The following is a 72,089-nucleotide window of genomic DNA, read 5'->3' on the forward strand; positions in this document are numbered from 1 at the left end:
GGCTAAAACACACTTGCGAAAAGATGGTGATGATGAAACTAGCTGCAGAAACTGGCAAGGCCATGATAGAAATCTGGAGGTAAATTATTAATTAACATGAATGGATATTTCAGGTTACGATAAGCAAAAAGGGCACAGAAGGTACTGTGGAGTCAGGTGAGTGCAACCTTCTAATTGTTTTACAGAGCTGGAAAAATTAGTAGGAAACAGAACAAAAATAAAAGAACTCCACCCCAAAACCTGTGAATGAAATAATATAAAAAGCATTTTATTTTGGCAAAAAGATATTATATAGAAGGAGTTTTGTTTTGTCATAAATGTTTCTCTCGAGTGTCTAAGTGTTCTGATTCAGCTGAATAGCTTAGATGATGCAAGGGACATGGAAGAACAGCACCTTCCAGACATATCTAAGGCAAAACAGGGTCAGATTTAAGCACCTGCAATATAAAAGCACATTGTAACATGAATACACATGTAGAAAACGCTTAACAGAGAACCACCTTCCTTTGCATGTTTCAGCTAAGGAGGCTTATCGACTATTTCCAATTTGACTTCCAAAATGTGTCCCTCTAGGCCTAACTTTAAGCACAAGTTAGACTTTTAGGTGCTAGTCTGTACTTAAAATGATACTTGTATTTTAAAAAGTTCTCTCTTTACATAAATATTGTTGGCTATATTCTTGCTCCAATAGGACTTAAAACTGCTAGTTCAGCCTTCCATCAGTAAATACTTCTCACTCAGCAGGCATTACCACACAACTAAACCCATTCTTGTTCTAAAAATTCAAAGCAAGGAGAAGGTTGAGGGCAGCCCATGGCACAGATCAAAACCCACATTAAGTAACTGACTGAGGAAAAAAGGAGGCATTTGGCAAAATTTTTCTTTCACAATAAACCACACAGAAACTTGATTTCATTTTTGAAGCAAGCATTCAGAGGTTTCAAAATCTAGGTTTTTCAAAACGATAAAGAGGTCTTGAAACAGGTTTGTTCAATCATTTGGGGACAATACTTAAAATGCTAAAAGGCAAAACTGGAAGACCTCCAAATTCCAGGTAAGAGCTAAAAGAGCAAAACTGTTTTTGTTTAGTTTTCCATTGCAATTGCCATTCACTGTATATAATTTTTTTAATCTAAAAAAACCTTCACAGTATTTTTTAAATTTATAAAGAAATTTCTACAAATTTCCATTCCTAAAAATTGCTCTTTTCACTCTAGTCTTACCTCCCTTTGCAAAAAATGTAACAGTCATGAAATAACCCATATACAGTGAAGCAACGAAGTCAAACCTGAGAAATAGGAACAGCAGATGAGGGGATTGTGACTGACTATATATTCAAAATATGCGATTGTTGTGGAGAAGAGGCACAAATGCTTATAGCGTACAACATATGGGTGTTGAAAAGTAAACAAAGGTAATTCACATTGCTGCTTTGCTTGATTTCCTCTTTTTTTCCACTTATACCCCATCCAAACACAAGCACATTCTATCCCGAAGAACTTGAAAGTGTTTTAAGTGTTACGATTGGCACTGTGTGGTTGAACTGTACACTCAACTCATTAGCTTTTATTTACCAGAAACACAGCCATCTATATCCATTTTACTGAATTCTTTCAAATATCAGGTTCTGCAGACCCAGCTGTGTAAGTACAGCTACAGAAAATTATTTCCATATTACAGTTTGGTTTACCCAAAATGTCATCTGTAACTCTGGACAAGACTTGTTATAACACTGTGCAATTTGGCAACAAAATAATGAATTACTAAAACTTGAATTTGTGGGCTAAATCAACAGAAATAAGTAAGCCCAGCAAGACAGCCTGCAAGAGAATTCAGAGTTGGATAGGAGTCTAGCCAAAAGAAAGGGATTAGCACTTCTTTGAATAATTGCCCCATCCAGCAGTCCATCCGGTCTTTTTGTACTACGTGCCTGTGAAGCTTGTCATAATGAGGTTTAAGCCCAGGACAGAATTTCATAGGTATTGCAAAGAATAAATATTTATTTTCACTGAATCATTTTGCAACAACCTACAACAGAAAGTAACTGAATTGCTCTCTTGACATCTTCAAATTATATCTGTGTCTCTTTAAGAACATATGCTTTACCATAACACCATCTCGTTGCTGGAGTTAGAGAATGAAATAGTATGTCTTATGCAGGAAGTCAAAAAAAGGTGACTTAGTGGCACTGTCTGGTTTAAAGAATTTGCCAAATGCAAGTCAGAAGTGAAAGAATACCTAAGGGTTGCATTTTATCAGAAGACAGGAATTGCTGTGCTGGCTGCCACAATGTGATGACATGAAAACCAGCTTTGTTTTTTGCTCTCATGTCTTGTGAGATAGGCCAGTGATAATACGCAAAACCTAAATACCCACTGCTTCTACAAATGTATACAGTTCTCTGTCATCCTAACAAAATTAATGACAGGTTTATGACTGATTTGGAATGGTATACACTCTGTCCTCAACACTGCTATTTAGATGTGATTATCCATTCACTTGGAGTCAGTAAGAACTGGTCAAAAACAGCCAAGAAGAAAGTGAGGGCTTCAGAAATGTGCATTAATATCAAATACCAGGAGATCCTGGAAGTCTACAACAATATCCTCTTGAGAATGTTGGTAATCTTGACTCCATCCCTCCTTTAGTAAAAACAGACGGCTGCTGTGCCAAAGCATACATTGAGTGGCAAAGGGAAGGTAAGGGAAAGCATGACCATCTGCTTGCTTCCAGCTCTAGTGAGCTGTGGTGGCAATGAGCACTTGCATTCCAGTACAGCTGGTCTGGTGTAGCCTCCAAGTAGAGTGGCTGTACAAAGCACAGTCACAAAGCATCAGTTTTGTACTCTGCTGCTTTCCAGGAGGGTTATTAAACTCCTGAATGAAAATTAAATCAAAATAAGGAGAAGTTTTCATGCTTTAGGGAGAATCACAATAATGAACGATATAGCATGCATTGCTGAGACCACACAAGCAGGGAGAACAGCTGGTGAAATAAAGGATATGGGGCTGAGAGGATACGAATCTTCTGCCTAAGGAAAGAAATGTTCACGTTTGTTTTGGGAAACAAGATTTCACAGAATCAGGTATCAAACTCAAAATATCCTATTTCTGACCTTGCATTTGCTGATTTATTGCCACTTATAACCAGAAACAGAGTCCTCATCTGCATCTTCAGGGTTTTCCCCTAAGAATTCTTGGCCAGAAAGCAATGAGACTTTTCAACAAAATGTAAGCCCAAGTTTCTAAGTGCCCCACTGCAGTAGAGCACTCCAGAGAACTCAGATAAATAACCTGATTTAAGGATTCTTTCAGGATAAATCACACAGCGCAAAAATAACCATAAGCTTAGATGAGAACAGTGATAACAGCATCCCAGTGTCATTTGGCACTGCTCTTGTCATATCCCCATTGCAGCTTCAGTGATTTATAGGATGTGTGTGTCTCTATGATCACATAGTAAACTATGAAACATTTTCTTACATGTCACAGAATCACACCAGGATCAAGGCCAGAAGAGGCCTTCAAATCTAGTCCAGCCATCAACCCAGAACCACCATAATCACCCCTAAACCATATCCCCAAAAGCCACATCCAGGCACTTCTTGAATACTTACAGAGACAATGACTCCACCACCTCCCTGAACAACTTACTCCAATGCCTAAACACCCTTTCAGTGATTTTTTTTTTTTCCCCAAATATCTAATCGGAACCTCTCCTGAAAAATGTGGGGGTTTTTTATTTTTGAAGGTTCAAATAGGTTTACTTGAGCTGTGTTTTTTCTGCCTTGTTTTTTTTTCTGCCAAAACTAATGTCAGTTCACTTCAGATGGCAATGAAGGATGGTTAAAAATTTGTAACAGTGGAAATAATGCCAGAAGAATGTGCTTGTGAAGAAGGAGTTGCTGGCTACCCAGCAGTACAGGCAATTCATACAAAGCTGTCAGGTGATGTTCCAGTGAGACAGAAACTCTCATTATTGATACTTCCTTTCCAGCTCAGAGAAGTCTGACTTAGCTGGATTACATAAAAAACCCAAGAGGAAAGTGAAGCAGGCTAGGTGGCTTGGCAAACACTGAGAAGAACTTGTGCATGCACATACTCCTTGGGCACGTGTGTGCAAGTCCATGGGTGGATGTCTTTTTTCCACTGCATTGTTAAAGTGGAGTGAAAGGGCACTGCCCACGCTCCCCTCCCAGGACTTGACCCGGTGGCAAGGGCCTTGCATTCCTCAGCTGAGAAGTGTGTCTCTTCGCTTGAGCTGAACCAGATGAAAGCAGCACTACCAGGCTCTAGCTTTGCCTCAGGCCCCTGCTTTTGAAAGAGCCAACCCTGCTGTTTCTCTTTGGGGCTTATATCTGGTTTGAGAAGAATTGGCTAAAAGGAAAACCTTCCATTTTTCATTTGCCTTTGTAACTTAGTAAGGAGAGAATATATATTTTTCATTTGCAAGTTCATTTATTTTAAATATGGCAAGAGTTTGAATTTTATGCTGGAAAACCACAATCACATTCCACAAGAAAAATTAATGCTTTCATAAACTGGAACATGTTTAGAGTAAGACAGCTTCTTACAGTTTCATTAATAAGCAAGAACAGGTTTTAGACCACTGCTGGTCCGGTATTTCAGTAGCAGTGGAGAGTGACATTAGGCAGTTGTATTCCTGGTGGTATCCCTGACCAGCTACTTGGGCAAGTCCTTTCACTTCATTGTGCATCCAGCTTCCAAGAATGATGCCTTTCTGTTGGAAGCTATATTGTGGATCGAGCAGGGTGGGCACTTTCTCATACATACACATTTTGTACTATGTTCAGCATGGTTAGTTAAAACATATCAATGTTTTTGCACTAAATGTTAATGCAATTTCTCTCAAGAGGCTATCACTGAAATATTGAACATACTAATACCTTTCTTGAGATGATCACCCTCTCCTGAAGAAGCCTCTCACCTGAAAGCCAGATGTCATGAATGGAGCATGAGACTTTCACACTGTCTCCCAAGATTACCCTCCCAACCAGACCTATACGTTCCCGTTATGCTGTGCAGTCCTGAAGCATCTCTGGAGTGTTCTGACTCCCATCTGCTAGACACTGCAGATGTTAGTAACCTGTTAACTAGACGCATTTCGTATTTTAGGTCATGACAGGAGGAAGCCAAGGAACAGTAATGCAGCAAGGAGATGCGCAACCCTTCCCCTATTAGTCATTTTGTTGCTTTCGTTACATGAGCTAATGATGCTCTGATGCAATTTGTAAGTTTTGCAATGCAGAGCTGCCAACACAAAACATATGAAGAGACAATTGTGAGAGAGAATAGCAGAGCTCTCCACATACAGAAAAGTGCACCACCATGTTGGGTTTTTCTCTACATATTTTTTCTTATAAGACCTGATTATAAACACTTTTTAAAACACCCAAACTCCTCAACTTTGATTCCAATCATAGGATCATAGAACAGTTTGTGTCAGAAGAGACCTTAAAGATCATTTGGTTGTAACTCCCCAGCCACTGACTGGGATAGCTTTCACTAGACCAGGCTGCTCAAAGCCCCGTTCAACCTGGCCTTGAACACTTCCAGGGATGGGGCATCCACAGCTCCTCTGGGCAACCTGTGCCAGTGCCTCAAAACCCTCAATATAAAGAATTTCTGTCTAATATCTGACCTATACCTACTCTCTTTCAGTTTGGAGACGTTCCCCTTTGTCCTGCCACTGCATGACAGAGTAAAAAGTCCCTCTCCAGCTCTCTTGTAAGCTCCCTTTAGGTATTGGAAGGTCGCAATTAGGTGTCCATATTTTTCATCTGTACGAACACAAGCAAGGTTTTTATTTAACCTGTATTTTATCCATCACAATCTCAGTTCATTCTAAAGTTAATCCTCTGTTTCTGAGACCAGATGGATTTTTTTTTTTTAAAAGAAAGAAGAAACCAAGGCTGAGTCAAATGGTTTCAGTGGCTTTTTGTTCTTTTCTAGTGTTGTCTGGAAGCAATTTTCTCAAGCTTTGTAATTTATTTGTCATCTTCCTCAAAATCCCCACACAAGAAAGAATGAGAGCCTTTCTTTGGAATTAAAAACAAACAGAAGGAACCTTGACATTAGATTTTTATATGTATCTTTCATATCCTGAGTGTAATAATGAGTTGTTTTTAGTACTGATGGCGGGAACCTTGAGGAAAATAAGTTATGACTGAAATCTTGTATTCTGGAGAACAGAAGTGATAGTTCGGGTCTCCAGGGATTCAGTCACACATTACCTACTAAAATGCAAGCAGCCACTTATTTTTCTGTTGTAAAATCTGACATATAAAAGCAGAGTATGTATCCCAATTTTTAACCAGGTATTTAAATGTTGCTTCTATACTCTCATACCAACAAAACAACTCTACAACAAAAATAAAATCCAACAACATTTTCATTTTTTACAAATGCCATTTTCTTATGTTTTTATTTTTTCACAGTCTGGGTAAAGAGGTTAATAGTCTCATGAACACACAAGAAAATTAAATTTTTATACTATAGGACCACAAAAGAAAACAACTAAATTCAAAGCTGAAAGTTCCTGAAAGAAAAAAACAACTTATCTTTACTTGTTCTGTCTCTTTCTTTTTTCACTTACTCTTTTTTTCTATTTTCTTGATCCAGCTCAAATGCTTCCACTGGGCAGACCTGTGGCAGGATGATAGAGGGCATAAAACTGAAGTATGTAGGTTCCAATTCATTCTTGAAAAATGATTCATATCTTCAACTGCATCTGGAAACTCACAGGGACATTTGTGAGAATTCAGTTTGGCCTGTATGCTGCCAAAATGCAGTGGTTAAGTGTCAGGTGTCACATTCTGTACCAGCTATGGGTTCTGGATTGATTTAAATTCCAAGGCTCATAATACATGCAAACAATCTATCTCAAAATGGAAAAAGCCCTGTCTGTGTTCAAAGTACAACAAAGCCAAAGATGGGAACAGCTTTCCCCAGCAATACCAGAACTGATAATTTTACAGCAGCCTGGCCTCAACACTAGAGTATTTGTTAAACATAAATTATGAAAAACAGAAACAATGAATAAGAAGAGGTAGAGCCACTACATATATGCTATTACTTCCTACAGCTCGCCAAGATTAGCTCAGGCTGACTGGACTGAACGCCCGTCAATTAGCTAATATCCATGCACAAGGATGGTATATATAATCACTCTCAAACACTGCATACAAATTGCATTGAACTAATGTCTTGTTATTTTATATTCAATTCCAGACAAATTCTAAATAAAGCAATTCCAAGTTATATGAATGGAGCCAATAATGTGTTGTTTGAAAACATTCTCCACACATTATAGTAATCATAGTCTTCAGACAGTTCATTGCATCATAATGTCTTTCTCATGGAAAGCATAAAAAAGCAACAAGCTGCATCTGGTAATAAAAAAGAAGAAACCCCAATCCAGGTTAGCTAATTGGAAACTATTTGTTTGTATTATTTGTGACTGTGAAGAAAGGATAAGAAAGCTGGACACACTTGAGAAGTGGGCCCATGAGAACTTCTAAGTGCTCTCCAAGTACAAGGTGATGCACCTGAGTTGGGGCAAACCCAGACATAAGCACGGACTGGGAGAAGAATTCATTTAGAGCAGTTCTGCAGAGAAATATTTGGGGCTTCTGAAGGATGAAAAGCTGGACTTGAACCAGTAATGTGATCTTGCAATCCAGAAGGACAACCACATCCTGGGATGCGTCCAAAGCAGTGTGGCCAGCAGGGTGAGGAAAGGGATTCTGCCACTCTGCTCCACTCTGATAAGACCACACGGGGCTGTGTCTAGCTCTGGGCCCCTCAGCGCAAGAAGGATGAGGGCCTGTTGGAACAGGTCCAGAGGAGACCACAGAGATAATCAGAGGGCTGGAGCGCCTCTTCTATGGAGACACACTGAGAGAGTTCAGGTTGTTCAGTTTGAAGAAAGGAAGGGCCTGGGGAAACCTTTCAGTACCTAAAGGGGGCCTACAATAGACCTGAAGAGGTAGTTTTTACAAGGGGTAGGACCAAGGGGTAAATTAAAATTAAATTAAAAGAGGAGAGATTTAGATTAAGTACTGTGAAGAAATTATTTACTGTAATGGTCGTGATGCACTGGAACAGACTGCTCAGACACCTTGTGAATGTCCCATTCTTTGAAGTGTTCAAGGCCAGGATGGATGAGGCTTTAATCAACCTAGTCTAGTAGAAGGTGACCCTGCCCATGGTAGGGAGGTTGAAATTAGATGATCTTTACGGTCCCTTTAAACCCAAACCATTAGTTTCTATGAAACTAATGAAATTATATTGGATACACAATCCCAAGATGTATCCAGAGACATATTTTCTAGAAAATATCAAGTAGTCCATGAAAGCATTCACCTAGAAAGTTGTATGCAGTTCTCACTTTCTTCCCCCCTTAAAACCATGTGCATTTCCAAATTTTCCTCCAGTACTCAAAGTATATTCTTGTCTCTCTCTAAAAAGTAATTTTTATAACTCAAATTTAGGTGGAATTATAATGTTAATTTTACATATTTGACAGCATAAAAGTGTATCAATCTCTTGCTGTTGCATGTCATGTAGTCCTTTTCATAAAGGAATCAAAAAGTGGTTACAGTGCCTACCTACGCTACTCCTACTGGGATCCTCTTTTAGAGTCTTGTACCTCTGGTGGTTAGAAATTCTATTCCAATCTCCCACCTAAGTGTTTTATGGCAAGTTTAATAGGTATTCTCTTTCTGGTAAAATGCACCACCCCAGTGCATTTATGGAGAACAACTATTATTTCTTCTCAGTCTTCTATTTGCTAGGGTATAAAAGCCAAGCCTTTTTTTCCTCATTTTGCCTAACAGTCTCTCCATCTCCTTGATTGCCACTGCAGGCCTTCTTTACATCTCTATTTTATTTGAACAAATGAACCTAAAAAATGAGCAGAACTGCATGCAATTTTCCAGATGAAGGTTTCCACAGGCTATCTGTTCCAGAAGATGCCTCTCTGTATATATCTTGGGATGATGTTTGTCTTTCTTCATTGCCCCAACAAGTACAGGACTTGCAGGTCCAATTAAATAATCTATGCCAATTTTTTTTCTCTATTTTCTTATAAACAGACACTGCATACCCATATGACAGCGGTTATCTTCATTATTAACAAGATTAGTACTTTCTACTATTAAATTTCATTTGATTTTAAATTAATATAATTCTTTCTCAACGGTTCCTCAAAAATAAGTAATTAATAAGAATGTAATAAGACAAGTTTATAGATAAATAGAAGTAGGGATGCTCAGTGACTTGACATCAAAGATTGTGTTAAAACAGGATTCAGGATTTGAAACTTGCTAGATATTGCAGAAAAGCTTTTGGTCACAGCAATGAACATGAAATACCTAGCAAACCACATTGGTTTGCATCAATATTTTGCACTCGTGACTGGTATTATTTTCTGTAAGTGAATGTATTCTAATTCAGAAATTAAAATAATGTCTGCTTACAACTCCTTACTCATCGGTGCTTGTATATGATTACAAAATAATCATGCTAAATGCAGCTTGATATCAAATCTCACACCATTTTTCTGGAAGTTCTATGTAACTTTGTCAGGTTTTTTTCTATTGTTTAGATGAAGGGAGAGCAGAACCTGGTGGTCACATGTGGAAGCCTCTACTCGCCACAAAACATTTAATTTCATGGTACCCTATACAATATCTCTCAGTGTTTACTATGCCACGTGTGAAAGCCTGTTTTATTATTTTTGCAGAAGCCACTGTGCATATTTGAATTTCAGATGAATGTGGATAATGTTGAACACGTAGGATGTTTCTTGTCTCTAACTTATAACTTTAGTAAGCATAAACAAATCTCTCTAATTTGTAAGAGGGCCACTTTTTTCTGTTCCACTGACAGAAGATGTCTCTCAATTACTCATTCTGTGTGACCAGCAAATCAATCTTCTGCAGTATTGCTATTTGAGACCTTTAGAAAGTATTTCCTGTCCCTATCATGGATTCTTAATTCTTAGTTACAATTCTTAATTCTTTTTTGTTTTGATTGTTTTTGATATTTTGGGTTTTTCTGTAGAGAATGGGGAATTACATGAAAGCATTTAATGAAATTCCGGGAAATACTAAGAACTCCTCCTAAAATTGGTTGCATTTTCCTTTGAAAACCCTTGGGCCCAGAAAAAAAATTTCAGTACTAGTAAGATGAAAATATTATATCCATAAAATGTTTTTTATTTGTACATAAATTTGCATTTTGTTTCTTTGTTACTTTTAAGGCACATTCCTGATTCTTGAAGATAAATTGTAAAATACTTATCTATCTGTATAAAAATTTCTCTTTTTCTACGTGGAGGAAATTTTTTACAATTTTTTTTTCTAATTTTATGAAACTTAATTTTTGTTCATATAAAGTTCAGCACTTCCACCACTTTCTCCTACACAATCGAAATTTTCGAGGGGCATGAATGTGAGTCAATAAAATCTTCATGTAAATAAGATATTTTAACCTGATAAAATCTATATTTTGTCCTTGATCTACTGAGTCTACTGTAGTTTGCTATTTACCTGTATATTTAGTTCAAATAATTCCTTAATGGAGAACTTCTGTATCTGTGGGCCCTACATTTTAACCTCCTTTAACTTCTAGAACCTGTTTAATTCCCTTGATAAACCATTGTTTCATATGCGATGTTGGCTCATATCCCAGCTCCAAGTTTAAAATTAATGATTCCGGGTTATTTAGGCTGATAACATATTCATCTTCTGCTTCAATGTCGCTCATTGAACACTTCAAAATATGTGAATCCAACAAGGAGAGAAAGCAAGCAGCAATGAATCAGGAAGCAATAAAGCTTGTGATAATAGCATGACTGTTTTGAAAAAGAAACACACCCATTTTGCATTCAGAGCAGAAATCACTTACAAGCAATCATAAGTAATTTTGTTGTGTAATTTGTTTATTCAGAAAATGTCTTCTTGTACACAAGCTGCCAGGAGCTACACAGAGGCTTCAGCCAAAGGGCTACCACTCTTTAAACAAGAAGCAATTGTGCTTGGTTTCCTTCTTTGACTCTCTTCCTAATCTGCTCCAGATCTGACCTGCTCCAGACCCTGAGTTTTAAACTTGACAAACACTTTAGCCTCAGGCTCTTCATGGGGAGAAGAGAATTTTCTTTTTTAAGAAAATTCTCTTTTGTTAAATTTCTCTGTCATATGAAATTATTTCCTGGATTTAATCATGAGAGAAAGGAAAAATCTTCTATCAAGACAGAGTTCTTTCTGTTATGAGCATTCATGTATTTATTCAAGTATGTATCCTTGCAAAGATGAATACTCTGTAAGGTCTAAACATTATAGTGCAAATATTATGTGCAAATATAGTAGACAAAAATCAAGAGGCAATGGCTTAAGTATGTAACTGTCTTTTCATATGTAAAACATTGCTTTTATTTGAAAATATTTAAATTTGAGTCATTTTTCTGTGTTACAAAGTTCTTGTAAGGAGAAAATTCAATATACCGCCTCTATCACATTCCACAACAAAAAATAATGGAGTGTTAAACTAACACAGCTGTCTGAAATCAAATCATGGTAGGAGGTCTTAAACTTATAGCAGCTTTCTAGCCTGTAAGACACTGTGCCATAAATTCTAGATCTGGTTCTGCTGTGATCTGAAATTTAATTTTGTGACTGTGGCAAAGGCACTTCTCACTCATTCAGTCACCCATTCAGCCACCCTTCTCACTCTAAGCTTCTTCTGCAGTAAACAAGGGAACAGTCATGTAACAGTGGTATCAAAATGTTCTTGTTTTGGTAGTGGTCTTTCCCATAATGATTTAAGGACTACACTAATTATGAGCCATTTCCAGTATATTGCCTTGGGGATTTTATTTTAAGTTTCAGAAATCTTTTATGATTGAATCTTGCTAAAATCCACACCAAGGTGTAAATCAAAGTCTTTTCTCTAGATTATTTCCAAGAATGATTATCTATCAGAACACTACAGATTGTACTGTAGGGTACTGACAATGAAGTTGTCTTCATGCAAAGTACAATGAACTGTGTCAACAAAGAATGAAAGTAAAGAAATGATCCACAAGGAGAGAAAAAATAAAATTAGTTTGAATAGTCAGTTTCCACAGAACTCACACAGCCTCCCTCTGGAAAACGATTCAGATTTTTAAAGGATGTTTAAAAACCAAATCTCCCCAACACACTGGAATTATACTGTTTTATTAGAATTGAACGTGTCTCTCTCCAGAATTTTTTATCCCTCTATTTCAAATGTCAAGACAACTGCTGATAGTTTGATTTTGCCATATTAAAGGTGGGAGAACAGAGACACAGAACAATTAAACCTCCCCATGTTCACAAAAGTCAGTGCTGAAGGTGGAGAAACAATCTGTTCTGGTGGTGATAGAGGTGCTGAACATGGAGATAAAAGTTCTGTGCTCCAGGACTGTGCCTGGTGACCAAAAGCTGGATAGTCACAAGGTGTTTTCAACACTAGAAGATCTAGATAGACAAAGTTAGTACTGTAACTCTTAGTAGCTCTAAAATGAATGAGGGAAAAATTGCTTGTCTTACACACGCACACCTTTTGACCATCTTCAAGGAACAAAAACCATGAATACCAACACTGACCAGGAATTTTTCTTTCAGATGTTTTTATTAAAATGTTGAAATGACAAATAGCCTACAAGGAGTAAAAATATAAACAAGTGGGGACAAAACCTGAAATCTTGGTAAGGACAGGAAAAGTCCTTAAAAAAAAGACACGCCTATAGTGTTGGCATAGCAAAATCTCTTACTGCACAGTTCCTCAGATCCTGTGCTCCTTTTGACTCAGTATCTTTCACAGGCTCGATAAAAGTGTTAGTCATTTGCTTTTTTATTGACTCATTAGTTTGGATTGGTGCAGTGAATTATATATTAATTTTATGAAGACTTTTACCCTGTTCAGTATGGTTTGCTCGCATTATATTACATTTTCTTTATTCTACTGAACATTACAAATTTGGTAAATTTATTCAGTGTATTATGTCAACTCCATTATATGTTTAATCTCTTTCTTTGTGAGCTATATTTTTCTTGGAACATGTCATATAAAAGCTCAGTATTTTCCCACTTACTGCTTGTATAACTTGCAATGTGTTATGCATCCCTAGCAAGTTAATCTGTAGCTTGCCTCTTTCTTTTTCTGCTGTGAATGTATTTTATCATCTTTCCATCTAAAAAGGATCTAAATAGGTTATTGATGAACAAGTCATTGTGCATTTTTTAAACAGCTGTGGTCTGAATTAAAAGTTTCTAATTTCTTTTTTAAAGAAGCAATTTATTACTGTCACTCTATTGCCAAGATTGCTTTCTTTTGATGTTATAATAACCAAACAAAAATAGACGACTGAGACAGTGAGACAAAAGTACTTGTAAATGTGAAAAAATCAGGGGCCCAAAGAGTTACTGTCACTCTGAGGTCAGGAACTGTTCCATCAAATGTTCAAGAGCTGCGAGTCTGAAACACCTCTTAAGTTTGTCTATCATACTGAATAAATTCCTTGCAATCATCTCAAAGATGCTAGTTTAGTACTTACTGTCTTTGTCTGGAAATACCCGTGCTTCCTGAATTTGTCTAGAAGATGCCTTCAAGGCTGAAGGTTAGCAGATTAACCAGTAATCTTGATTTTCCTCAGGCTGCTCAGATTACAGGACTGCTGCCTAAAGAGGAAAGGTGTTCTTTCCAGACAGCAGCATCTGACAGCAATTAGGCAAGTCAAGATCTTGTATGTGAAATTACACAGAGATTACTACTTCTGATAAATAGATCCCCAGTAATTACCTGGAAAGGGCTACCTTGTTGCCTTAAGCACAGCATCCATATTAAATGCACTGGGCGTTTTCTATTTCTTCATATATGGACTGACCCTAACAAAAAACCAAATAATTGTCAAAATGGAGCAGATCAAGTTGCTTATAAATTTAGCCAGAATTAATGACCTTAATGATCTTATTCAATTCTTTTCCTCATTGCTTCATACTTGACCTTTTTTCTCATTTGAAAAAAAAAAAAAAAGAAAAAAGTTTAGCTGTTTCTTTCAGCATGGTTGAAGAAATTTAAACTTTCTTCTCTTACTGAACACTTGCGAATATTTCACTGATGAATTCTGGTTCCTCCAAACTTCAGAGCACAAACATAAAACTTGGCAGAAGCTAAATAAAGTAACCTGCTAGGGCACCTTATGTCATCACTGCTATACTGCCTTGGGTATTGACGCTAGCTCAGAGCCACTGCTGATGCGCACTCCCCCCTGTGATGTGTGCCCATGGCATACAATCTGCATTTCATAAGGGGACCCCATAATGCATAAAAAAAGTCAGAAAGGGCTCTATATGTACCTTTTTTAATCAGAGAGACTGCAGCACTTGCTGGTTAAATGGTTGTGCAGTCTGAAAGCATGTGCAGCCCCGGCTCATGCTGCTCACGAGGTTTTGATATTGTTGGCTTGTGTAGAAGAGTGCCCTTGAGGAAGTACAGCATGTCCCACACAGCTGTAGTCCAATCTGATGGGATAAACTAGGGAATGCATACTGCCAAAGCACTTTATGAAAGTCAGTGCCTCTTTTATCTGGGTTTCTAAGAAAAGGAAAGTGCAAATGTATTTTCAGTTTTATTAAGGTTAGCAATTAATGATGACACCCACAAACTGACGGTGATGGCCAGAGTCCAGCGCAGCAAGACCTCCCACTGGCAGAGCACCTAGGGGTAGGAATTCAGGGTCACAACCTTTGGGCTTGCAGAGTTTGTCAGGAGTTGAGCAGGGCTTACAAGGGCAAAGCTTCCCTTGCTGTACAGCTCACAACAAATGGAAATTGCATCCTCCAAAAAAGCCCTTGGACCCTCATTAAAAACCCCAAATCTCAGTTCATTATTTTGCTGAATTCACAGTGGAAGGAAACACCACTATATCCATATACACTAATATTCATAACAGCCCCTGTAATCAACATTGGTGAGGCCACATCTTAAATCCTATGTCCAGTTCTGGGCCCTTCAGGATGGACACTGAGGTGCTGGAGCAAGTCCAAGAGAAGGGCAACAGAGCTGGTGAAGGGGGCTGTTTAGCCTGGAGAAGAGGAGGGTCAAGGTTTACCTTATCACTCTCTACAACTGCCTGAAAGCAGGGTGTAGGCGGGTGGGGGTCAGCCTCTTCTCACAGGTAACAAGGGACAGGACAAGAGGAAATGGCATCAAGGTGTGGCACAGGAGGTTGAGGTTGGACATTAGGAAAGGTTTCTTCACTGAAAGGGTGATCATACAGTGGAACAGGCTGCCCAGGGGAATGGTGGAATCACAAGCTCTGGAAGTGTTCAAAAAAGTGTGTGGATGTTGGACCTTGGGGCATGGTTTAGTGGTGAACATGGCAACACTGAATTAAAGGTGGGACTTGATGGTCTAAGAGGTCTTTTCCAACCTTAATGATTTTGTGGTTCTATGAAAGCTGCCTGCCTAAACCAAAGGCTCTTCTTGTAATGTCCCTGGAGAGCCTATTTGGGAATAACTTCCTCTAGAGAAAATCTACCACTTGTCCTGGCTCCTGTAGAGACTAAAGAGCTGCGTCTGCTAGCATGAACAAGAAGAACTTCATCAGCACCTTTTTGAAAGGCTTTGTGATTTCCTAAAATGACCTCACACATTATGAGAGGGATTTATACATTTTGTCCGATGAATAATCAACATCTACTACCATCTCTAGCTTCCAAATATTTAGATTTATAGAAATTTAGAAATTTTAATTAGGGGCCAGGGTTGCTGTGAGGCAATGCTGAATCTAAGGCCATTTTACCTTTTCAGGGAGCAGGAATAAATCAGCATGGTTCATTCAATAGCTGCATTTATACTTCTCTTCTGAAGGCCACTTTCTGAAATCACCCAGAGCCCTAACATCCCTGTTCTCTCAACCAGCTGTCCCACAACTTCTCCCTTTTCTGGTTTACTTTTTTGAACCTCTGCACATCTCAGCTCAGCCACTTCAAGGCCAGCTGTAAAACACAGGGGGATCATTTAAGCTCCACAGTCGATGCTCCCGCCTAAAACCAGATTTGGAATTAGATGGAAATAATAGGTTTTCTTCAAAGGTCACTATCATTGCCTAAGCATTCACAGACTTTTTTGAAATATTAGGAGACTGTAGCCCCGATTTGCATTTCTGAGTTGACAGCGGTGTGACCTAGAGTCCCAAGGCCCCTGTCTGCGCCAAGCATGGGAGCTCAGAAAGCAATCATACACCTATACCAGGAAAAGAAGAGAGCCTACTGGAGCTCTTACATAAATCTGTTCCTGCAGTGGATTTATAAAATGAATTTTAAAAATACAGTAATAAAATAAGTGTGCTTTTTCAGGCCTGGGTTTCTGAAAATCACTTTGCAAAAGGGATTTTTGATGGGTGCTGAACACAGACAGTAACTTGAAGTAGAGATGTCATTATTTCACCTTATTCCACCTCAGTTTATGGAGTGTACAGTTTAGGTACTACTGTTCCACAATGAACTGCAATGTTCTCATCAAGTGTATTATGGCAAAGCTGACCCATCCAATCTCGTGAGAAGCCTGAAAGCTTCACTTCATATCTACCATGTGTGTGCAGGTTGCTCAACTCTGCACTATTTAAATCTTAATGGCCAGTCCTCTCCCGCAGTTGATCCCATCTCAGGGAAATCCATAAGAATCAAAACATACACACAATTTTTCTCCCAGTGGAGTGCATGGGCCAGGGCAGATCTTGCCCCACAAGTGTGACACAGTGCAGAGCTTCATGCTGCAGTTTGTCGTGAATGGGGTTTGCAATCACTGCTCCAATGCAGCCTTTGGTAAATGGCAAAGTAAATGATGGCAGATTCTGACAGTTTGTGTACACAATACCCTCATTAAGCACTGGAAAAATAAAATTCCTCACCTGATCCACAGCTAGGGGGAAATTTACAGACTTGCAAATTCATGAGATCTGAGAAAGAACACTCTGAAGGACTCAAAAGAAATACCTTGTGGAATAACAGACCGGGTAAATGTTCTCACTTCAGGTTAGGACCTGCCTTTCTAATTTGTCACCATTGTAGAAGCATCTGGAAGAAGTGCAGCTAGGGCTGGAAGAGTACAAAATCCAAGTTCCAACTATCAAGGATATTTTCACACAGAACACAGAGTATAGTGGCTTTTTTTTTTTTTTTAATGATGGACAAAATATTGAATCAAACAATCCAGCAGGGAAGATTGAATGCTACAGAAGAGACGTAATAATTCACCGTCTGTAATAATTCACTGACACTAGTTCTACGATAATTCCCATTACAAGCTAAATTTATATTTGTGTCCCTTGTTTTTGATGCTATCCATGAATATCAAAGTGAGGATGAAGTGCTTTAAACTTTCATCAAAAAAAAAATATTGCATTAAATGTGCTAGTGCTGACAGCTGTTGGGTTTACAACCACAGAGCACGAAACTCTTTGCAATAAATCATTTTTATACTTAACCGGTTTGAAAGTGATAAGGAATCCATGTGATACCTGACATTAACAATGAAATAGCATACTAAAATAAATGTCAAATGCTCGCATAAAATTTAGAGTTCAATTGTATCACACAATGTCTGAATACTTCCAAAAGGCAATTGAGGAAGGTGGGATATGTTTTGGTTATCCTGTGAGGAGAAAGAGAAGTAACATTCAAATCACTCAAAATATATTATTCACTTCGGTTTAATTTCAAGGCTAAGAGCCTGGCCAGTTTATTTGACCTGAAACCTCCAAGGAAATACTTTTAGCATACTTTATAGCTCTACTCAAACTAATGGCATTTTTATGAAACAAGTGTTTTTGCCCAGATCATACTGCACACATACTGCACACACAAACTTCTCACAAGCTTTATCCAAGCAATCAGTGCTCAGAACAAATAGCAACTTTGACTGAGAACTTTTCAAGTGATGCCATATACTGTCTAGCAGCTGCTGTACTAGTAATACCACAAAATAAATACCAACATCTTTTATAGTGATCTTCTTTCATGGATTTGAATGTGTTTTGCAATGAAAGACAAGCACTGGCTGCCACATTTGCCCCCTGCTCATGTGCACATTTACTTCAGTGGTGGCTTATCTTGTCATTGCAGGAGACAAAGCAAACAGCAGGTGGAGGGAGCCAGTGCTGCAAGCAATCAGGCTCTAGAATTCTGCTTAGAAATTTCAGGCATCAATATGAACTGAATGCTTGAACCACCCTCACCCAGCTTGACTGTTGCAGCACTGACTGGGAAAGGCATGTGAACTGTAAATCTTGTCTGTTTTTCTCAGCTATCCAAGGAAGCTACGTGTCTCTCTGTATTAGCTTGGCCTCTCACATATCCCTGCACCTTCATGGCCTCTGCAGTTCTGGTAGCATGACATCTTTGAGTCTATATAATAAAGATCTTTACCTTTGCCTCTTGAGTTCTGCTAACATAAACATCTGGTGGGATGCGTGTCAGTAATTTCAAAGTAAATTGGTCAGAGCTGAAGGTAGCAAAAGCAGCCAGTATTAAAGTTTAGTTTGATGATCAGAGCTTCCTCTGAGACAGTTTTAGGGCAACTGTGTTATTCTTATTAAATCTTAGTCTTCATCCGATTTCAATATTAATTTTCATAATAAATCAGGGTGTCTGTTTTAAACATACTCACTACTTTGTTACTCTTTTATTCACCTGAAAGATATTTCTTCCTCTTTCTTGAAAAGTTATTCACATCTACTTCTTGTACAGCAGGCAACCACCACATAGGGGCTGTTCCTCCTATTCAACCATAATGTCTATTGTGGAGTGTGTTCCTGGATTTGTTTCCTTAGACAGACCAGGGCTATTCTCTGTTGTATAATGCCCCTTTACTGGAGAAGGCTTCTTAATCTTCCCTTTCATCTTTCACTGCAGGCAGCTCTCCATTTTCCATTCCCTTTCCCATCCCTGTGGTTTATCTCTCCTGAAGGTTATAGCATTCTCCAGAGATTTAGTCAGACGGTGGTAATGAAGACCAGTCTCATGAAATTAGGTCAGATATCTGTAACTTTTAGGATTAACATAACAGATGCCATCAAGTGAGTTCCTGCATAGGTACATGGCAGCTGATGATCTGCAAACCAGTATTAGGTTTCCTGATATTAATATTCTCTTCTTGTTCCCTAGTGCCCAAGGAATGCTGCTCCATGTATAGTCCTTCTCTGAACCCTTTGTCCTTGAGCAACTTGATAACCAGGGAGATGGAAAAGCAGCACGTCCCCAGCAACTTCCTCAAGTTTCTGGAGGGTGAGGGCTGGCAACTGCCTATGAGGGATCAGACTCATTCTGAAACTGCCCGGAATTCAGAGAGTTGATCACAGGATATGATCACCAGCACGACACATTCAAAGTAGAACTTGCCCAAAGGTTATGTGTTGAGTCCCTTTATGGAAGATATATTGCTTAGAAAGACCTCAAAAATATGATGCATAAAGCCAGCTCATGGGTAGAACACATCTAGCTCACGGACTTGTCAGACTTTTCCTGTATCTACCTTTCCAAACAGCAGGGTATGAAGACATGGCTACTGTCAAACCCAATTTACAGAACAATGTACTCTGAATGCCTGCTACAGTCTTCCTGCTCATCCAATGCCTTTCACAGCCTTTTAAAAGAAGTCTTTTCTTCTCCCAAATGCCCCTATCAATGTAGTTATGTTCCCATAGCACTGTCATTAAACCTGCTGTTGTCCCAGGTCAACATCTCCTAACCTAATTCCAGTTGCTCTGAGTAAATAATTTTGCTACTGTGTCTGTCTCTTGGCTCATTCCCTACCTCACTAAGAAAGTTACGAGCTGAGTAAATGGAAGCCCTGTGGCTTTTATATTGATGGATGAACCTTTGTTCCCAGTCCTAAATAAATCTCACTTCCAATTTGTGACCATGAACTGGAACCGCAAACTATAAAGAATGGCTCCTCAGGTGTCCAGGCTGTGGATTATGAATTTGCCAGGTAAGAATAACTGAAACATGGATAGACCCAGGAAAGTGCACTTGAGGTGTATGCAGCACATACACAAGAGAGGTAACTTAAACTGTTGTGTCATAAACATTTTTCTGTGTTAAAGTCCTGATATATACAGAACTTAGTTGTTCGCGGACAGAGGAGCTGAAGGTAAGGAGTAAGATAAAGGAAGATGAAATTTTGAGATTTAGGCTTGGGTTCCAGGTACATTGTTTTTCTGATAATAAGGCTTTTTAAGCTTAAGAGGTTATCTGCTGCTATTATCCCAGTTTGCTTGTTCCTTCACCATCCTTGGAGGTGCTTAAGACGGGTCTGCATCTGGGGCTGGGTGATGTGGTTTAGTGGCTTAGATGTTACAGTGGCAGCACTGAGTAGGCAGTTGAATGTTATGATCTTACAGGTCACTTTCAACTCCAATGATTCTATGATTCCTTAACATAGCAATCTGTAATTACTGATACACAAATTGTTTTGATGTCAATTCATAAACTTCATCATGGAAATGATCAAAAAACCCCATCACCCACTTGTTGCCTCTGCCACTCTTAGCCATGTAGATCTTGCCTTGCCATTTGCCTTTGGGGTTGATGACCAGATTCTATGCTATTTCTGCTTGTACTAAAATATTTTGGCACAATTCCCATCAGTACTCTCTTGATTAACAAGAAAGGAAGAAAGAAACTTTCCTTCTATATGTACAGGCTCAGTAACAATCCAGTGCTGCACATACGATTCAGATGAAGATGGCAAAATCAAAATGAAAAGCACTGTATTAGTAATGCACGTCCAGCCATTGGCGTGATGTGCCAGCAACATAAATGAAAAGTACAAAGGAAAGAGGTTTGTCAAATTAAATAATCCTTAAACTACACGAACTATGTATTCAGCTTGGCTAACCGCAGGGAGACAAGAGCTTATTCTGAGAAAAGGCAGGAAAGATGTTCAGCATGTACTCAGCAAATAAATGTTTTCCTAGAATATATAAACTGAGATATTTGCTTATCCTTTTGTATATAAAAAGAATTCCTACTGATACCACATATGTTTACATCAAGCACAGACTAAAATTTTGCATTGGCCATATCAAGCCTTCCTTGCTTTTAATGACACACACTATAAAACAATTCCGAAAGTAACACAGATCTCTAATTATTTTTTTAGTTCTTTAGCTAATGTGCTTGTTATTATTTGTGAAAAAAATTTCACCTGAAGAAAATCAGACTGCCCTTTCTTCCTTCCTCTCCTTCCTCCAGATGAAAAATCAAATACTGAATTACGCAGATGAAGACTTTAGCCAACAGTTTCAACATCACGAAAACAAGAGTCATCACAGTTAGCATGGCTGTGAGGTATTATATCCAAAATATCAAGGGTGGAACAAATAATCAGAATTTTCCCCTTAGAAGGAACTCTTCTGTTGTCTGACTTTGCATCCTCAAAACAATGGATAGCCCCATGACTTCAAAAGGATTACATGAAAAACAATGTATTTGTCAAAAAAAAGGACAACAGATTCTGACTAAATAGACCATAACTATGTCATTATGAAGCATTTTGATCTCTTGCTGCTCTTGACGCATTTCTGCTGGGAGTAGACCTCTTTAGTGCTCTGGAGATCAAACCAGCATATTTCCTGAATGCTATACTAACACAAACATTTTTTGAGGAAAAATAAATAACTGAAACAAAACAAATTCTATGAAATCTTGGTACTGTTGATATAACTGGAAAAAATATCCAGTGGTTTGAATCAGTCTTCCATTCTCTTACTATATATTGAGCCTAGCATTTGCCTCACCCTAAATTCACTCTCCTCCTTCTATTGTCCAAACCTGTACGCTATTATCCTAGTTTGGAGGGAGCTGCCCACTACTAATATAGTTCTTAGTTGCTTTGAAGGTGAATTATCTGAGACTGTTTGAGAGGCAGCATCCCTTTTTCCCAAGCTTGGTTCTTTGCAAGAGCCTTTATTGAGCCTCTTTTGATGTAGTTGTCCTCATTTCAGCAGTGAGCAACGCAAAGCTGAAGAAGTGCAGAAACTAAGGCAGCATTAAGACATTCTTTGGGCTGTTTTACAGTATCCAATACTTTAAAGGTCACATCCAATGCTTTAAATACATATTGCAACCCCCAACATACACAATAAGAATCACACCCCAGGAACACTCTTGTTTTCTTATTACGACAATATTCCCATCAAACTTTGTAGTCATATTACCACCCTCCTTCCCACCTGGACCTCAGGTTCCTGTACCAATATAGTGAGGGAAGAGCTTCCTTCTGTCTCTTACACAGAAATGCTGATGCCAGGTCCTTTTCCTCATTCCACATGGAGCTGTGGTTTTCCAGACACACTGGCAGACACAGCTGTCAGTCCTCAGTCTTGCAGGGGGGTGTGTGTCTGGACCCTTAGTTATCTAGTCATGCCTTCATCCCCCATTCCTTCTCTCTCTGCATGAAAGGTGACACACAAACTTAGTGAAAAAAAGATTCCCCTAACAAAGACCTTGTAGGAAAAAAGGAAGCAGCCAAGAAATTCAAGTTGAGTAGTCTTGGGAGAGCACTTCCAGGTTAGCTGTTTCCACATCCAAGCCCCAGTGAATGCAGACTCCAAGTCACCACTAGAGCTTGGCTAGGGGCAACATTCACTATGATTCACAGCCTGGTTCAGATCCTGTTTTGTGAAAGGAAAGATGGGCTTTTTACTGGTGTCAGCACAGTGGCCCAGTCTCTGTCAGGACATTTATTCTGCCCCTTTGTTTTGAAGGTGCCCTCCCAGTTTGAGGACTGCATCTGGGATGCACTGGGTTAATGCTAAGTGGCCAGCATTGTTTCGTGGTCCTTTCCTTGTCTCTCTGAAATACCTCAGGTATACAAGGAGAGAATTCACACTTGCAGAGTACAGACCCTGAGCTGTACAGCCAGTACAGGATACTCCACACTGCCGTGAATGGATGTCAGGTTAAAACATACGGCATTATAACTAAGTAAGAGAGTATTTGAAACTGAAGCTCTACCCAGGCTAACACTAATTACGTGTCAGCTATGATGGCATTTTTTATATACAGTTTTGAATGGAATCACTATCCAGATGAATAATTAACAAAAAATAAGGGACACATACTGGTCTCCTGTATTTTTAATTGTGTATTATCCCGTGTTTCAGTAGCCACAGACAATGGTGATGAATTGTAGTGTCTGAAAAAATCTTGCTTTTTAATTCTGACAAAAATATGGAGTCTAACATGTTGTGCTAGATAATTTGCAAACATTAAGATAATACAGTCTTTGTCCTGAAGCCCTTATGAGAAACAAAAACCAGAGAAAAGGAACAGAACCAAGTAGAAGAGACAGATTCCTTGAAAAATTCAGGTTAACCCAGCCATCTCTGGCTTTACAAAATGTTTAAATGGGCACATTTTAGAGGGGGATAGGTTTGAAAAATGGTTGAGCCAGGGAAGGTGGGAGCTGGAAGAAGCAGTCAGGTACTGCAGAAGACAGAGCCTGTCAGATGAGTAATCCAGAAATTACTATTTTCTGCAGCTGCTTGGCCACACTGAGTCACTGGTAGGTTCCAACTGCATTTTGTCCCCATGAAAATCTACCTGTTTGTGCATCACTGAGGAAATGCCACACAGGTCTTGGTGTCTCTAGTGCAAGTCCCCATGACCCCCACCAGTACAGCAGTGACCTTAAAAGCAGTTTAAATTCTGTGGATATAGAGGCAACATCAGTCTCCAAATCAAACAGGAAATAAATATGTGGATTCAGGTCACTATACTAATCACAGTTCTCCTGTGCTCTGCATCATGTTTGTATTACATTAAAGAATGTAGCTGTAGTGTAAATTACTATAATTCTGATTCTGTGTTGTTCAACACATGCTAAGCAGAAAGGTTCATAACTAACATTTGTAAAAATCTTCAGGCCAAAAGCACAATAAAATCTTATATTTATATTGATTAAATATGTTCTACATATTTACCACCAGTTATTTAACTTATAGCTTAGAACATTACTTCAGTTCCTAAGACTTAAGAGACTCGGAGTGGGTGTAAAATCTTGAAGTCGTGCCAGAAGGTTTCAAAGCTACCAGAATAGAGGGGATTTCTGCAAGGATGATAAATAAAAACCTTTTATTTTAAGTCAAATGACATAAACCAAACATTTAGTATTAGATACTTGCACTGCTAGTGCAAAACAAGCAACAATCTTTTACATTAAAAAAAAATCAGTGTAGCTCTGGCTTACATAGCTAACTGCTTAACCTAAACTTTGCTTCCTAGTTGTGGTGTGGGGAATGGAATATGAATGAAACAATTAGCAAGAACATGCAATCAGTCTGGGATTCATGCCATGAAGTATGATTTAGGTCAAGAGTCCAGAAGAACTCAAGAAAAGTCTTGGGTATGTGTGGGTAAGAAGAACATCCAAAATAAGCATTTCTAAAAGCCCAAAGGAGTTTGTGGAGGGAGTTAGGCTTCAAGGCAGATCAACATCTAACAAACATAGGTTAAGAAGAACATTTCTGTGGGCAGTTGATCCTGTAACATTTTCTGAGGCAGCTGATAGAGGTCCCTGTCAGAAACAGAATGCTGAACTACTGGCTGTTGGCATGCCTCTATATGCCGCTCTCAGATTTCTTGCTGCAAAGGGGAGATCTGTTTTCAAATGTCCCAAAATCCAAAATAAACATTTCTGATGGTATTGAAGCTAGGAAAAGTATTTCTAAAGGGCTACTTGGTGCATGTTTGTATTTCTCTTTGAAAAGTGACTTATCTTTGTTTTCCTCTATTATATCACATGAAAAAAAATCCTAAAATACATGAGATGTTTCCCATGTAAACAAATTCATTTCTTCCAGAGGAATGTTATATGATGACAGGGTATGTGAAACGGTCTTAGTGATCATGTGGTAAGTGAGATCATGAGACACTGTCTGCATTGGAGTTGAATATAGTCTACTCAAATGTTTTTGGGATCCCCATGATAGAACATTGGTGGAAAGGAAAACCACAAGCATTGGGCAAATCGGACCTTCACCTCCTGACGTCTTCAGGGCCTACAGCTTTGGTATAAAAAGTACACAAAATTGTTGTTACTGAAAATCATTTAGCAGATAATCGTACAGGGTTTAAATGGTTTAAGAATGGCATAATTTGGCTAGTATGGGAATTTTTCTACAGTTCCGAAAAATTATCCTGGGATGCAAATAAATTCTGTACAGTTGTCAGAATTGCCTCTATATACATACTTCAGGGATTGTTTCTGCCCAGTAGTTCATGGAGTGAGGTGACATAGGAAATGTCAAAACTGAGCTACAGAAGCTGATTTTTCAACCATTATTCACAGAGACAGAAAGTCTTCCTACAGACTTTAGAAAATCTTTTACTCAGGCTGTTTGTTTTGTTAAAAAAGGAAATGGACTAGTGTTTAAAATTCAGTATCCTTGTTTCATTTCTCAGAAAAAGTAATGTAACCACCATATCTACAGATGGCCATTCTACAAGAAGAAAAATCCCAAAAGGACAAAAATAAACAAAAATTAATCCTGTTCAGTACTTTTGAGATATCAACTGTGCTAACTAAGGCAAAACAAAAATGGTATGGATCTTGTCTTAAAGAAATGGAGCCAATGTGAATATCCTGTGGACTCTGAAGGAGCAGTTAATTTACATTTGGATTCTTTGGGTTTTTTGTAATCGTACATGCTGTGGTCCTGTGAGCAAATGATAATTTTCCATGCCCACAAGTTTTTTAAATAAAATAATTTTTTTAAGTGACAGACCAGAACCTTTTTGTTTTTATTGGAAATGGGGGGGATTGCCTTTTTTTTTTTTTTTTTAACTTTGGAATGAAAAATGAATTTTTCAGAGTTTTTGGAAAGAACTACTCAGAAGGTCTTCAAAGCCTGAGAAGTCTGAAGGTAGGCAGCAGTAGCTGCAGAAGTGTGACTTCTAGCATGGGCAAAAGAAAGTTAAAACTCAGTGGTTTAAACAGCACTAACCAGTTCCATTGATCTTACTGTCGTTTAACACTTCATGCCATATCTTAGACCAAAGGATGTCTGAAAAACCCGCCTCCACAGATATGAGTCTGTTCAAGATAATTATCAGTAGTACATAGGATCTCTTCTTACTGGTCACCTTCAGTGACAACAACAGCAGGCAATTTTGTTTGCTCTGCCTATGCCCTCTACTTCTCCATCATGTGGCCACCTTAACATGCTAACTAAGCATTTGAACAGTAAAAGTTCAGTTCACCATATACATTCAAGACTTATACAGGTCCCATGGGTCATCAAAGCATAAGAATAGTGCTGGGCTTCTTACGGAGAATAAGAAGACCAAAGTACAGGCACTGTTTTAGCACCTATATTTAGTCACCATTACCTGTGCTAGAGCTGCTGCCTAGGTTACTGTATCTGCAGACAATTGTGAAGGAAAATGAATGCATTTGATTAACACCTTGGGAACTGTAAAGTAATGGTTTTAATACATACTTCAAAGCCAAAGCTAATAGCCAAACCTATTTAGAGTCCCTGACACCTCCCATTTAATGGCTCTTCTTTCCAGGTACTTGTATCACTGCCAAGTTTCAATCATTTTAGATAAAATTTTCCATCTTAGCCGTCTTCATTGGATGAGTTTTAACTTTTTTGTTTGTTTGTTTTGGGTATATTACAGCAAAAATACCTTGACTGCCTTCAAGGACATGGTTATGGAAAAAGAAGTTTTGTCCATGTGAACTGATTCCAGCGACCTTAAACTGTTTCACATTTCAGATTAAAACCTGGGACAGAGAGAGCAGTAAGCACACGTCATATAAAGGATGTGCCTTTTGGCATCCCTCTGAAATCTGACCCTAGTTGATCAGATTTCATACTGTTGGGGGATGGTATCTCTGTGTGTGTGTGTGTGTGTGTTTGTGTGTGTGTGTGTGTCTGTGTGTATGTGTGTGTGTGTGTGTGTGTGTAGTAGGAAGTTCACACCTGTTCAACAGATTAAGGTTTTAACAGTTTAAATTAAGATTTTAACAGTTTAATTCCTCAAAGATGCCATCCATAAGGGACTGCACATGAGGTTATCATGACTTGTGCTCCAAGTACAAAGTCTGAGCACCTAAACTGAGGTCAGCAAGCACTTCTTTGGGTCTCCTAGTGATACCCCTTGATTTAGGGAGGTAAAAGTAGAGGAGAAAAAAACTTAATGAAGAGAGAGGAGTAAATTGTGATAGGAGTAAGTCAGGGGGTACTACTGAGTAGAATGGAAATAAGAGATGAGATAGGCTATGAAAACAGGGTGCAGAGCACAAGGATAAGGATTGTCAATATAATTGTAACTGATGCAGTAAAGACAGTCTTGGACAAGAGGGTTAAGAAATACAAAATAAGAATACCTACCATCTTAATCTTTAACTTTTCATAGTCTCATCTAATAATTTTAATTTTTTAAGATATATTTTTGTTGTATGTAATCGCTTGTAGAGATGAGACAATATTTCACATAGCTGTTTCACTCCCCTTCAACCGAAACCTCAATTTATTTATCCGCTGAAGCAAGTTCTGATAAGAAAACATGAATAGCTTCCAGTTAACATCTAAGAGAAACTTCTGTCTCTCAGCAATGACAAGAAATTTTATTCTACAAACAAATGTTCAAACACTCTGAATCATTGTAAATTATTTCAATCATTGAAAATGGGCAAATACTGTGAATGACATAAATAACTTTTAAACCTGAGCACTTCAAGTTTAAAGAACAGAAACACTTCAGTGCTTTGCAAGCAATATCAGAACAAGAAGTCTAGGGCAGAACAATTCAAATGGATTCAAGTTCAGACAGTGACTTCTCCAAGAAATACCTCATACTTCAATGAAAAGAAACTGCATGGCCCTGATCTAAAATCTCCATTGCTGTTTGGTCTTTGGTTATTCACCACAGAGAGGACTGTGCCAAAACTGGTTCAAGTGTTCAAACTGGCACCAGTATGAGGATAAATGTACATATCAGTCAGCCCAGTGTCAATCATCCCTTCTGTCCTCGGAGATATCTTTAAATCCTATCATTTTAGTAGTTTCTCCCTTCTGATCTTGATCTCAGGAAGATCAGTTTTTGGACTCTGAGGGAGATCTGACAAGCAATTTGGCCATGATTATACTTCCCCAAACACAGCTTCAGAATCTGCTGTTGGACATGTTGGGTGTTTGCTTCATCAAATGATTGAGAGTATAATTTCAATCTTTCACAAGACTGATAACAAAAGAGCATGACATGACTGAGTATTTTGATATTATTAAATGTTGTTAATAAAGTGGCTGCTGGAATTACAGAAGAACATAGATGCTATTCTTTTATTAACATCCCTGATCTCCAGACACCTCATGGAGGTCTAGAACATGTCCTTGAAGAACATCATACCATGATGCAAAATGAAGAGTTAGGTAATATTGGACCATGTCTTCTACTTCAAGACCTCCCTCTGGTGTAGCACTTATCTGGTGTCTTATGCCTTTAGAATACTGCTCATCATCACCTATGCCCTATTGATAGATGTTTGTAGGTTTTATTTTCTCCTAAGTCACCCTGCTGCCCATATTTGCAGAAATACAGAACACTGCAACTAGAATCCGTATTTTTTCCCCACTGCTTAAGTCTTGTATTGTTAAATACTGCAAAGCAAAACATCTGTGCCAGATAAAATGTAACCAGATAAAATAGACACTACATTCAGATAAACTGCTTGTAATGGAAAATTAATGGCTATGATAGGGTTTGTGTGATCTAGATTTTAAAAGACTGACTGCCATGGTTTTGTCTGTGACCTGTTTTTTTATGAGAAAGAGAGCAAAAAAACTAAACACTAAAATTTCCAGTTTAAAAACTATTCATAGTACCAACTTATCTGTTTCTTTTTTTTTTTTCTGGGAAAAGCTAAAAAGAGCTCCCTAATATAAGCATAACGCAACTTGACATTGGTCGAGTTTTCTGTATGCTTTGTTAACTGTACTGTTGAGAAGAATGTGAAGTCAAAGATAATGGTAAAAATTATCTTCAATTGCAAAAGAACATGAGAAGTCTACTGAAAAAAGAAAAAAATACAAAAAAGCCCCCCAAACTCAAATCCCATTTTTTAAAAGAAGGAACAAGAAAGGAAGAACAATAGTAGTAGTAAATTACTACTAGGTAGTAAGGTAGTAAATTACCTACCTTAAGACTGCCAAAAATGAATCTACTTCTACTGCTCTTTAAAAGTATGTAAGTCAAGATGCATTATTATGGTGATTTACACCAGTCAATATAGGGTCCAAGGCTGGTCAGAAAATAAAGAAAAAGAGACAGATTTAAGATGCAGGGAATGGGTTTCAAGCAGTATCTGAAGGCACTGCATATAATATAATTCAGAGGATAATCATTCCAGAAGAGGAAGGCTTTAAGGCTATCAAATTGTCTGGCACTATTCAGAAGCATTAAATTACCTTAAACAATCAGTAAAACCCTTTTTTTTTTTCTGAGGTGATATATGAGTGATAAAACCTTGACTGATCCAAGTCCAGTAACGGATCATAAGATACATTTATGAAAGAAAACGGAAACAAGAATCAGGAATATCTAAACATTTAAACCCTCTAATCCTCTTTGTTTTGGGACTGTGGATATGGTTTTGGTCATGCAATTAATTATACACAGGAACAACGATTGCTTTCCAGCAAGATGACACAAAGCTTTACTCTGAGAGGTCACCAAATCCTGTCTCACTTTATATATTTGCTTTTATTGGCTCTCCATGCCACCTCCAGCACCAGGAAGCAGATGGAACTTCCTTTCCATCCGGCTGCCTAGCAGGAAATGTTTGACTCTTCAACAGCCATGAACAGACAGCCAAGAGCTGTGGTGGAAGTGCATGACAGGAACTGACAGGCGCTCAGACACTGCAGTCACTTCCGACTGACGGCCCATCAGGATTGCACATGCACTCTGCTGTCCTACCCAAAACGGAGCATTCTTAAAGATTAGAAATGTCGACCTCAGGTACAAATGGTGGAAATGGGACTAATTAGTCTGGAAATCTATTTTGATTTCCACTTGCTCACACTTGCTCACAATATCCAGATACCCACAGTGCCAAGACCATACTTGCTCTAGACTACATGCTTCCTGTCTCCTTTGTTCTATGGCATTTTTTGGTGCAGGTCCATACCACATTTTCATTGTGCAACACTCTCTAATTAAATTTGAGATTTGATTTCGCTTTCTTGCTACAACAATACAGGGGAGATGTTTCTCATCTGGGTACAAAACACCAAGCCCAGCTGGGCCTCACTAAGGAATAATTCTGCAAAGCCTTCAAATTCAGAATGACCTGTTGTGAGTACTGCAATATAGTGTACTTTTGGAGTCTAACATGAAATTGCATTATCATGATTTTCCAATTAATTCTGTACAGATCTATAAATATAAATAAAAATCTCCCATAATATTAATTTTAGTATCAACTAAACATAGAAAACATCTCTAGAGATCATAAAGTAAAAGCCCCCTACTCAAGGCCAGGACAACTAGACCAGGTTGCTCAGAGGCATGCCCTGATGGGCTTCGAACAGTCTCTCTGGGTAACTTCTTTCAGTGTTTGATCACCCTCAGTGTAAAAAGGTTTTTTCTTATGAGTAAATGGAATTTCTTGTGCTTCAATTTGTGCCCACTGCCATTTGTGTATTTACTGGATACAACTGAAATAACAATAATAAATATACATAATGCTAATACATATACATTAAATATCTAGATTTAAAGGCATAAAGAAAGAAACCATGAGTCCAACAAAATGGGATGTACCATACCTAAAGATACAACACTTTTATATTTAGGACAGAAGAAATTATTAGACCAGTTCATCACAGGCTAAGTAGTCTCATCTGGGGATTCCTTTATTGAGACTTAATTCTATGTTGTTGAAAATGACATCTGATCATGAGAGCACAGAAGGCAAAAATAGTTGCATATTGCATTAATTAGGAATTGGAAAACATTTTGTACTCTAAATTTCCTCCTCTTTATATTGATGGACACTGGTACACCTGGTTTAGGTACCTAATCTATTTATTCATGCATTAATTTTCTATTATATGTTCTTAGTTTTGTTTTTTTTTAAATTCCCAAGGCTTTGCACTGCATCCTACAAATGAGAGAAAAGTCCTGAATGAGCACCTACCTTATCCAGTCCTCTGTCAGGGTGGTTGGAAGTCTGAGCACTCTATACAGATCCTGATGAAATTCTGTTTTAAAACTTGACTGATTTTTCTACTTCAGGTTCTGTAAACATTTTTGACATTCGTATTGTCTCCTTTACACTTCTTTGTGATGTGTTCTGCCTTGGTTTCAGCCTTCATGACTATTGGTGAAGTCATATATAATCTGTTTTGCCTCTAAGTAGCTGGTCTCTTAGCCTTTCGTAGATTGAGAAACAAGTGGCAGTCCATTCCCCCCCAGTGTGGATAGATATATTTTGGGTTTATATTGAAGCATTCTTTGTAAATGAAGCATTTCATTTTCTCTACAGTCAGGTAAGAAGGTGTTTTTCAGCATCACTGGAAGCAATCCTGTTAGCCAAAGTCTGTATGTGATTTAAGCTAACTGGATCTCGCCATGTGTCTTCTAGGAAGAATGTGATTACTTTGTGCCTCTGCATGATTTCTGCTCTATTTCCAGACCACCGATTTACACTTCTGTATTATGTAGCTTAGTGACAGCATTGATTTTATGATAATTTTTTTGGTCTGAAAGGTGCTCTCAGAACATCAAAATCAGCCATGCTGTACCACAATCCTACCTCTTTGCATGCACCTTTTAATTGCTGAAAACTAATTTTCCACAGACATAACAGCAGAGACTCATCTGTATAATGCAAACAACAGCAGAATACAAAAATGAGTTTTAGAGCATTTTTTTCCCATAATTTAAAAAAACACCTTGAATCAACTTACTGACCATGTAAGAGTTGAAGTGAAAGTACTGGGAAATAGGCAGCCTCTATTTAGCCATATTACAGCTATTTTTGCATCTTCATGTTGCTGAAATATACCACACAGTACTGCCAGCCCTTAACAAAAACAGATCAGCGATTAGTGTCAATTAATTCCTTGGCATCTGGGAAAAACTAAGTCATATCAGGACCGCTACGGAGTCAAGTAGTTATATCTGACATTCAGTTCTATCATTGTATGAAGCACTCAGAAACTATGGTTTACACATATTCTGAGGTAACATATTAACAAGGTTAACATATTAACAATGACCTGCCCTGAGGTGCTGACAAGCAGTAGCTATTAATTCCATGTGAATTATAGTTTATCTCCTTATAAATCTCAGATAAATATCTGAAATATTTCAAGCTGTCCAGTACTAGAGAAGTGAATAATGAGACACTAATTAACTATTCATATTTCAATTTCCCTTTTCACTGCGTAAATACAGCTAGTTGCCAAAGAAATGTCTAAACAGTGTGTGACACTAACTCTGTGACTATTTGCAAAGAATGGGTAAAAGATTGTAATACTGCCCAACAATATAACAATTCAAAGGTCCTATGATTTTGGTTTTGCCATGTGTGTCTTTCTTTATGATTTGATGGTTTTTTGTAATGTGGACTCACACCTTGGAATAATGCACTTGAAGAAAGGTGTTAGATCTGATTGCATACCATTATTAGGTCTCCTGCAGTATTACTTAGAAGAAATTTTAGGGAGGTAATGATGGAAACCAGCAGGTAGAGTTAAGAGTTTACATATGTAAAATCTGTGATACTGACTGGATCAGATTCTGGCAAGTCGAGATTAAAGAATTTTCTTGATGTAGTCATAGAAAAAAACAATTCAAGTATATTCCATCAAATTCCTTATCAGATGATAACGACTATATCTAAGATATTTTATCTACATCTAATATGATAATAGAACATTAAGAGCACTTCAAATATCTCTGCTGCAAGTATCTAAATTAAAAGGTATACTAGCCAACTCTCAGGAATTCTGCATTGAGCTGAGTTCTTAATTTCTAGTACTTCAAGATTCAGTCACATCTGAAGAAGCAGAAGTTTTCCCATGAAACCTAGATTGAAACTTCACCAGTCATTTACTGTCAACATTTTAACGTGTGAGGCAGATGTGCTTTACAGAAACAGAACATTAAGAAGCTCTTCAGTTTTTCAGTTAAAATGCTTCAGAAAACTGCTGTAAGTTAGTTCTGTTTCAAATGTGAAGTTAAGTGCCCAAATTTACAGCCTACCCATACTTAACAAAAAGTGAAAGTTTTACAGATCATTTGGTCATTGATGAACTGAGGAAGATCGATGTTAAGTCTTGCAGGGACTAATACTAGTAAGGAAGGGATACACAAGACTTTAAATGGCCTATGGTTTCACAGCCCAGTCTTCCTAAGGAACATGTGAAATATAGAGAAAAATTGTTCGGATATGGTTATATTTTCTCTACAGAGCAGATAGAATAGGACTTACAATTTCTTTGTTTATGTGAGAATCCCTTCTGTTTCCATTGGCAAGATACTCCAACAGTTGATTACAAACAATTTATATTCCTTTATATTCTAATACAAGTACATGTAACATTGAGAGATTGAAAAATAGACTTCAGGTCACTTAACTGTCATTTATTTTTCACTATAATGAAGATTTGATTTTCCATGAGTTAGTTCATAATGCTGAACTGTTATAGCAGATCTCTATTTCTTCTCTTTGGTGAAAATATTTAATATTATGATTTTGTGATTTAAGTGACACTATGTCAAAAAGGTTTCCAACTTAATTAATTACTCTATGTTACCAACAACTCACAGCAAAATTAAGCATTCTGGAATTGCATCTTGTTTGTCTGTTATAGAAACATCATACAATCATGTATATATACTAGTAAAAAGCCAAAACCTCTTGAGTGATATAATTAGCTATTGTCTCCTCATTCACAGTTCAGTATCTTTCCTGGTAAAATCATTTTTTAATTGGCTAAAAATTAACATAATTTACACTCATAAATTTATTTAGTCTGTATATGTGCATAAAAATAATTCTTACTTTTCCGTGAGGTAGTAACTCTTTCTCCTGATTAAGTTATTCAACAGGAAGAAGGCATCAAAAAGGATGAATAATAGACTCAATATTTTTGGAACAAAATGTTTTGTTATTACTCTACATTGATGATTTTTATGCTAATTTTAAAAGCGGCCATCCAACATGTTGCAGAAGTTTACAGAATACTTAGGGCATAATGGAGGTAGTGGACAGTGTGTGGTAGAGGGTCCTGAAGATAAACATTGAGCTGAACCATGGAACATAGCTCTAGCTGAAGTACTACTGACAGACATAACTAAGACAGATAAAGTATTTTCATTTAAAATTCATTCTGTCAGTCATTGTGAAGATCACTCCGAAAATTTCAGTTCTTGAATTGAGATTATGCCAACATGATTTCTCCTTGTAGGACAAATAGAAATACTTGCAGGTTTGAGAACAAATGGTTCATCTTTTTCTTTTCTTGTAGACAAGCAGCAAGTTACATATAAAGTAATTATTTTGATTTTCAGAATAAAATCCCTGTGGCAGCACACTGAAAAATTATACTTTGCATACAGGTGTATCTTTGAATACTCAAGAGAACACTTTTTTCATTTCACCTAGCTGCAAGTTTTTGAAAAATGATGGGAGACTTCATGACAAATATTGCAACAATAATTATGCTCCTAACAAATTTGGGACAGTATTTTGAAAAATCAAAAAGGTTAGATTGCTCACTGTGCACATTCCAGTGTGTATATTAATATTTACTAAATTATTTAGGTTTCTTCACAAGCTTCTGTTGAGACACAAATTACTCCCTCTTGTTCAGAAATCAACATTTGTTGCAATAACGTGTCATCTCATTGGATGAGAGGGGTCTCTGGAAATCACAGAATCATAGAATATTCTGAGTTGGAGGGGATCTACAAGGATCATTGAAGTCCAACTCCTATGTTTCATTTCAGGCAGTCTTTGGTTGCTACAGAAAGAAATCCCTGCCTGGTGTTTTTAAATATTTACTGATAAGAAAAAATAATAAAGCATGTAAGAGTGGATATGCTACATTACTTCTGCTTTTAGGTATAGGTTTGTATTGCATAATCTTTTTTGTTTTGTTTTGTGATCATGTATCTGATTCTACACAATACTCATCAGCTAAGATCAGCAAAGCTTCCTTTCAGGGGTTCCTGAGTGCAGACTGTAAAACTCTGAGCAACAGAGTCACAGACAAAGCCCTGTATGATCCAGGCAAACTAAACCTTACCCAAGTAGGAGGTTTCCAGAGGTTCGTCAGGTGACATAAGGTATGGTGCACTAAACAAATCAGTGTTTAGGAGCTTTCTAAAAACCCCTATGTCTAACCTGGTATATCTGACTCTGCATAAAATTTTGGAAATATTACAGTATACTAGTTGCTGTGAACATCTTAATTTCACCATTTTGTGCCTGTTATTTTAACCATGACTTCATAAAATTCTTTCTGGGCATTTTTTTCTGTGCTTGGTTGTACACAAAAAAGGGATAAGATACTGAAAACTTTACAAGTTATGTTGCAAAACATCTTGCCTTCTGCTTCTTGCCACACAAACATCATATTTAAGGAAACATGAAACAATAACACTGAAAAATAAGAATGTCATCAAGTGTACTAGCAATTTGTTCCAAATAATAAGTATGTATCTGAATGCAAAAACTTGGGCTGTCTTTTGTAGTTGGTATGCACATAGAAAACAACAACAAAAAAAACAGGCTAGAAGGTTTCAAAACTACTGCTTTAGTGTCCAAATACTGTTTTGGGCAGCATACAAAAGCCAAACAACTGAAAATAACAGAAGTGGGACATGGCTTGTGTTTGTTTAATTCACTGCACCCATATTCAATCTCATCTTGAAAGTGAGAAAGCTTGAATGGGTTACTGTGAGCCTCTTCATTCTGCATATGTTCACTTAATTAAAAATATGTCTAACTTTCATGTGTTTCAGCACTCTTGACTGTGAAGTTAAAGCCTCAGCCTCAGACAGATTCCAAATCAGATAAAGGTCCAAGCCTCAATACTACTGATCTCATGATCAGCTGTGGATTCTACCGCTAAAGCATATGATTTTTGGGTGTCTTAACAACTGACAGGATATGGAAGTCTGTAGTTAGAGGACACAGGAGCATATTTAATTATTTGTTCAGCATTTAGACCTAGGAAAACATCTTCAAAATTTTCATGACATGAAATGTCATCTGGGGGTATTGACTAGCACAGAAGTACAAATAAAATTATGTAATATTTCCATAGAGAGTAGTAGACCCATTCCTCTCACAAATCTCTCCGTTTTGTATTGTGCGGTGAATATACAGCTTGGTATGAAAGTATAAAATAATGGTTTTCATGCAATTGATTTTTAATAAACAGGGCAGTATCTTTGACATTCCTAAGAATGAGTTTTTCTGAGCATTGGCCAAATTATCTATAATAAATGGTTATTAAAATAAAAGACCAATTTATTTAATTGCTGCAAATTGCAGTTTTGCATATATAACTACTGTGAATTACTCATTGTCCCAGCCTTATCTTGCTTCTATGAACAATACTGAAGACATCAATGGGAAGCCAGTTAACAGAGATAAAAATCTATTTAAGCCTAATTTAAGAATTTAAGAAAGTTAAACTATTCCCTGTGATCCATACCAGATGTGCCTGTCAAAATTAAGCAGCCCATTCAGCAGTCTATTTCAAAATGATTCTGTGAGGGGCAAATAACTTTCTTTGCTCTTTTGGAAGGTTTTTTCATTCCAGTACCATTCTTTTAAGTAGGAAATAAGAACATACCTCAGTCTGTGAGGCTTTCTGGACTGGCATCCTGAATGCCTTGAAGTAAACTCCTTGGGGAAGTCAAGGTGACCTTTCAAGGTAGTGTGCTGGAGTACAAGGCGTAATCCTTGAGCAGGCCAAATTAAGATTATTTATGTAAAAACACAGCTGTCTTGATAAAGGAAGCCATATAGTTTTGTCAGACTACAATATTTAGCAGCATGCTTGAGATCTCTCATCCTGTTGCTTCAACCCTATCACCCTAGGAAAGAAAAAGAAAACAAATACAGAAGAATGGAGCTCAACATCAGCAAAGTAAACAAATGCCTTTTGCATAGTAATGCTGTTAACAGAGCTGCCCAGCTACATAGATGTAAACCCTTCCATTCTTGCATTGGAAGCAGGTAAAAATACTCCCCTTGCTGTCTTTGCAAAAGTTAAAAAGCCTTTGAGCCTGGGAAAGAATTTTGTAGTTCCTTTTTTGTTTATTTTCTCTAACCAGTTTAACCACTTCTTGTTTGTGGGACAACATGCACGTCTTTTGAAGACTGATTCTCCCAAAAACTATTCTTAAATAAATAAACCACTAAAACACTTGTTAAAATGTTTTCCTCTTCAAGACAGCATATCCTTAGGTGTTATACAGGGTAAGGTTTGCTAAACTCAGACCCAAAATAAGTATCACTGGCTCCTACAGAAAGTCTATATATGCATACGAACTCTACTGACATTCCAAACAGACAAAATCCTTATAACTGGTATTAAATGCTGCCATATAGAAATTGTCGGTATCTAGAGGAGTGGTTTTTTGTATTTATGGTAGCATTTTTTCTCTTGGAATACACTATGGACAATAATGAAATACCAAAATTACTACTGAATAGCTATTTTGTGATTTTAGATAGTTTAGTTTAGATTTAGATTTAGATTTAGTTTCTGAACATTGTCCCTTGGTTATGCTACTTCAACCACTTGAAACAAGCTTAGTTCCTGATGTACCAGTATATACTCCACAAGTTCATGTTTAAACTATCAACTAAAAGGCTAGCTAGAATCAGAAGCTGCAGTAACTTCTTGGTAACCCAGCAGCTACACATCTAGACTACTCTCGTAGCACTTATCTATATTTTGGTAACAAACGATAAATACCTCTATCAATTAGACCTACCAATAATGTTTTCAAATTGCTGTGGTATGATATGACATAGAAATTCAGATTATCAGTTTTATATAAAGCATTTGATACTTAAATATGTATATATTTTTTCTGGCTTCATTGACAATATTTAAAAGCAAACATGTCTCAAAATCAACCTGGGTAAGGTTCTAAAAGGCAACTTCCCTTCAGTGTCCTGAAGCCATACTAAACCTCTTGTGATCTGTATTCCAGTTACAGTATTGTGGCAGAAATCTCCCCAAAAGAGGACATTCTAACATGATGACATATCTATGTATAGTAATGGCAAATCAAATTTAAGAAGACCATAGGAGCAACATTAATCACAAGTATGAAGAATATTAAAATTGTGCAAAAACTACAATAGTCAATATCTCCAGAAAAAAAAGAAAGGAAATGTAGAAATCTAAGATTAAATCTGAGAGAAATGATTACTGTAATAGATATGCAAACAAACCAAAAATTATTCAGGAGAACAATACAGCCTGACACAGTTGCAGCAAAATAGCTAAAATTTGCCAGGATGTTTCTGAAGAACCCAATCCCCAAATATCCTGTATCTCAAGCTGAATAAATTGACTGACCCAGAAGACCATTTGCCTTCAATACTATTTTCTCAGTTAATGAACTTCTGGAATATACATATAATAGGAGTAGTAGCTCATGAATACAATGAATGTAATAGGAGTAAATGAATATAATTGTAGTAGATAAGCATATGAAAATAATGCTTCCTGTCTAGAGCAACAAACCTCCAAGATTACTTGTCATCCTGTGAAACAAGGCAAAGCCCAAACAGTGTAGGCAAAAGCACTAAAGAGATACGTCTATTACATGCCTACAAGTGAAGAATATTACAGATATGTTAAACATAGTATTTTCCAATATCATGGAAAATAGAAGTGGATGAGAAAATCATTCCTTTTCTCATTTCAGCAGACAGAAAAGGATTCTAGAAATCTGCAGTGGAAGAATAGCACTATTACTGTTATTATCTGTGCCTACTAATTTAGTGATGTTAGAGTCAAACAATGTGGCTACTTGTTTCTGACAGTAAGACACATTTTAAAGGGATTTTCAGGTATATCTTTCACTTTCTGGTATATGAGCACACAGACCTCATTTGTGTCATTAAGAGATAAGGAAATGAATCTCAGCTTTCAAAAAAAAAAGCAGTCTGTTTTTTCAAAGCAAGTTCTGAAACTTGCAGCTCCCCCTCAGAGAAAGCAGCAAGAAAAAGACGAAGGCATTTCAGTGTAGGGACAGATCTACAGGTACTAATTAATGAAAATACTATCAGAATTTTTAAACTCCCAAAGCCTTTCAGATATAAAAAGCTAATATGCAATGTTGTTTGCATATGTTAAGTGCTTAACTATTATGCTCGAGGAAAAAGAGATCATTAGTGATTTATGACTACTGAGATTACTGAGAGCCGCACACAGAACTCTGAGGCACTCTGATCTTACACAAATACAGTTTAAGCAAATCACTAATGTGCACAGCTGCATTTCAAGCAAAGTCACTCTTTGAGTATGAAAATCTGACAGATTAACAGGATTCTCAACTCATTTTGAAGTATCAGCAAAGTTAGTTATGACCCCATATTTAAAAAAGAACTGTGAAGAACTGAAAAGCAATAATATACTGAAAAAAATGGACATCTGCATAGTCCCTGTTCAGGTGATCAGAAAATAGTGAAGGTATTGCACAGGGGTCACAAGAATGCTGGAATTACAAAAATGAGATAAAGCCAAAAGCAAGAAGACTGAACACCCAGAGCATAGCAAACAAAATCATCTCTGATGTAGAAGCCTGTAGTCTGAATGCAAGGACTCATAAAATGCCCCCAAATTATAACTGAGATGTCCAAGTAGATCAACTGTTACATATATGCATTTATTTAGCGACAAAGACAGTGAAAATTTGCTACAATTTTTTTACAAATCTTTCAGCAAACCAGGGGTGGACTTCTCAACCAATCTACAAACCCAATTAAAATTTCACTTCAGAGCACTGTCCACACTTGTGAAAACTAGACAAAGTATAAAATACTGCTGCAGTCCACATTATAGCAAAAACCAATGAAATATTTCAATAAACACAAACATTACCTGATTTCAGCTGACAACATCTGAGAGAAGGCAGACCATTTTCTATTTGCTATCTTGCCACAGATCAAGTCACCATTGAACACAAATAAATTGGTTATTCAGGTGCGAGGTAATTTTGTCTGGCTTTGACTCAGTTCTTTTTAATCAAAATGGAATCAGAATTGATCCATTCCTGCAAAGAGATGTAATCATAACTAATTAGTGTTTATGATGAAACATTGCCTGGTCAAAGTACTTTCAAATGGTTCTGAAAAAATGACGGTTGTGTATGCATTCTGCCTTATAAATACACCTTATTCTACTGGCAGTGGTAATAACTCAGAGAAAAGAACCCAGATGAAGGTCAAAGCCTATTCTGGCAGGCAAGCTAATGACTGTCCTGACATTGGTTGTGTCAAGCTAGACACAACCAGATATCTCCTGAGCATAAACCAAACACCTTCCATGAGGCTTTATAACTCCTGGTGATAAGTACTGAATTTGAGCTAGTTCCCAAAAAGAGCAGCTTGACTTTTTTTGCATAATTTGATGGTGCTGACTGATTTGGGCCCTTACTGTATCCTACAGTGATATCTGATGTAATGATACCCATCATGATATTACTGTAGCTATCCAAGTGGGGATGCATAGTGTGACACGACCCTGGAATGTGATGCACGTGTCTTGGATATTGAATAAAGATAAGCAAGAAACAAAGAGGAGGAGAGATAGCCATTCATATGGACTTGTCAGTACTGCACTACTGTGCTACTGAGCTATGACTGGTAACCAGCACCATGTTTGGAGTGTGATATGTGGTGTTAGCAAAGACTGTGATGCCTGATCAGAACAATCACGATTCAGTGAGACTGAGCCCTCTGCCAAAACCCTCCAAAATCCCCAGCTATTTCCTGACTGTCAGAGGGCCATGCAGTTATGGGATTGCATCTCCTATAAATGATCAGATGGTGTCCAGCTGGCCTTGCAAAGAACATCAGAGTTTTCCGCTCCAGAGGGGAAGGTCAGTCTTTCATGTTTCTTGTGCTACCTCTAGCTCTTCCTGGCACTCACTAATCCTAATGTGTTACAACAACCTGCTTCGCAGTACTGGCACACACAGGATTTCCCTTCAGATGGCGATAGAGCTGAAAGCAGCAGATTTGTTTATTCTCTCAGAGAAGAACCCAGAAATAGGTCTGAAATAGATTTGGAAACAGGCAATACTCTGTGTGGGAGTCTCTCTGTAGAGAAGAGTAGCATCAAGCAGTATTGTTGTTTAAATTAATTTGCCTGCTTTAGTTTCTAGATAATAAATGATCCAGGGAAACAATCATGAGATGCTGTACTAAAAAATGCCCTAAGAAAAAGGGGAAAAGGATGTTTCAGCAGCAAACATGCAAGGAAGTAGGCTTAATGGAAGACTAAATACAGGGAGACTTATAGTTTAAAGAAGGATCACACTAATGGGGTTGTTAAATGTAGGGAATTATGAAAGGCTAGGGGACTCCTAAGACATGGAAATTTTCCATTTTGAAGATTGTGATATAGAGAATTATTTAGAAATCCTGGCCCTTCACTCCTTCACACACCCTTCAAGTATTCCCTATGAGCCCCTCAAAAGACAAACACAAGTTAGAGAACAGCATTTTGAATGAAACAGCTGCTTTTGAAGGATGAGTTAAAAATGTAAAGAGTCTGAAAGTTTTTGCAATTGGAAAAGGAGGGGATGAGCCTCTAAAGGTGGAGGAAACATGGATTAATATCCCATGATACTGATAAAACACAGATTCACCTTTCTTTCACCAGAGCTTTGTGGTCCTTTTAACTAAGATGCAGATATAATATAGATAAACACATCTCACAAAATCAAGATTATGCAAGACAGTGAGCTAAAGAAGATAAATAATTGGCTTTTCCTGTCAGACTCTTGCTAAACTGAAAGATGCAGCCTTTTTTAAGTCTATGGTGCATATGAAATGAAAGTGGTAGGAATGACTGATACTAGAGCAACAAAGTCATCTCAAATTAGTAATTCACTCATTACATACAACTTTATACAAGTTTTTAACAAAAATTATTGCCTCAATATATTAAAGGCGCACAGCACTCCTAGCAATTTGCAGTAGAGTGGACAGTTTTCACTGCACCTTCTCACACTGAATTGCTTAAGTTTGAGATGTCCAGTAAGATTAATGAGTTAGTTAGAAAAGTGAGAAAGGCTAAGGGAGATACTGAAAACAAAATGACACAAAAACCTAGCGTTATGCACCTCCTATTACCATCAAGTATCAGAACAGAAAGTCTAAAAAAATTCACATTACAAAAAAGTGTAGATTTTTAAAAACAAGTCTCACATTTATATGTTTTTATTCTTATTTTGCTTGCTCTAACAATCTATTCCTCAGTATAAAGCTATGCATGTAGCACCTTACAAAGACAGTATTATAATCATTATGGTTGGAAAAGACCTCTAAGATCATCAAATTCAAAAAGCAATAAAAGGTCTTCTGCATTATCTCCGAAGAAAGCTCAAACACAGCAGCAGATTTAGTAGTTTTTGTGTGAGATACCAGTGAGTATCCTCATTCAAAAATGTGTATTATTCTGGTGTTAGCTTTCAGAGGTGTGATGTAGAATTGGGATCCCTGTGTCCATTGCCCATGGAAGACAGGAAGATGTAATTTTGTCCTACTGTCTCAATAGTGGCAGCTATTTGATACAATACTGGCAGTGCCCCTACAGAGACTCTGATATGGTACTCGAAAAAGAGTAACTGATATTATCAACCACTCCAGAGTTTTCTCCAGAGTTTTTGCCAGTGTGCGGCAAAGTATATACCAGAGATTTACAAGAAAATATTATTCTGAACATAATATACCCTAAAGATATATCATTTAAGTTGAAAGAATTGTCATTTCATAGGCCAAAGAGGAAAATATTTTAGTCACTTTGTTTCAATCAATGATGTTATGGGTTGTCTGTTTCTTAGCTACAAACTGAACTATCAAATAAATATCTCAAAAAGCCTGCTAAAAAATTATCCAGGCTTGTGTAGTAGCTACTGGCTTGTTGGAAAAACAGATATAGAAATAAAGCATACATCAAAGTAGTACTTATACCTCTGGATGACTGTCAAAGTCAATTATTGTATGCTAAGAACTTACTGATACTTTATTTCTTCTGCAATCATATGCAATATGAAAAATCACTTAAATTATTCTATAGACTAAAGTATTTCCACAACTTCACCTTATCTGTAGATCAGAAAAGCAAGCTGACACAGAGAGGCAATAGGTAAGGCAAGATGCTTTACTGTGTTTTAGGCTTCTATATTTTCTTTCCAGTTCTAAGAGAAACAAGCAGATCCTAGCATAGAAGGAGAAGTAAATCCCAAAGGAGGAATTTTCACATCAGCATAATTATGTCTTAGAAAAATACATTTTTTTTCTTTTCTACAATATAAGAAAGAAAGCATTCACAGACCAAATATGCAAACAGTTGTTGGAAAGATCTCAGGACCTTCTCTAACTAACTGAGACTCTGAGATGTGGTCTGATCAACCATATTTCCCTTAGTCACCTGTAAATGATAATCCCCTTCAGTCCCTTGTTAGCCTATAAAACAGTTCAACCAGCTTCCCTGAGAAACACTGCACCAAGAGGACTCCATTGAAAAGTCAATAGCACTGAGTGACCTTAAAATAGGAGCACATCAGCTGCTGGCCAGATTATTCCACTGGTAAGAGCCCAGCACCTGTTAGGGTTTGTTACAATCCCCTGGCCACGTGCATGTTTCTACTAACCCTGCCTTTTTTCCTGCTGCCTCACAGGGATGATATCACACAATACTCAGCAATTTTTCCTCCAGCAGGGAGGGCATTTGATGGTCAATACACTGTGATATAAAGCAAAGGAAGATTTACTGATAATACCAGATTAATTGCTTGGCTGACCTTCAGGATTTTTTTCAGATGATGCGTATTTCCCCATCAAAAGTATAAAAAATGTCAGTATCATAAACTGTAGAAGTGACAACCACATGGAATATAAATGGAATCTGTATTTTAGAAGGAAATATTGTGTAACCTAAAAACTATTGCTCTAGTGCATCGGGTATCTAATTATGAAGACTGATAATGACTGTAAATGCTTAAAGTTTCTCAGGCACTCTTACCACTTTTTTTTTTCATTTAAACTACTATTTAAAGTAGTCTTTGCTATCATCCTATCAGCCAGTAACCACAGCCATACAGTTCAGTGTTTAAATACGATTGTTCAGTGCAAGGGAATTTAATTGTTTTGGTCAACGTCCCAGGCAACCTCAAGAGATATGTCAGATGCCTTCAAGGTTAAAAGGGACAGGACAGAATCTGTACCTTACGTTAGGTTTGCTCAGTGACACAGCAATTGCAAAAGGATTAAAAGTGTATCTCTACCCTTTCAATGAGCCCTTTCAAGGCCAGTGAAAACGTGATCTGAATCATCCACATAACCTAGAGTCAGGCAGAGCTAAGGTCCTGAAACAATCTGGTAGTGGTAAACTGTGTTCCAGAATCCAGGCATTTGTGAGAAAGTAGAAGTGTCTCCATGCTGTGCTCCACTGTACTGTAGAGATACACTCCTAAATCTGACAAGCCCTCAGAATTAAATTGTTTTACTGCTATTCTTAATATTCAGCGTGGATGAAATTCAGCTGCTAACAAAAGTCAAAGTCACATTCATCTTTAGAATAATCTATTTGAAGCCTATGTCCCCAAGATTATTTGCCCTTAATTTGCAAAGCAAAAAGCTCTTCATTAGCAAAAGAATCTCTGAATCCCACACTACAAATTCAGAAAAAAGTTTTGCAGCTATTCCTAAAACTGAATAGATTAAACCTCAGTTAGATAAACCTGAAGATGACAGTGATAAGTAAATTGCTAATGTGAAGACAGTGAATTTAGAAAGCCCTTCTGTTAAAAAAGAGTACATGTAAGTACATCCATTTATATAATTACTAACTTCTACTAGGGGAAAGGATGTTCTCTGAAGTTGAGAGAAGCTGTTTAAACTTTTTTGGGCAGAAGTATTTGAAATACTGATATACCAAAAATGATAGAAGTTAATGAGAACAGGGGCAAGAAAACTTTGCCTTTAAACTGAAAGCATGATTGTTAAGTGAACCTATCCTTAAGTTATGGTAAACTGTTTTATACTATGGAGGGGATGAAGTTATATGCTGTCCTTATATGCAGCTGTCATTAATGAAACAAAATACATTTTCTGCAAGCCAACCATCACACATCATACATCACATATCAATAAAATTTCTGCTTCATCTTCAGATGAAATATAAATCTTATTCCAATAAAATGGAGGATCATGGGAAGATGGGGAAAAGCCTATGCCTAAAACAATGGATGGCAACTTCTTCCTTATGAAGAGGCTACAAAAAACAACAATAAAAGCTATGCACAAAATTATTGATTACTACTTGCAGCTGGGTTATTTGAAAAGCAGAGAAAGCCCGAGGTGACTTCTTAGTTGAAAATAACATCATAGATGTACATAATAAAGTCCATTTCATCTCTGGGTACCAACCCACACAGTGCTCATGTGACACTGACTTTTTATCATATTTATGGAAACCAATATAATATAGGGAAGAGTGAGACACGGCTCCTATAGTTAATACATATCAGATCTTCCTTCCATCACACCCTCATAGTGTTGAGACATGCTGCTGTGCACTCCAGCTAATGTAAACATTTAAATAACAAGGCACTTTCTTTTTCACTCCCGATGTACAGAGCCCAATGTTCTCTAGATACGAACATGTATCACAGATGTGATCTCTTTTGTTAGAGATACTAAAAATGAAATTCTGGGTTAAAACTAGGTCTGTATTAACAAATTAACATACAAAGATCAGACATGTTATTATTCCTAACAAAGACTATTAATTACAAAAAGCTGAGGTTACTAAATACAATCAAGACATTTATTTGTAAAACCATTTAAAGAGAATAACAAACCAAAAAAGCAAGGCCAAACTTACTTACACATTTCCAGAGAGATGACTCATTAAAATACTGGTTTGCTGCTTAAATGTTACTCTGATGAGTGTTTAGGAGAAACCCCACATCTAAAACCCCCTGTACTTGTTATTTCTTTCCACATAAAAAGTTATTTTATAATGCATAACTTCAAGTACTTTTAGGAAAGAGATTATGTTTAGCTTGGTTTTATATTAGCATGGGTATAGATGTTAAAAGCAATTAGCAAGAAAACATTGAGACTTCCTGGGTAACACAAAGGTTTATTGTTTCAGAGATTAAGATTCTGTTCTTTTCTCTTTCCTTGACTTCTTTTGAAATGCTGAAACTCAGTTATTAACCTTTCAAACTTTCCACAAAGCTTCATTTCTTGAACAATTACATGCTCATTATATGTAAAGAAAATACGTAACAATTAAACAGAGCTTTTCTTCTCAGGACTCCTTCACCTTTAAGTTCAAATTCTGATTCCGCAAATTTAAGGTGGGGTTTTTTTTGGAAATAACTTTAGTGGCACACAACTGGTGGATTTTTTCATGTGACTGACTTCAGCCTTCAGAATACTTGAGAGTCCTTTTGAAACCAAAAGTGTGACATTTACCTGGGTGGTTAGAAACCCATGTTTTGGAGATGTAAGACTGAGTACTAGTCCTTGCCCTAGAATTTGAGTTATCATTACAGAGACATTACTTTGCTCTACACCTTTTTTACTCCATGCTAATTAGAGTTTAAATCCTATTAAAAAGTGAATAAGGTAAATCCTATTTTAAAGATGAGTTTAATCTTGCCTTAAGACATCAATTTGACCATTCAATACTCAGAAGTTTGTGAAGTTTTCAGAAAAGCTCAAGAAAAAGGTGATTTTCAAGGACAAGCACAGTAGGATTTTAAAGAATTTAAAAGCATGTGAGAACAGTTCAAGATCCAAATTTTTATCAGTTAGGGAATGAGAGGGAGAAAAAAAATGGACTTGGTACCTGTTCATGTCGATTTTCTTTACCTTCTTTCCCTATTAATACATCCCTTTAATTATTTCATACTATTTTCCAGGTGTGGTATTATTTAACCTGAGACCTATAGGTTCTGAAAAAGTTTGGACCTGTTGCTCAAAACCAAAAATGTTTTGCAAGAATACTGGTTTTGTCATTGCAGGAAATCTTGCAATTCAAAGGTAAATAAACCCTAAGTATAATTACAGAGTAAGTATTTTCAGATTTAAAATTGCTTTGAAAATCAAATCTAATTGAAAGCAAAAAAAAAGAGTCTGACTCAGAAAAATACGCATATTGTTTTTATTAACTGATCTATCCTGTGAAAAAATAACACACTGTATCCCAAACTACAACTTTAGGATTTGATGTCTCTTTTTTCCAAAGCAAGTATGCTTTATACAATGGGAGACAGATGTTTCCCTGTTTTTGTATAATTAAGTTTACTAATTTAGATCTCAGTTTATTATTCAGATGTTTGATGTTGTAACTGAGCTATATTTAACTATTGATCATTAAAAGAAAGGAAACAATGTAGTGTATTTTAACAACTACATTGTGAACAACTTGGTTTAACAAATAGTTTTTAACAAATAGGTTTGAAGACGCTAATGTATTTATGACTTTGTATATATCACTACACTGAGACAGTTAAAAGTAATTTAGCAATACATTCTGTAATGCATAGTATAAACCATGGATTAAAAAATTGAAAGGAAAATGGGTTAATACAAGATAGAAAAAGAAAAACCTCACGAAACTTTTACAGTGAAACAGAAGGGGGTTCTGTTTCATGCTGTCTCCAAAATTTTACTGATTATATTTTTTATTCTATTTTTATTAGGAATCTGTCAAACAATCAAAGTAATCTATTTTCTAATAATGCAGCCTACAACTAAATCTCCAAGACTTCAGCTGATGGAACACAGAGGAACCATAGCTCATGATTAGTCTTGGTGGTTATGGGAAATACTTTTCAAAGGAGGGAAGAACTGTTACTCCTCAAGACTCTTTTTCCACATTCAGTAATTAATCTTCCAAAGATATCCCACTCTCATCTTCCTGCCCTTTTCCTGAGGTTCTTTTCTGCAAGAGGATTTGGGAACATATTCTGGATCTCTGCTCAAATTCCCCAATGGGCCCAGCCTCAGATTCTCCATAATAAAAAAGCCAACCTCTTGGAACCACTTCTAAACAGGTTTTCAAAAGTTCATTACGTAAGTTATAATCTATCTCACATTACTCTAACCTCGTGATGCAAATGTCAGCATGCTAATGGATAGGTCATGTCCAACCTTCTCCTTCATCATATGGCAAGAAGGGACTTACACAATCATTCACTTTAAACATTTCTGCTACAGCTGAAGCAACCAGAAGACTAACGTGTCTATTTATAGTATTTCTAATTATGTGTGTATTAAATAGCAGTGGCACTTAATATGTGTTTTAGAATAACTTCCTTTTCCACTGACAGTTTTTTTTCCAAGCTGTCTCCAATTATCTCAAGAGGCTGGGCTCAACATACTAACATACCACTCACACATATGCTTGGGACAGTCTCAGAATAGTAATGTCACTCTGCCTAGAGACTGGCAACTTTAGAAGAGATGTTCAGATACCACCTCAGGTAACCTAGAGAAGTCACGAACACATGCAATGTAAATTCAGCATGATTTCTGCTTCTCTTTTTTCCGAGTTATTCCACTGCAGGAAACCTACAGTGCTTTGCTCACTATTACTCCTTCTGTTAGCAGTCCTTCAAACTTTCAAAATAAGATTTTGACATTCACTTCTATGATTCCATTCAGACTGTCACAAAATTCTGTGGAATTCTGTGAATCGGTTCTTGATTTTTTAAACATCATCTTACAGACCAATATGAAAGATTTTTTGACATAAGCATTAAAATCCAGACTGAGTTTTGGTATGAGAGCAAGGAAATGTGGGAACAAAAGCTGTTTCAAAATGGTGGTAGGAGGAGATTAAAAAACAAAAATCTCCTTTGCAGAGGCAGTATTTAAAAGGCCCAATGTACCACTTTTTATTTAAATTTATTATCAGAAATTACATATCCAGAATAAACTAGAAATTGCACAAAGTGTGTCAAATATTGTCATATTAAGTAACTATTATATTAATTGATTTAAATGGGGTTATAAAATACAACTGATCCTATGAATCCAATATTCCTTTTTACATATTTTGAAAATCTTTCAGCATCAACAGTGGTACTGTTGTTGCCGTTTGACCTCTTCCAGAAAGAAATTATAGGAAGCTAATTTTGCTCTGAAAAACTGAGGACATAAAGAGAAGAAAGCAGAGAAAGAAGGTGCAACCTTCCACTTCATAGTCAGCAGTAGCAAAAATAGTTTAGTTCATATTTAACTACTTGATAGCTCTACCTTTGAACGTTATGGTCACCTTGTTGGAACAGAGGATTCCTTTCATAGCACTAAAGTGGAAAAATGTGCATTTACATTTTGAATCCTAAGGAAGGCTCTCAGTGTTTTCCTAAGGAAACGCTTTTTGACGGCATCATTCTTCATGTTGTTTCATTATTTCAGATAGACTTGCTCCCACTGTGCAAAAGACTCCTCAGCATCTGGTAAAGTTATTTTCCTATTTTCGTGGAAACAGGCCAAGATGTGCAGTAACAGCTAGTATCTCTGTAATAATGAAGTAACTCTTTCCTGGAAAGTTAGAAGTTTAAAATTATTTTTAAATAAATATCTAAAAAGCAATATTACAATGTAAAAAACACAGTTCATTGCATTACTCCCTTAAAAGAAAATACTAGAAATATGTGTGTGGAAGGAAATATTATTATGCAGCATATTATTATTTAGTAGAGAGAAAGTCATTGTACATACTTACCCCTGTTCTGCTAGTCCATATGGTTACATCTACACTGCGCCACAAGTAAAGGTCTGGGTCCATGATCATTTACAGGCCTGCCTTGCACATTTTTTTAGCATGAACAGCTGAGAAAACTTGGTGTTATTTCAGGGATTACATTCAAAGCAGGGAAATCAGGTTTATGCCATCCCTTCATGAGGACCTTTGTTCGCAATTCTAGGTGTGGACGGGGCAGGTGTGCTGTGCCATGCCGTGCCCCGCTGTCTCTCTGGATTTCACAGAGATGCCACATACTTGTAGGGTCCCTCCTATGAGGCCCCTGTTGTGAGGGGTAAGCAGAACCCCTGGGCAGCCTAAAGCAAGGCTGCTTGTGGGGTTGCACCCATCCTGGCAGCTGAGCAGGGTCAGTGCAGCACACGCTTGCTGACCACTGTAACAGCACTGTGGATGTGATTTATATCAGCATGAACTGTAGACAAGATGCCAAGTAGATGTGACAAGAAATAAGCAGGAAAAGTGGGAATGTGGGAAAACCTTTTCACTTCATCATTATTGTCCACCAAAAGCTAATGGGAGAGAGAGGAACGAAAACCAGATCTCCCATATCTCTGCTCCATGAGACCTCTCCTGTTTCTCTCTCTTGTTTTTTTATCACATTGAGGGCGGATTTGTTGATTTTAAAATATCTTTAGGACTACTGCAGATAAGCTGAAGCTAACAGACTACACTCAAGTATTTTGCTTGAACTCTAGACCTTACTCTGGCACATCTTCCTTTTATTGTATTACTGTCTCCTCTCTTACCATAAAAAGAATGAAAATGTACACTAACCATTTTAATTGGTTTACTGGGCTCATGATGACTTTGACAACTGATGTATGTTTGATAACTACATGGCACTCATTTATTAATGTTTTGGTCAACATTTCTCCACATTTCATTCCAGGAAATCCTTCTATTCAATCCAGTCTCCAGAGGTGGATAAGCTGGGTGTGGGTACAGCTTGCTGATATTACCAAGATTTTGCTTATGCTGAAAACTGATGATCTGGGAGAAAACTCTTCTAAGAGTACTAAAAATATCACTTATCTTGTGCTTTTTACCTGCTTGATATTCTTGCTTCTCTATCTGCTTTGGTCTTTTTCCCTTTTCCTCTCTCTACATGTACACATAAATGCACAAACACCACTACCTCCACTTGGAACATTCCCTCGTCTCATCTCATCTCATCTCATCTCATCTCATCTCATCTCATCTCATCTCATCTCATCTCATCATCTCATCTCTCCTTCGTTCTGCCTTCAACAATCCAGTATTTAACTCCTGGAATCTCACCTGACTTCACTCTGCCCATGTCCTAAGCTTAGTACCTACCTGGCACTATCTCCCATGAAGGCCGGTGCCTCTCTCTGGATGGGTACACAGAGGGGTGAAGAGCTGTCAGAATCCAGAAAGAAAACCCTTGCACACCACATAGATTTTAGGCATAGCTGAAGCAGTCTAGACAGCAGTGCCAGCCCAGCATTCAGATGGAAGAACAGGGAGGGATCATTTCAGGGGATCATGGTGAGATTTTTTTTCTCATAAAACCCATGTCAAGAAACACTAGAAATGAAGGAAAAAGCTATCTATACACATATCCCAGTGTATATAATGGTCAAATACACACTGTCTCTAGACTAGAATTTTTTTTCTGTGGTAAGAAGACTAGGGCGAAGTGAGATCTTGCAAAAATGTTCACCTTGAATTTAACATGGACAGTGTTTTACAAATCTCAAGCAACAGGAAAAGTTGTTTTGTTTTGTTTGGGGTTTTTTTTCACCTATTTTCACTCACAGTGCTAGCCAGGAACAGAAAACATGATCAGAAAGGATAAAACAAACTAGGAAGTTTTAATTTTCCCATAGGTTATGGTGTATTTTTTCACGACAAAGGATTCCCATTTCTCTCCCACTACAGGAAATCACTGATTTACAAACATTCACCATGGGACTGGTGGGAACATGGAGCACGGGGAACTGTACTTCCATTTAAAAAGCAGACCCCTTTTTTGGACTGTACTGAGTAAGCAGTGTTCTGCTGACACTGCAAAACAAACAAACTACCTAACTTCCTGCTACATTCTGCACTGACTAAAAATCTCTTCCAAGGCTCATGTCTGTGTAACTCTTAGAGGCGTTTAAAAATTATTGGGAGATGGAATGGTTGTTGTTTTGGGGGAGGGTTTTAATTAAAAATTTTTGTAATTCATAAATGTTAAAAGTCCTTTGTGTTGCTGGATAGTTGCCAGATATGAAATCTTTAACCCTGCTGAAAATTTCATGTAGTGATGTCTTGAGAGTAATTAGGAACAATAAGAATCATGCTTAATGGAGGGCAAAGAGAATTTTCTGTGAAGGCTGATATTTGCAAGTTTCATTTTCATTGAATGAAATTTTTCATTTGACAAACTTCAAATAAAGGAGCAGCAATCTAAGAGTTTAGTAAAAAGAAATCATGAATCATGCAGTGATTAATACATGTAGTCCTTGCATATTACCTACCTGTTGCATCTTCTTTCTGAGACACTTTGATGAGAGGTTATATTGTGCCCTTTAAAGAAGACACCAAAGGCAGCACGGCTGAGTTTAGAGCTAATAACCTCCAAAGGGTTACCAGGTAAGCAGCAACATACTATCTGGTTTTGAACATCTGGATTCACAGGAGAAAACTTATAGAGGAGCCTAAACATTAGTTTGATTAGATATCTGGTTACGACTTCATATGGCTCCAACCAGCTGGGAATTTCCCTTCCAAAAGCCTCACATTCCTGTAGTATCGCAACAAATGACGCCATCTTGAAATCACTAAGAATGAAAGTACTGTCCAGCAGTACATTCATGATATGTTGATAAAGCAGTTTAAACTACAGCACATGTATTCTATCTAATAAATTTGAACTGATGAAGTAAAATCCATACAATCTAGTGCAAAGAATTTCTGCAGGAACATACAGTGACTTAACGTGTGTGCACATGTGTGCAGATCTAAGGATATTCCTAAGTCCTTGCAGTAACCCATTATAAATGGAAGGAACAGAGATGTAGCAGAATGGACTGAAGAAAAAAGAATGCAAAACAGCAAGTAAAAATGGCTTTGTGGGGCAGATACAACAGACAATTTAGGTTCTTAGCATACACCTAGGATTTAAATGGTGATTATGCATTTAAATCTGATTCCCAGACACCCTCCGCTCTTCATTCTTTCCCTTAGAGTCCTCTGCATTCTTCTAAGGATGATGAGAATTTTCCAAGTGACAATGAACTGGATAATTTGATGCCTAGATCAATTTCAGCATCCAGAAGACATATTTCTGCTAAAATATGTGAGGTGGCCAGTCTGATTGGTATTCTCAAACCATTCATGAAACTCTCCTGGAGCACTGGGGTCTCTACAAATGTGTTAGCAAAGTCGCATTCTGCTCAGAGAGAGGACCTGCAGAGGAGCTTCTGTCTGTACACTCTCTCCACATTATACCCTAAAGGTCAGTAGACTTACATATTGCCTTCTATTCAGGACCATGCTAACTACCATGTGAGACCACTGCTGTATTTTGCTAAATAATTTTTCTATGTGAAACACAAGAGTGATACTCAGAACAGACCCTAGAGACCATGAGTTTTTGCTCTTAGAGAAACACAAGTAGCAAACTACAAAATATTGCTGATTCTTCATAGATTTTCTTCCTGACTCAATGTTTCTTGAAATTTTTCCTGCACACTTTCAATAAATGCAATGAAAAATATCCTCCTTTACTTTTCTTTAGTCTCTGAATTGAATTTTATTACAGGTGGTGAAAGTAATTCATATAAAAGCCTTTAAGCAGAGCAAATCACTAACCAAAGTTCCTATATTGTTCTTCCTATACAAATGCTCTAAGCAGTAACCTATACTACAAAAGACAGGCATCACCAGCTGTGCTTCTGGCCAGATCTTAAAAAATAGCCAAGTCCTGCCCAGGTGTTTTTTAAAGCAAGAGTTTAGAGTTGTGCTCTGAGAATTGCACCTCCATAGAATAAGGAGATCCTTCTGAAAGCCCAGAGCAGATTATGCCTGGGCTCCAGAAAGGGGAAACATTCAGAAAGCTGTCTACTCTCAGCAGTTCCTTTTTTAGCATTCCTACCACTTTGCTAGTTTCAGGCAGCAGCCTGTTGATTTTAGGCAATCACATCCTTAAAGTATTCCAGGTTTTGAATTTTGTTTTGGTGCACTCCATTGCCAGAAACACTGAAGAGGGACACATGATGCTAGTTCAGTGTTCTGAATTCACGAAGAGAAATGGGCTGAAAAACAATTAAGTAACAGATGGATCTAACTTTGGCCAGTGCAGATTCTGTATTCACCAGAGAAGCTGCTTAAAGCATGGGAGGGCCCACCTCCAGATGGTGAAGAACCTTCATCTTCTCCAAGTTCACTAGTCATTTCCTGTAATTACTGTATTGGACTACCTTCTTCAAGCCAAGGAAGTTCTATCACTGAGGCAAACAAAAGTAACTGCACAGTATAGCAAACTTTTGCTATCTGAATTTTGATTAAGAACAATATGTTTCTCCCCAGTTTAAAAGTCTTTCCAGTACTAATTGTAGGAGGAAAATGTTTTTTTCCAATCTCGTAAAACTAGTGAAAAAAGAAAATGAAGAATCTGACTACATATATGTGATCTATGTTGTCTTTAAGAAAATATCTTGAGTAGAGTTTCTAAAATGTCTCAGCAGTAGCAATACAAATTTGCTTCTGTTAGTGATTTATTCACAGGAAATGGCTTTAAAGCATAGCAACACACCGCAGATAGGATAATTAGGTACTGTATTTTGGGCTTTCACAGTAGGTTTTCCTCTAATATACCAAACGAAGAATATTTAAAAAAAAAATTTAGAAACCTTCTGCATCTCTTGACATCCGGAATAATAAACTGTCTTGCTACCTTTGCACAATCTGTAACTCCCCAGTATCTGCAGGAAATCCACAAGAAAAACCTCACTTACGCACATATTCACCACAGCAAAATCACGTGGTCGGCAAGGTGAAAATAACAACTGAAGCCTGATGCAGCTGGAATACATTTGAAATATAAAAAGACAAAACAACCTACTCCTCAGCATTATTTTGTCTAGAATAAGTTATACTTTAATGCATTTTATTATAAATATATAATTAAAATAAACAATTATAAAAAGCCAAAAAATTTTACAATTATTTTAATGTGAATTTTAAAAACCATTGCAATGTAAAATGGGTATGTTCTGGAAGGACTCAAATGTAATTTAGTCATTCTGTGATGCTATAATCCTTTATGTCAATAGAAACCTTCTGTGCTTGTTCAAACTTGTCTACTCTCGAACTGCCTGAAATTGATGTTTGACCTTCTGGGTTTAAAATCTACATATATATCAATTTTTATCCATAACTGCACATTTTATGAAAACATGGCTAGATAGCTATTAAGAAAATAAATTACGCCCTATTTTAATTTAATGCATATCTTATTAGGTGATATCTTTAGACAAATATTCTTAGTCATACAAGGAAATTTTACACTATGTTCAGCTTGATGAGTACCACTCTACAATACCTCTGTCTTTACAACATAAAATACTTCTGTCAGAGCTTCATAGCCAACATATGTACAGAAAGCATGTAGTTAACTTCAGAAACATAAATTTCAGGCACGCCAGTTCTTAATTTTGAACAAAAGACTAGGGAGGGGTGAACCACTGCTGTCCAAACAAAAGCCAAATAGGAATGTTTTCTAGGGTTTAAAAAGGTTACACTAAATTTGCTTGTTTGTTTTCTCTCAGTTTTATGCACTGTGGCACTTCCTAGATTCAGGCAGAAGCTCAAATACAGTGCTAAGAGAAGAGCTCTTCCTCTGCTACTCTATTTCTGCTCTGATGAGAAACAGGAAATACCAGCAGTCTCATGAGAGTTCCTGTTCTCTGCAGATCCCCAGCTCAAATGGGGATCATTACACAAACCCATCTGAGCCTGAAAACTTTTTGAAATTGTGGGACACAAAAAAATCCTAGCAGAATTCAGTAGCTTAATCATTTGAAGACCCTCATAAGTACGTAGTGAAACAATACTATTTATCTGACATGGCTACAACAAGCCCTAACTATTAATAAACATTGAATGGAAATATTTTCAAGTCTATACACAGATATTTAAAATATGCTTTAATGAATAAATAAACATTTTAAAACAGGGGCTCATGTCTTTACTTTGCAATAGCTTCAAGGGACTAGATTTGTCACAGGTGTCTTTTAATACCTATTCTGATAAGCAGAATCCTTCAAACTTTACCATTAAGTATATGAAACCTTGGCCTCTGTGAACTGCAGTTTTCAAATCCTTGATTAAAAGTTTCAAAACTCAAAAGGTATTAAACTTCAATTAGCAATGAGAGAATTCATGAGCAGAGTGGCTACACTGGTGCCAAAAGCAATGCTGGCAACAGCCAACAGCAGTTGCTTAGAGTATAAAAAAGACAAACAGAGTGATCCTTTCTCTAGAAAGGATTTTGGCAATCTAGTAAGGGACCTTCTGAGACAGAAGGCGTATTTGGGTCATTATGTTTACTGGCAATATGAATCTTAAATTTCATTTTGAAAACAATCGTATTTTTGGCCTCAGTATCTTGAGGCGATGAATCCAACAACTTAACTATGCATTGTGTGAAAGAGTGCTTCCTTTGTTTTGCTCTCGGAGTTCCTGTGTTACAAAGTGCATAATGATTTCTTACGCACCTTCTCCGTGATTTTATTATGCTTTTTCCTCTCAACTCACCTCTGGTCTTTTTCCACACCAGAGGGATTTCTCCTAATCTATTAACTCCCTGTGTTCCATTCTCCTTACCATACTTCATACTCCTTACTTTTGTACTTTATGTCCTAATATCTACTTTCTGAAATGAGGTAACCATGACTGCAAGTAATGTTCAAGATGTGAGCATATCCTGGATTTATTTAGTGGTGTAATGACTCTGTTTATTTTATTCTCCACTGCTTTCCTCATTCTTTTCTTGGCTTTGGATAGTAATATGTGAGCTGGTGTTGTCAGAGGCCTGCCCAAGGAGTCCAAGTCTTTCCTTCAAAGTATGCTCACTTAAAATTGATTGCTTGGCAAACACAATTGAGTTTTCCCCCCGCCCTTGTACATTACTGATATTAAGACTCACAAGTAATCTTTTTACCCACTGCTAACGATCACAAAGTCCTCTGGCAACTAGCCCTAGTTCTGGCCATCCTGAATGATTTTTGATTATTGGAAAATTTCTACATATCCTTGTTCCTCCACTTTTTAAATTCTCCTTATGAATAGCTGCACAGTTGTCCAGAACATACTCTTGTGAGACTCCATGGAAATCTCCCAACACCATGAAAACTTACTCATAATTTGACCATTATCCTTGAAAGGATCTATTTTTATATTCTTCTGCAGAAGTCTTGCCTTTTCACAAACCATTGTGAAGGACTTTGTGAACACTGGTTTTTTTTAAATACTAGTATGCTTGACTCACTGGACCACCATCATCCACATGCTGTTGACTCTTTCTAAGAAGCTCAATACATGAGCAGGAGTGGCTTCCCTCAACAAAAGGGTTTTGGTGTTGGGTATTAGTTCTATTCATTTTTACAATTTATAAAGATTTTGCTGGGAATGCTGTTAATGAAGACAGATTCTGTAAGTTGCCAGAGCACTCAAGGACTTCTAAAGTGTGCTATCACATTTTCCACCTTAACCTCCTCAGACAAAGTAACTGCTGCAAGTGGCATGTTACACACAGTTCTTAATTCACTGCTTTAATATCTGAGCTCTTTTAAAACTCCAGAGTGGCTCTGGTAAGCTGATTATTCTTGCCCATAATTTAAAAAAACCCCAAGCTTAATTTCTTTTAAATACAGTGATAGACTGGCGTTAAAAAAAAAACCCAAACCCCAACAAAACAACCCTACAGGTTTCCTACCTGTGTAATCCTATAGATATCTTTACTACTCTCCTACAGAGCTACATCTTCCCGTGCCTCCTTGATGGCACCCACACTAGGAACTGGATTTGGTAAAGATAGCTTAGTAAAACCATTTTCTATGACTGTAAAACATGAAGATGAAAACTCTTACAAAAGCAGCTAGACTAGGTCTTAAGAGAATTATGTATCTCTAAGAAAAAGACTAAGCTAGGCTTAGTCACTGACGAAAGAAGGTAACACAGGCTGTGGAGAGCTGCAGTGAAGCAGCAAGTACAGGCAAAACTTCTGTCCTGTCCTCATTCCACTGAAAGAACCACTCAAGACAGACAGCACTACCAGATCAATACATTTTAAAAGGAAGCTCCTTAAAATTCTGAAGAGCTTTGTAATTGCGGCTGATATTCAAATAATTTGATTCAAAGATTTTCAGTCATAAAGTGGTTTTGGAGGAAGAACACAGAACATAGGAACCTACTTACCAAATCAGAAAAGGTGGTCAGAGCAGGAGCTGTGATTACTATTCTATTTTCAGTAGCACTCAGCTGATCTGCTGCAGATTCAGAATAAAAGATTATAGAAAAGTGCAAAAATTGAATCTCTTAACTTTCTAAACCTCATTTATAAAGCTTTTTTGTATTCTTAGCTTAAACTATCTTGAATCCTCATAAATTCTAGACTATTCTGCCTTATGCAAATCCATTCTACATAGTAAATTTCAATTCTGTTATTATTTTTTAATTTATGTTAAATGTACTACCCTAAAATGCCATTAATATACACTGGGGGTTTATATTCTGAGAGAATATGTAACTATCCCATGTATCACTTTTATCTAAAATGTCTTAAATCTAATGAGTTTACATGCCAAATTTCAATCAATCATTATACATTTCATATAATTTTAATTTCACTGCATCAAGTTTTTAGCCTGGTTTTTTAGAACGAGACATATTCATACAAGATGTTCTACGACAGTTTGTATTGCCCAGAAATACTAATGAGTATGAGTTAGCATAGATTACAAAAAAGCCTCTGAACACTTCTGCCCCAGGGTTTTAAGGGTCCACTGTTTCAGATATTTTTGACCAGATTTAGAAAAACATAGAATCTGGATGACTGCTTCCAAATTAGACTTTGGAAATGTTCCACTCTCTCTAAGTTTCTACGTAGCACCTTTCCCTATTCTGTACTCTCCTACTGGTCCATTTCCTTCATTTTTCTGCTGTTCATGTTCACATTTGACATTGTTTCCACTCCACAAGCATGCAGAATTTTACAATGTACATTTTTTCTGCCACTTTATACAAGTCCTGCACAAAAATACAACTCTAAAGACTTTTTAATAACACTGTTACAGATTGTCATTTTAACAGCATAATTTGTCATCTGAATAATGTCCCTGGTGCAAGACGGCATTAGCACATCTCCCAGCCTGTAACAAATCCTGTCAGGCAGTCCTGATAAGGTCCTTTCAGCTGCAGACTGTTCAGACTGTATTAGACACAGTCACATTAGGTCTGCATATTCCCCTGATCCCTGCAGGCTGTTCAGACTGCAGTCTGGCTTCTCCTGCCTGCTCTAGAATATTTACTGTACTTAGTTTTTCTGTATGTCCCCCAGGCAAGACTTCCAGGCAAGGGCTGACAGTATACATGTCCTCCCTTTAGCCTCTGGGGACTTCGCTGTTGGGATTCGTCCTTCAAGACCATGTGAGGTTGAGACATTATGTGCATGTGCTTCCTTGCTGTAGATGGTTTTTGGATTAATTTTGGGCAATTTTTCAGGTGAGATCATAGGACTCTAGGGAGACAAGAAACCCAGTCCAAACCCATCCTTAATACTGCCAAAAGTTTCTCCTCCATATCATGGGATCTGCCTCCCATGCAGCATACTTTCCTCTTTCCTGGCTGGCTCCACAAAGAGTCCCTATTATAATAAAAATATTATGTCTGTTTTTCTGCCTTTCCTATGCTTCCTGCCTGAGAGCTTCCCTGGATAAGTCAACATAGGGTGTGACAGGCCTCTGCAATTGTGGCCCTGAGCACGGCACCCTCCGCAGCCCATCCACCTACTTACACAGCTGCTTGCAGGTGGCCTCTTGGCTGGGCCAGTTCACACAGGGAGTAGCTGACATCCTGCTGTACCTCTGTAATGCTAGGGAGCAGTGAGGAGTCCCCAGGCAGGCACAAAGGAGGACCTTTATTTACAAAAACCCGGCCTTTTTATGCCGTTAGTCAGTTGTTAGTTTACATCGTTTTAAGGCACAACAAATTCAATTTTACCAACCACCACACACCACGGTGCGGGCACGAGGCATTCCCGCAGCATTCCTCACTTCCTCTGTTCTAGCTGAGTCACTCTCCCACAGCCCATTTCTGCTTAGGCCAAGTAACAGGCCGGAGCCATGATTTTACCAGGCCTTCCCTTTACAAAGCTTTACCTATCGGTCACATACCTCCACTGACTTGAGTATTGTATTTGGAGGTGTGCTGTCCCTAATGACCAAACATGCTGTGCTGAGGGCAGCTGTCAAAAGACGGCCTAGATAAAAGCTTTTAGCTGCCCCTCCACCCATGCACTGGAGCTTGCCAGCAGTTCAGTTTTTAAGACTCTGCATTAGACCGTCATTTCTTTGTCTTCCTGTCTGGGGGATTTCCACATTCAAACCACTGTCCCCAGCAGAGCTTTTGGAGAAGACTGACTTCATGAAGGATGTGGCTACCTCATTGTTGTAAGTCAGGACAATTCAAGCTTTTTCATCACTCTAGGCAAGACTGAACACAGAGGAGGCAGAGTCACCACCCTCGGCTCCATACCGCATCCTGTCTACACTCCGTGAGTCCACTGGCAACACAACCTCTCCTTTAGCTGCAAGAGGTGGAGATGAGGACCATGCAGAACAGGGATGAGCACACACATTACAGGGCTTGCTACCAGCACCCATTACCGTGGATTTTGCTTGGGCTGCTCGGTGAGAGCCTTGCCTATGAGAACTGCTCTGCTGCTGTTATTGCCACACTGAAGTAACACCGTTACAGAGCTGAACTGCAACAACTGCAGCTCAAGATGAGACTCCCTCTGTCCTTTCTTTAAGGACATGATTCGGCCACTCTTAGTCTCTGCAGACCAACTCTAGTTTGACCATGCTTATACCCAGCCACAGTTTCAATGTCCTCCCATCTGCATCTGAGGGACTGAAGCTCGATGTTCCTGCAACTGTCTCTGTCTGACAAAGGAGCCTGACAGCATCCAGCTGAGTCCACACACAAAAAAACTTTCTTGATTCACAAGAAGTTCCCCCCAAATTGCAAGAGCACATCTTACAATAGATAAAATGTAAAATCCCGAGCTGAAAGCAAGAACACAGTGAGGATAATGTTATTATTTTCCTCAATAAATAGATGGTACTATACTGTGTATTACTAATACCTCAATGAACTGTGCAGTAGGAAAAATATGTGCTTAGGTAGAAAAGAATTTTTGAATTTGAATACATAATCTGTAAACCTAAATTTTAGTCCCTGGAACCCTTTCCCAAAGCTGAACAGAGATAATCACAGTGGCTTCAAGTTTTAGTTTCTTGTAAGTTTTTTTGTTGAGGATCTTTTTAAAATTGATAATAAAACCATAAATGTTGGATGGCAAAGAAAAAAATATCAGTCTCAGTCTACAGGCCCTCTCAAGACTCCACATTTTTGCCTCTAAAGATACCTATTTATCATTGTCTTCTGTATTACATTGTGATTAAGGGACAATAATGACAGAAAATAAAAAAACGCAGGCACTATTATCTGTAATTTATTTAGTGGATACAAGTCATAAGAAAAAAGACATATGAACTTCTGTTTCCTTATCTTTTGTATATCAACCCACTTTCTGTCAGAAGGCTAAATTTTGTGGGAAAGCATTAAAAGCAATTTTGCAAAATGTCATAATTGCAACAACAGCTAGCATTTCCTAACTAACCCTGGGAACTCTTCAGTAAATTGTAATATCCAGTAGATGACATCTCTCTATTAATAGAGACAAAAATATCCTGCTTTTTCCTAACATGTGTGTGCCACATATGGAAACAATTTCCTGATACAGTATTATCTGAACCATTAAAAAGAAGACATTCACTTCCAGGAGGCCTGACTGACAACTTCTCTTGTATTTTCCAGCAGGCCTGGATACATGATACAGAAGCTCTGAGTAACAGACCTTTTACATCCTATTGATTATCCCTTTAATAGGAACAGATCTGTAGACTGGTGAGACACATTAGCATGGTCATATATGCATTTCCCTAGCAGGAGACAAGCATTATTTTCCACTGCAACTTATATGCTAACAGACATCATTTTCATTATTGAAAAGAATTTTTGGTAATGAATACTAGCTATTTCATATATGTACAGTCTTTAAGTTTTGTAAATACAATTATTCTAGTTTGCAAACAAAGGCTGATCAATTAAGCTGATGTCATTTAAAACAAGAGTGTCAGTCAGAAATAGAATGGGGAATTCTGATACATCTCATGCTGCCATGACTTTAAATACTGTCAGCCTTTAGGATCAGGTTGTGTTTTCTGTTTTGTTTGTCCCATACTCTTAAAGTGAAACCAAAACTTGGAGATGAATAAAACAAAGTAAGTTCAGAGTATTGCACCTTCAGAAAAAAAATGTGTAGAATAAAACCACAGCTTTCCAGGAGGGAATTTACTTAGTAAAAGTCACAAAATGTTTGAAAATAGTGTTATAATCATATTTAATAATGACTTATTTATTTATACAGAATGAGGTACCTGAATGACTTTATAAAAACACATAGCAGACTAAACAGTAATTATTCCGGGAAAAGAGAGGAGGTGGATAGTCCTGACCACGTTCCCCTACACTCCTGCTGGCTTGGCTGTGTCTGCCAGGTGAGGGGGTTGCAACGCTGCAGCTGCAGAGCCTGGCCGCAGATGCATTTACACAAACGGACCTGTGTATGGGCTGGAAGACCCTACTTGCCTGAATGGAGGAGGAAAGCAGGACAGGGTGCCTCATGGAACAAAGCACTACCACTACTCAAAGCTGCATTCACACGTAATGCTACTAACACAACATGTAGCCACAGTAAATACAGTAGCAAAGCATGCCTGCTGTAAATCCAGATGAGATGATGCTTGTGCTTAGGAGTGAGAAGTGAATAGCAACAATAAAGTGTTAAATATAACCTTAAAAGAAGGATACAATTTGGAAAGAAAGAAACGGAGAGAGATATTTCTAACTGTAAAGAATGTGATTTTACACAGTCACCAAATAGCAGAGAGGTGAAGAAAAACTTACAGGACTTAAATGAATCACTGTGGTCTCTTCTGTGAGTATTCTTATGAATTACTAATGGCATATAAATGGGAAAAGATGTCATTGGGGTGCTTTTAAAAATCACCAAACATGCTAAGTCTAGGACACACAGTCTGTCTATAAACTAATTACAAGCAGGCTGCATCACATTCCTTCTCACAAACTTGCACATCACACAGCCAAATTTAGGTTAATTGTGAAGCTGGAGACAAATGGAAAAGGATTTCAGTTGCTGAGAAATGTTTTGCTTTACTAAAAAAAACCTCAGAAGAAACAGAAGGAAAAAAAGAAAAAAAAGAAGAGAAGAGAAAAAAGAAGCATCTCCAGAGGTTTACTGCTAGCTTAGTTTCTGGTTTGTGTCAACTTGTTTATATCAGCTGCTGATTTGCGTCACTGGCTTGGCTTTGTGGTTGTATCTGGGGCCTGATGGACACCCTGGTGCATTAAGAAATTTACCACAACAGTACAGCATGTTAAGATTAGATAGCACAGCCTAATGTTGTTTTCTTAAGCACACACACCACACACAACCCTACTAAGAAGTTACTGCAGGCAGCTAAGAGAGGTGAACTATAGGTTTGATGCAAACCAGCTTTAAATTCAGATGATAGGAAAATGTCCATGTAGCACTAAAAAAGTGCATACTACATATTTTTAAGGCTACTAAAAGTTGTACATATATTTTTTAAAGGGTTCATACTTCTAGGAATCAAAATACCTTGTATGTCTTCATTTCCTCTAAGTTTTTAGTAGAAGCATCTTGAGCCACTGCATATTTACTGGGTTCTGCAGGGAAATTTTTTATTTTGAGATGCAAAACATTGTTTTAGCTGTGGCTTTAATTAGCTTATCAGAAATTTTAAAAAGTAAATCCTGAGTATTTAAGCTTGAACATCTGCCCATTTGCAATATTGACCACAACATAACTTAGATGCCCTGCCTAAACCACAAGTATTTTAAAATACATTTACAGTACACAGGGTGCCCATACAGAAGTCAAAGTTACACTCTAAGCTTCATGCCCATGATTAGATGGCACATGTTCACACATACAGAACTGCCTAATGAAAATGCCTATCTAACTGAACACTTCAGAAATGAGCCTTCCTGCTATTCCAGATGCATGTAGTGGAAAACACTAATCAGGGACTGCTGCAATTCTGACGGCAGAGTTCAGTAAAGCTTTTACTTCAGCTGAGGTTCTGCTTCATATTTTCTGTTCAAGCTTCCAGAAAAAGCCTTACAATTCTTTCTATTTTTGTGATAGTTCATAGAAGGTCTAGTGAATAAACAAAGAGAATAAACCTTAACAGACTTATTTCATACGATAAAATAGAATGTTTTCAAACCATATTTGCTTTATGTGAACTTCCTATAAGAAACACTAAAAGCTGCTCCAAGAGCCTCAAACTATTCCACAAGCATGTTCCTGAAATAAAATATGGGTTTTCTCTTTAAAAGTGACAAATCTGATCCAATTTATGTTAAGATATTAAAATTACTTCCAGTGCAAATACTACAGTTAGAACCTTTTGATCAATATATTTTACTTCTCTTTTTCTTTCTGAAAATTTCAAAATACTTGGCTTTTGCCCAATTTGAAATGAAGTCAGATTTTGAAATCTTGAATTCTTGAGTGAAGCAGATTGATTATCCCCTAGGATATGTACTGATAGTATACCATATTTTAGATTGAGGAGCTGCCATTCTAGAGAATACACAATGAATCCGGGAAGACCCACCAAAGCAAAAAAAATTGCAAAGAACAATAATCCAATTTTTAAACAATGGGTCCAGGAACAATCCAGGGAAAAGCACATCCTAGTCTGTATAGTCTAGAGCTCTTTTTCAGAAGTGTATGGTTCATTACAGCACAATGTGATAACAGAAAGAGTGCTGCTGCCTGCACAGAAAATGGGAGTGAATATAACAAGGGATAGTACAGCAGCTCTACACTTCCCAAAATATTCTACAATGCAGGAGTAACTCCTTGAGTAGTAAGTATGATTTCCTGGAGGGATATGCAGTACTGCCCCTATGAAATGAAAAAGCTGAGTTCCCTATCTGTCCAAGCACAAAATGCTCATTCTCTTCCTGAGGAACTTCCCCCTTCTCGCCCTGTCCTATGTGATAATGCAAAGCACCATATTGCATCCTGGCTGACAAGGTATTCACCTACAGTCATCACTTTCAGTAGCTACTTTTTTCAAGAGGAGCTGCAACATATGGTGTCAGAGAGAAATTTATCACTTGGCAGCTTGGTTTGCTGTGTTTGACCTGCATTTTGAATAAATAGCAGATTCTGTACAGAATTGTTACGATTTACTCTTTCAGAAGTATAATAAACCAGCAAATATTAGAAACAGTTTTTATTGGGTCTTTATTTGTAATCTCTGTTAAAACATAGTTGAGAGTAGCAAAGGAGTTTTGATTTCATTCAACAGCTTATATAAATATTTCCTCATCTTTCTCTATATCAGCACTCCTCTGTTCTGGAACTGGGAGCTTCCAGAAACATTGTGAAATGTTAACAGAGCTGGTGGAATCTGCCACACCAGCTGGAAGAGGCACACCGAGGATCTGGTGAGTAGGAATGAGCCAGAAATTTAGCCAGAATAGGTCTGTGGTTTTAGGGCTCTGCCACAGACTTTGGGCTTTAAGGAATTCTGGTCCTGCTGGCTCCAGCAGAGGAGGGAAGAAAAATGAGGAATGATAAGGAGCAATTTAGCCATGGTTTGGTGTATGAAGACTGTGCTGAAGATAGTAGAACTCCCTGGATGCTCAACTCCAGCCCAGGGAGGATGGGAAGAAGAACACAAAAGGGATGAGCAGTGATCTCCAGTGGATTTGTGCACCAAAGAGCACCATCGCCTCATCCACATGGGAGCTACTTCCTTTGGGGGCCACTCTGCTCTCCACCACTACAATAAGTCAGGAGTTTTGACTTCCCCATGTTCTCATGTCTTTTTGATACAGCCATCTCAGAGAGTTTTCATGGTTCCCAAATTCTATCCTTCCAGGCCTCCTTAAAAATAGCAGAAGGGCCCCAAAGTATGCCACTAAGACAGTCAGAGAAATTTGGAATGGAGGTTTTGCAAAAATATTTACTATGTGAACACCCTTCTGCTGGTCTTCGTAGGAACTGAACTAAGTGACCAAGGGGGAAATCTGAAACCAGAGTTTCTAACTGAACCCACAATTAAATAGAAAATCAACATGCCCTGCCTGTAATGACAACTGAAAAACTATGTCAAAAGCACTAGCCTTCAGTGTCTTTATAGTTTTACAATAATTTTTTCCAATTTTTTTAAGTGTGTACTAATTGAATAAGATACACAGAAAGATGTGCACTCTCTGGTGCTCTGCTGACAGCTTAAACTAATTCTGTTTAGTTCAGAGGTTGGACTAACAGCTTACTGTCAATTCTGGCTATTAGCCACTTACTTTGATGTAGCAAAGTTGGAAAATAAGAAGTTGTCAGTCCTCTAGTCCAACAATCCTCTCTAGATGAGAGCATAAGAAAATCAAAATTTGGCTGTAATACTTACATTTTATTTCTTCAGACATTTCAGCATTGGGAAATAATTATTGTAAGGAAAAGGTGTATATGTTTTGTTTTGGTTTTTTTTAATAGACAACTACTTTCGAAATAAGTAACTGTAAATTGCAGTGTATATAATGTTGTTTGAGTCTCATTACTTAGTTTTTCACACTCCTAATTTTGTGTAACTGACATGGTAAGAAGGGTTGAGGAAGAATTAGCACAGTTATATAGTGTGATAGAGATGCTGCTGTGGAGCTTTACTATACCGTGACAGAGATAGCTACAGCAATGTAGGGGAAAGTCATTCTTGGCCCAAGAAAGCCACTGCTTGTCACTAGTGAAAGCTGCTCTGATGGTAGGTGAAAGCCCACTCCAGTGGTTGCAGGTACATGGACTGTCCATAAAAAGGAATATTAGATAATGTTCAGAAGAGACTCCTGAGACAAACACTACAAAGAGACTCAGATAACCTCAAAAGGAACTAACAAAATTTTCACCCAAAACAATGAATGTCACAGATTTAACTGTCCAGATTTAAAAAGGCGGAGAAGAGTAAAAAAGATGGAGTATCCCCTCCTTCATTCCAAAAAGTTGAAAGTGGGGAAGAGCTTGTGGACATGCCATATCAAACAAAAAATTCTCCCATCAGAAATGTCCAGCCATATGTACAGGGACAGTATGAATGTAGATGAGTGAGTGAGAATATGAAAGGAAAATACAGTTTTGCTAAACAGCCTGTCAAAGACTTGGCATCCTTTGGGGTATTTGTCCAAAATTTCAGGTTTTTAAGCTGTTGTAAATCAGAGAGAATAGTTTTGTGAGAAATATGTAAACAGGTCAGTTTGACACTCATCAGATGAATGGATAACTCATTTTAAGTGTCAAATGCTGTAATGCACTTATTGCTCAACTTCCATATTTAACTGGTGCCAATATCACTGAATGAAAACAAAATTTAATATATTACAATATCCAACTACTGGCTTGGTGACTACTGCAGGTGAAAGATTCAATATGCTTTCTCCTTACAGTTTGACAGAACACATTTTCTGTGGCTCAGAAAATCCTTCAGTTCCTTCAGCCTCTCTGCAAAGCAAGTGCTTCAGCCTTCTGACCACCTGGGTAGCCTTCTGCTGAACTTGGTCAAGTTTATTAATGTCTTTCCTAAAACAGAGGGGTCTGAAAATGGACATAGCATTCCAGATTTCATTTCATGACTATAGATCTCATGAATACTGAGCAAAGAAGGCTAGTTACTTCTCTTGATCCTGTTAGCATAGCTCAGGAAGCTGCTGTTTTTCTTTACTGCCCAGGCATGCTGCTGGCTCATGTGCAGCTTGCTGTCTGACAATACTCCTATGGCCTTTTTTGCGGAGCCCTTTCACCATCTCTGTCTAGTAGTTCCTACTGTCCAAAGCAGGTCTTATGCTCATAAAATCCAAATTCCTGTCAATGACATCAGCTGTGCAACCAGACATTGACCCGTGGAATCCATCTGCTCTTCTCCAAGTCTTTCCTCTGCACTGGCAAGGCTCGACATAACACCACCTGGGTCTCCATTACTTTGGCCCTCATTCCCACAGCTGTCCAGTCACTCCTGATATGTTCAAGGTTCCTGCTCCAGGTGTATTAATGCTGCCAATGTACTTGAGCAGCAAGAGAAACGGCACATGGGTCGGACAAGCCTTGGCAGTTTCTTTGCAGCATGCTGGATCTGAGTTCCCAGCAAGCACCAGACTTCTCAGACAGCAAGTTGGATAAGCATATTGAGCTTTCTGTACCCCTAGAGGTGAGTCCTACACTACTGTCAGTTGTGGCTTCCACTTGATACTAAAGCATGGCTCACCAGGAGGCTCACCTTCTTCCCCAGGGATGGCCGTCTCTACCTTGCCTGCTACCAGCACACTGAACCAGTTCTGCAACTGCAGGTCTGCCATCCTCCCCTTACTAGGAGTCACAAGTCTTTCCCAGGCTGGGGCTTTCCACTTGACTCCCATAACTGACTGTGGTCTCTGGCTGGCATCGCTCTGTGAAGTTATAGGTTCAAGCTTTTGCATCTGCAGGATGTCTATGAAGATGCCATTTATTCTCCCTGCTTCTGTGCAGTTTGTCCCCTTGCTCCCACAGCTCCCTGTCTTGGCAAAATATTTCCCCATTTAGTGCACACCTTGTGGAGGCGAGGACAGTTTTCTCCTGCTCCAACCTTGGAGAGACATACCAGCTGTACTCTGCAGTCTGAGATCTGAAAAGCTTTATCCTCCCATTGGAGCTGTAACTTAAATAGAAGCTTCTGCTGTGCCAGGGGTAGTTACTCTATTTGGTACTGGAAACTGTGGCCTGTGGTGCAACACTGCTGCTGATGAGTCCCACATGGCCTTCTGGCAGATTTCTGGCCCCCTTTCATGTGCCTTTCTGAGCAAACTGCTGCTTTTGAGAGCTGTGCCCTGGGACCTGTGCTCTGGGACTGCTAACATGAGCTGAATGGATACTTGAATCTCTAACCAGGATCAATCTTTCCCAGCAGTAGAGACTGAACCTGAGGACATTGGAAAAAAACACCCCAGAAGATCTAGAAGCAAAGACCAAAGCAGCCCACCAAGCTGCAAGCACTGGAAGACCCCAAGAAGCACTCCAGCTCCAAGGCATGTTCCCAATCCCATGAATTGCCATGCTGAATGCCAAGTCCCTCTTTGCAGCTCCTAGTTACTGGGTTCCCAAAAGAACCTTACTGTTACAAAATTAGCCTGGCTCCAGTGTGGGGTACCCTCTCATGATGCCAGAAGTCCACTTGAACGTGTCCTGACAGCAGTGTGCTCATGAGCTCAATCCCCCCATCTGCACTGTCCTCACAGCAGTGGGAAGCCAAGTACAGGCAACTGTCTCTCCATGATGAAACTGTTCCATCACCCTCATTCATTGTTTCCCTTCTTGCAAAGCAAACCTGGCAAAGCACCCCTAAAGCATTGGTCAGTTGTGGGGACCATCACCACACACCCACGTCACATCCACAGCAACTGGAAACTCACCACAGTCATAGAACCACAGAATCTGGAAAGGACCTCTAAGAGCATAGAGTCCAACCATTAACCCAGCACTGCCAATTCCACCACTAACAATGTCCTTAAGCACCTCACCTACAGGTCTTTTAAGTACTTCTGGGAATGGAGAATCAACCAACCACTTCCCTGGGCAGCCTGCTCCAATGCTGGACAGCCCTTTTGGTGAAGAAATCTTCTGCACCTCAGCAGAGTCCTCCACAAAGAGTCTCAGCTAATGAGACCATGAAACTGCTCCAACACCCTCTGAGCAGGTCTCACTTATCTCAAGACTGCAGCTGCCCTTGTAACATCCAAAACCAGATAGGATTTCTGTAGAAATCATCACTTGATGTTTATGACAGATTCATACTTTCTACTTTCCAGCAGCAGTTGGTTTTAAAGAGCCTATATGATATTGTGACCACCTCAGGTGTGTCATTCTAAAATTCCTAAGATGCCTTTGGTGGAGAGTGCAAGGATCTAGATACTGCTAATCTTTAATAATTATTACGTTACTCAAAAGAAAAGTTTCTTAAAGACAGTAGGTTTCTTAAAATATCACTTTTCCTTTCTCTGGACTCGAAAATTATCTCAGCCACACAAACAAGAAACTATGTCACAAAAGAAGATAAGTTTATATATATAAGGTTATGCCATGTTCTTTCAATATGCATATACTGCTCCCACTGCAATTAAAAGGTTGCCTGCACACTGATGGGTAGACTTTGGCTTAAAAGACTGACACTCTGTTTAGACTAAGACAGATATCGTCAGAAGTGATAGGGTAAAAATGTGACCAAATATTTTTCTTGTATCTTTTTACAGTGCTCACGTAATTCTCTGGGCAAAAGGGTCAAAACAAAATAAAACTCAACATTTCAAAGCTCTGCTCATAAAATAAAATAAATGCCAAAACTCCCAGATTGTAACAAACTACTGTGAGATGGAGGAAATACTGTAAGCAAAATATTTCTAATCCAGAATGCCAAATAGACTCTCACATATGATTAGAAGGTAAAAAGACTTTAAATACAGGAAGAATCTGGTTTAAAATTAAGTAGAATAATAAACTGAACATTTAATAATAAAGAAAGGCCTGAGATTAACTAAATTATGCCATGTGAAAGGTTATGAAAAGACAATGAAAGAGAAACAGTGTTTGACAGGGGCATGTGCAGTTCTCATTACTATTGATAGAATTTGTACATATATCAGAGACAGTGTGGTTCATTGTATATAGCAGAATTCATAAATAATGCAAAAAGCTCCAGAAAAATGAGGAGCAATGATTCACCTTTACCATACCTTCAGCCCTCTCCCTTCACAGATAGGCATTGCCTTCTCTAGTTTACATGGGACTAAAAATCTGTGTGATGAGACTGAACTCACATTTGTTGTATACCATCTGGAGGCACATCTGGAGTCATGAATTGCTCATGACAGATAAAACCATTGCCACAGCATCCTCTCAGATTTAGTTTCAGAATTCAGAATCCAGATTTAGTTTCAGAATAAATGGAAGCTTCAATTTACAAAAAAACCTACTTTCTTAAAACAGGTGGGTTGTCGCAGACAACAGAAGCAATGAGGATCTGCTATCTACTTCTAGCTACTAAAGACTTAAAAACTTGAATTTAAACATCCAACAGTTACAAATATACTATTCTGACATATGGTCTTCAAAGCAAAATATTTGAGGATTTTAGTGGGGCTTTAGTTCTTTATATGAGTACCATCTAGACATTTTGTCCCAATGTGGGATGAAAAATATTTCCAAATCTTGAAATTTTTCATGGAACTGAAATTAAGTTTGCCAGCTTGCACTAGTTAGCACAAAAGCCGTTTCAAAAGAAAATACAACTATTTGAAGTAAGTAGGGACAAGAACACAAATTTTAGAACACAAAGGGATAAAGTAAACTTCAGCTGTTGTTTTTAACAACAAACACATATTTCTGTAGTCACAGGGAGTGAGCCCAAGAGGCCTGGACGCTGTTTGCACATACTGAGCTCAGAAGTGCATTGGGATGCAGTGCTTGGAAACACTCCTGTTGTGGGTTCACTGCACAGCGGAAGGAAGGAAGAAGCTCTGTG

At 37.8% G+C, this 72,089-nt stretch overlaps 1 long non-coding RNA gene across 1 annotated transcript; it reads left to right on the plus strand.

The window, feature by feature from the left end:
* Positions 1-41,079: 41,079 nt before the first annotated feature.
* On the plus strand, positions 41,080-55,215 carry LOC116440852. The gene is made up of 3 exons (XR_004238783.1): positions 41,080-41,215; positions 47,279-47,399; positions 48,062-55,215. It is a non-coding gene; the product is annotated as an uncharacterized LOC116440852 (long non-coding RNA).
* Positions 55,216-72,089: the final 16,874 nt, after the last annotated feature.

Source organism: Corvus moneduloides, chromosome 3 (genome assembly GCF_009650955.1).
Source record: "Corvus moneduloides isolate bCorMon1 chromosome 3, bCorMon1.pri, whole genome shotgun sequence".
Classification (NCBI taxonomy): Eukaryota; Metazoa; Chordata; class Aves; order Passeriformes; family Corvidae; genus Corvus; species Corvus moneduloides.